General features: G+C 38.7%; 4 protein-coding genes across 9 annotated transcripts; all 4 read right to left on the bottom strand.

The window, feature by feature from the left end:
* Positions 1-25961: 25961 nt before the first annotated feature.
* Positions 25962-28379, bottom strand: LOC144020337 (ependymin-like). Its single transcript, XM_077523712.1, has 6 exons — positions 28304-28379; positions 28080-28114; positions 27821-27955; positions 26386-26569; positions 26223-26310; positions 25962-26112 (listed from the first exon to the last, which is right to left on the bottom strand). Exons 1-6 carry the CDS (start codon positions 28377-28379, stop codon positions 25962-25964), a joined length of 669 nt encoding a protein of 222 aa, XP_077379838.1.
* An 834-nt stretch (positions 28380-29213) lies between these two features.
* On the bottom strand, positions 29214-56126 carry pnpla6 (patatin-like phospholipase domain containing 6). 4 transcript variants are annotated; one of them, XM_077523637.1, is made up of 36 exons: positions 55520-56126; positions 52765-52853; positions 51866-51919; positions 51695-51782; positions 51526-51608; positions 51369-51460; positions 51155-51295; positions 50917-51076; positions 50624-50704; positions 50352-50480; positions 50070-50150; positions 48788-48923; positions 48590-48649; positions 47681-47781; positions 47316-47495; positions 46596-46673; positions 46265-46470; positions 45914-46045; positions 45688-45811; positions 44993-45106; positions 44846-44921; positions 44598-44747; positions 44429-44492; positions 44090-44258; positions 43803-43985; positions 43574-43692; positions 43346-43502; positions 42878-42994; positions 42719-42788; positions 39846-39962; positions 33766-33914; positions 33480-33632; positions 32487-32603; positions 32179-32266; positions 31771-31916; positions 29214-30629 (listed from the first exon to the last, which is right to left on the bottom strand). In XM_077523637.1, exons 2-36 carry the CDS (start codon positions 52810-52812, stop codon positions 30561-30563), a joined length of 4032 nt encoding a protein of 1343 aa, XP_077379763.1. In that variant the 5' UTR covers positions 52813-52853; positions 55520-56126; the 3' UTR covers positions 29214-30560. The 4 variants fall into 4 exon arrangements, with proteins under 4 accessions (XP_077379763.1, XP_077379765.1, XP_077379762.1 ...); XM_077523639.1 differs by lacking the exon at positions 39846-39962 and adding an exon at positions 36826-36942 and having other exon boundaries at positions 48800-48923; positions 55520-56125; XM_077523636.1 differs by lacking the exon at positions 39846-39962 and adding an exon at positions 36826-36942 and having other exon boundaries at positions 55520-56124.
* atp5pd (ATP synthase peripheral stalk subunit d) lies at positions 56127-59357 on the bottom strand. Of its 3 annotated transcripts, none has more exons than XM_077523641.1 (6): positions 59276-59357; positions 57990-58120; positions 56748-56844; positions 56574-56645; positions 56401-56463; positions 56127-56307 (listed from the first exon to the last, which is right to left on the bottom strand). In XM_077523641.1, the coding sequence occupies exons 2-6, from the start codon at positions 58109-58111 to the stop codon at positions 56173-56175; spliced, it is 489 nt and encodes a 162-aa protein (XP_077379767.1). In that variant the 5' UTR covers positions 58112-58120; positions 59276-59357; the 3' UTR covers positions 56127-56172. The 3 variants fall into 3 exon arrangements, with proteins under 3 accessions (XP_077379767.1, XP_077379768.1, XP_077379769.1); XM_077523642.1 differs by having other exon boundaries at positions 59241-59305; XM_077523643.1 differs by lacking the exon at positions 59276-59357 and adding an exon at positions 59015-59174.
* A 1404-nt stretch (positions 59358-60761) lies between these two features.
* Positions 60762-62596, bottom strand: LOC144020895 (homeobox protein MSX-2-like). The gene is made up of 2 exons (XM_077524786.1): positions 62182-62596; positions 60762-61603 (listed from the first exon to the last, which is right to left on the bottom strand). Exons 1-2 carry the CDS (start codon positions 62513-62515, stop codon positions 61188-61190), a joined length of 750 nt encoding a protein of 249 aa, XP_077380912.1. The 5' UTR covers positions 62516-62596; the 3' UTR covers positions 60762-61187.
* Positions 62597-72089: the final 9493 nt, after the last annotated feature.

Raw genomic sequence — 72089 nt, 5'->3', positions numbered from 1 at the left:
AAGCAATTAGCATTAGAATATAGCTAAGTTTAATCAATTTTCACAAATCTATTTAGAATTGTGAGTAAGTGAGCTTTTTTTCCACATGGCCCTGGTTGATCTCCTTTGCTTTGCTGCCACCTGCTGGCCGTTTGTGTAATAACTACCATTTCTGCAACCGTTTATTTGCAGTTGAGAGGCTGCCTCAAAGCCTTCTGTATGCTCTAGCATAAAAACAAACAAACAAACAAACAAAACGAAACAAAACATATTTAGAAGTTAATGGGAGCAAATGAGTTAAGATTAGCAAAATATTGGAGAGTTTTTATTTTTATTTTAATGTATTAATTCTTAGTCAATAGACATATTTGTTAATAAAAGTTCAGGGACCTCCCAGGATCATTAGCATTTCTTAAAAACTTAAGTACAAACTTAAATACTTAAATAGCTCCATATTGTTTCTACAATAAATAAATAAAATAAGTCACAGTAAATAAAGATTCTCAAAATCTCAAAACATCTGAAATGTTTTTTGTTTTTTTCTTTACTTACTTATCATAGTTTTAATTTCAAACAAAAGCAGAAGGCGCAGAGCGTTGCCAGGGCCAGCAGCATCTCATACAAAGTTAACTGAAAATGTAAGTAAATATACCGTGAAATAGTTTCCTAAAGTTAATACAGTTTGAAATTGATTGTTGGCTTTATCCGGTGCTCGGTACAAGATGTATTCTCCGGAGTTTGTGAACTCACAGATACTGCAAGGATTCATCTTACAGGGTTAGAAGATGTATAATTTCAACCCAAATCTTGACGAAAACTGTCATGTTGATTGACAGCTAAATTAGCTTCTCACGTTAGCTGTTAGCTAGCCCTATAGGCTACTTTAGTCAGCGATGGGAAAACCAGGTCAAGAAAGTAAAAACCCTGCCAGAGTTTGACTTTTGCCACAGGTGCTTCTCGTAATGACCTCGTTTACCTGCCGGTTGAGTACAAGCACCTGTCGCTAAAGCCAAACTGTGGAAGGGTTTTCATTTTCTGGACCTGTAATTCCCATCTCTGACTGTAGTCACTTAGCTTGCCAAAACATTTGGGAGTGGTAAAGCAAAAACAAACAAACAAACAAACAAACAAAAGGCTGTAAACAAATGTGTCTTTTCACCTGATGTGGGTGGGTCTGGTACATATCCCCAGCCATAAACTGTGTTTCACCGTACAAGTGACTCACTAGCAAAAGCACACAGTGCAGGATGACCCTATAGTCAGTTTCAGTCCTCCCACGGAAGCACATTAAATGAACCAAGCAGCCACAAATACTGAATGTAATTGTCAAGATGTCCACCTCCAACACATCAAATTGCCTTCATCCGTCCAGGAGCCGAGATGATGATGATAATGATGATGATAAACCTACTCTGAGCAATGAGCATGCATGTTATTTACCCCATAACTTGTCACCACTAGGAAGCAATAAATCTGTGCTAATGATACTGTTGACAATTCATAATTGCGCCTGTTTTTGCATCTTTACGTTATTCAAATGAAGCTTTGAAAAGCATCTATTTCCTATAAGCCAATATGACACAATGCTTGAGTGTATATTTTAATGATCTTCAATGGTCTGTTTACAGAACTAAAATCCAGCAGCTGTCTTCCCTGAGGCACACTGAAGGACAAGGAGCATTCTCCATGGTTACCTATATCTGTACAAGTGTGAAGCGTCACTGCCCAGCGTGGCAAGGAAGGCTGGATTATTGGAATAATGCCTAATGAGGCAGAACGGGGCTAATTCTATTTGAACTTCTCCTCTTGAGTCAACTTTACGGGCACGGTTAGCTCGCTGACACGAGAGACGGGAACAGAGGGGTTGTGGGAAGGTGACGACGACACAGAAAAAAAAATCAATTTCCTCTCTGGGCAGTTCAAAACAAATGTTATGAAATTAATATCCTGCCTTTTACTGTAGTTGACCCACTATTCCTCTGTGTCATTATAAGGAAAACATACTGACCTCAAGTTGTTGTTACTTTATATTTCATTAGATTGCATGATAGTAAATAATTTAAGCCGTTTGAAGCAATAATATCAACAATTGTAGTAATAATTCATTCCAACTGAGATGTTCACATGGACTCCGGATACAAACATTGAAATTGAATTCCGACTACTGGCATACATTATATCCTCTGTGTAAACATTTCAGCTCAGCATATTCTCATGAGAATTCAGTTGGAACACAAAGCACTATGTTATGTTCTTAACTGGACATCCTGTTCAAAAACACCTCACAAACACATCGTGTTCTGAAGCTGGAATATGTGAGGAAAATGCTGGTTAGCGCTGGTGTATATTATTTCATTTTATCCACCCATCCATGCATTTGCTATAGTGCTTCCTCATTAGCATTGCAGCTGGGCACATAAATAAACATTCATGCTCACCTTATTCACACCTTTGGATAATTTCGAGCTCAGGTGAGCAAAGTAAGGGAGACATGGAGTAAGTTTAGCAGTCGGGCAAGTTGAGCCACCCCTTGTTGCTAAGAAACCATTTTTAAAAATCAGCATGTGATGAGTTTATTTTATTTTTTATTTTTTTATTTTTTTAAGGAATAAGACTCCATTACATGAAATCTGTAAGGATAGGAGCCACATGGCAGAAGTGGTTAGACATTTATGTCCAAAACAACTTTTTTTTTCGCTGATGGAATGCAAATGTACTCGATCAAAAGGCTAATTATGATTGTTTATAGATACATCAGTTGGATTAGCTCTGAGCTGCAAAATTGGGTATTACAGCTAGCATAAAAGCGCACAATATTAGCTGTTAATTGAGCCACTCAACTTACCCCATCTATTTTTTATTGGTGTACTTTGGTTGTATGACAAATTAATAGATGTAAGCTCCAACAGAGTGTGCATCATTGTGCAGTGTCATATCCGATTTATAAACATATGAACGGGGGACAAAATCAGTTACATGTCACAAAGATGTTTGTGAAAGAGTAAAATGAACAAGGGTTCAGCCCCCGCTGAAGTCCTTGCGTAGCAGCCAAGGACATGAGAGAGCAGAAGTCTGTTTGTATCCTCCTGTAAAGTGGGCAAACAGAATGTGAAGTGGAGAGTTGGGAAATGGATGGAGATTGGAGAGAAGGGATAAATAGATGAAAGGAAGGAGTAGGGAGGATGGATGGTGAGGATGAAAGTTGATGCTCATGTGGACAGGCACACCAAGCAACATCCTCTTTTAAGAGGAATCAGCTTTCTCGTTTTCTTTCAGGGAACACATTAGAGCATCCTCAGACCGTTATTGAAAGAAAAGCCTGCAGTATAGAACATATTGTTCAATTGGATTTAATAAATCAGTACATAAAGGAAGGAAGGAGGAAATGACTGACTTAACTTGATACAGAGCAGGAATAGTTGAAATAGTTTTGGAATTTTCATGATAGTTTTTTTTTTTTTTTTTTTTTTTTTTTTTTTTTTTTTTTAGTTGGTTTGAATAACTTTTCAGAGCAGGTTTGTTAGTGTATATTTCTTTCTTTTGAATATGCTTTGTTTTAGTTTAATTTTTATTAGTTTTAGTTATTCTTTACACTATCAGGATTTTTCAGCCAATCACCGGATATCATTAAAGGGATACTTATTTAGCCATTTTTGTCAGTCAAACATTAATATTTTGCCTATAACAAATTTTATATTTTCATTATTTTTCATGCACAATTAGTACCTTTAAAAACACATTTTTCAACTTGCTGTCGACTGAAAATGACATCACAAGGGCACAAGGGTAACCAATCACAGCTCAACTTGTGAATGTCGAGCTGTGATTGGTTACCTGAGCCCTTGTGATGTCATTTCCAGTCGACAGCATGTTGCAAAATGTGCTTTTAAAGGTACTAATTGTACGTGAAAAATAATGAAAGTATCTAATTAATTATAGACTAAATATTAACTTTTTATTGCTATAATGGGCTAAATAAGTGAAGTATCCTTTTAAGTTTGAAAAATATTATAACAGTGATCACCGATTCTATCAGAAGATGGGGCTAAATATCATCCGATCGTGATCCAGCCGATCAGATCGCTGTAAAGTCTAGTTTAAATAAATATTGGTTTTAGTTTAAAAACAAAGAAGTGAATTTCTTGTGTGCAAAATTTGTCTTTATTGTTTTAAATCACAGCAATATTGTGTAATAAGAACTAGAAACAACCATCCACTAATCAAATACAGGTATTATATATCAGTCCACAGAATTCTCCACACTGACTGTCTCCACACAAGCATTGACAGAACATGCAAACTCGACACAGGCCAGATCGTTGCAGCTAAAATATAAACCCAGAACCTCTCAACTCTGTGGCGGATGTGCTAACCACTAGTGCATCATGCTTTCCAATTGATTCATTCTTCAAAAAACATTGTATTGCTCAACAAACTGTCAGGATAATAATAATTTAATGATCAATTTCAGAGAGAGAATGTTTATCAAAGCAGCCAGTAAAACACATTCTTGAGGGAAAAAATAAAACTACGACTGTAATTGGTTTAATAAATGAAATGTTCATGAGGTGATTCACTCCTCAGAGGTTTTGCCGCTGTTTCATCATATCACAACTAAACGTGCTAGCGGCCTTGAATCCATTCCCAGGAAGAGTTTTTTACTGTTTCGAAAATATAAGCTATGAATCAAAGCCGTGTTCTAAAAAGCATCATCTCCAAAGCGAGCCGCCTTTCCCGGCGAGGGCATCAATCAGAAAATTCACAGTCTGCTGTGGAAAATGGCCAGCAATAATGTTAAATGTGCAATTTTCTCTTTGAACAGTGGGCAAGACAACGTGGAAAACAGTGCAATCATAGAGGGCATTTGCATCACAATTTAGTCAGTGTCATAGAATATAAAGTTGGAGGACAATTTGGCTGGAATAGAAGACGAGATAGAGTGTCGTGCTACTGCAGGAGGTCAAAGGTGAAAACTCCTGAGCCACAATCATCCATCAGGACATGTGACATCATGCCGTCATATTTCACAGGTGCTGTTTGTCAGAACTGCCGTGCATCTCTCACTTTTAGACTATTTACATGAACAAGGCTGCTTTCAGAGGGAGAAAATGACACATAATTATATTTACTGTCATTCTCCCACAATGCTGAGCGCCTCCCATGTTTGACCCGGGCCTTTTGGAACAAAATATGCCCTCGGTAGTTTCTCTCTTACATGTGCCAGACACCTCGATGCTGGGATCCTGTCACCTGGAAACAGATAGCGGAGAGCGGAGGAACTTTTGAACCATTATTTTGTGTGCGTCATTGCTTTTAGACAGTCGCATTACAGCCGTACTCGTGTTGTTGTCTTGCTGATGGATTATTTCCGACAAATAAGCCCTTCGAGCGGCATGATTTCCATTTGCGCTGTTAGAAAACTTGCTTTCATGCAAGCCCGGGAAGAAATCTTTTTTCATCATCAGACAGCAACACACAGATCAGCGACAGATTTTGCGTGTCTTTGAAAAATCAAACAAGGGTTTCAATCCAGCGGAGGCAGTCTGAATGCATTTTGCACACACACAAAAAGCCCAAAGGCGACTTCTAGTACGATCCTCAACCTTGAGCTTTTGAGTGTTGAAGCATAAAAAGTAAGATTACGTAAGCTTAAACGAATTAAAGTCATGAATCACCATTAACAGCACGAAAAAGTTCTTCTTTTACAACGTCAGGAAACAACAAGCATATCAAATGGCTGGATTCGAGTGGCTTGCAGTCATCAACGTTCAATGAAGCATTATTGCTTCATTTATCAACACCAATCAAAATGTTTCACGCAGGCTTCGACCTTGACGACCAGCGATTACAAGCCCGCGAGTCGGACATTTCTCTCGTATTAGCCAGAAAAACACTCTCACAGATGTTGCATCATTGGTCCTTTAGGGTTCAATAGCTTGTCATTAAGATCACTGTATTGGTTCCGCATGTGTTTCAGGGTCCATTTGAAGGGAATTTTACTACCTGGGCCATCATACCAAGCCGTTTTGCTTTAGGTCCTCTGGAGCCTTTTAAGTGACTGTTCCCAAAGTCTACCGAGAAACGAAAACCTACAGAAAAGCTGCCATAGGCCTTCAGGACTACAGACACTGTTGAGGCTTTTAAAAAGGTTGTTTGTATTAGCTTTGGACTGCAGGGTCTGGTCTCACTCCTAAAATCCAGATTCGCTAATGATGTCAGCGATTGAATTCCGGACGGATTCCTAACTTAATCTGACATATTTCCGTATAAAACTTTTTTTGGAAGTTATTATTATGATTAGCAGACTCATTGAGTGCTGTCACATTTCTAACTACCGAATTGTTATTTTAAATTTCAAATGGCCTATTTTAAGTCGAATTTTGTGCTGGATTCTTGTAAAATAGTGGTAAATAGTACGTGTGGCAAACATCCTGAATGCTGAATGGGTTAGCCTGCACGCTACTTGCTAAAGTAGCTAGCTGCGGAGACCGTAGATATTAGCTAGCTAGAGCAAGCCTTGGTGTGTGTATGGATCCAATAAGTTCATTAGAACTCAGTAAATGCCTTATTCATTTACCTATTTAATTTCAATTCAATTTTGTTTTTATTTATTTATTTATTTATTTATTTATTTATTTATTTATTTATTTATTTATTTATTCAGGGCTGTCAACTTTCAACCAAACCTTGGAGTGAGGATGAATCAAAGGTTGTTGGGGCAGCAATATGATCTGATGATATGATGTGGGGTTTTTTTGGGGGGTGGGTGGGGGGTTGTAGGGTGACCCAGGGGTTAACTGAACTACATGCCAAGTGCATGTCGGAGCGTGAACATGCAGTCGATGATCCCCTTGCGCAAAATGAGGCGCAATAACAAGATGCAGCCCCCTAATCTAAACACGGTATTCTGATAAATACTGTGTTTGTGGAATATGAAATAAGATGCAAAATCCACAGTTGCTAGGGCCAGAACACCGGAAAAAAATACTATATTCTTACTGCTGAAACTAGCTAAATAAGTCAATTATCCTTTTAACCCTTTTTATTAAGGAAACAGCACAATCTGCATTACAATTATCAGTGTCTCTCTGTTCAATGGTAAAATATTTTCTCAATATATAAAATAGGAAAAATATAAAAATATAGTATGGTTTATATTTCAGGGAAGTGACAAAAAGGTACTGAGGTTGATTCAACTCTAAATCTCTTGGTGACTGTTTACTAACCTGCTCATCTTTGTCTTTGTCCCTCTTCCCAATGGCAGATGCTCTCTGCTGATGGAGATGCGCCCTCACATTTATATTGATCTGCTTGTTGGACAGCGGTATTGGGAGCAGACCAGTATCACAGTTGCCATCATGATTACTGTTGATACGGCTCATTCTGTCAGTCCATCACAAACCAACAGCCCGAGGCAGATGGTCACCCCACATAGCCTGGTTCTGATCCTTGGCATTTCACTTTTTCATTTGTGAACTTTTTGGACTTTGATCTGGACAAATAGTCCAAGAATTCCATTAGAGTGCATCTGGAGGGAGAGGCTGTAGGCCTGTTTGCAAACTTGTATACTCATAAGAAGGTTCTGACTGGGGCTGAATTATTATTATATTATTCACAGGGTGAACTCTGTGTTGTTGTTGTTGTTGTTGTTTTTAATCAAGTCTGGTCGAGACCTTGCCAGTCCCACTGTGATCAGAAGTGAAACAACAATTATGCTAACGTATTGGTCTTGTCTTTGTCTCGATACTCTTTAGTCTAGGTTGGTGTGGTCTTGACGACAACATATCTCCTCAAAAAACCTTTATAATGTTGGAAATATTTTGGATGCAGTGCGTCGAGCCAAAGTGTGCATGTAACAATAACGAAACAGTAATCTTCAGCTGTTTCAATCTTGCCGGCAGAGCCGCTGCCCTTTTTTGCAGCTACAATAACTGGTGGCGTGACGCACTCTCCATTTATTTATTGGGTTTCACTCATCTGGGAAGTAGATTTGCAACAAATGAAAAAGGAGGCGTGTTTACCGCTTTCTGGTGATTGTTAAAAACCTCTAATTCCTTAGGGGTGTGAATTGCCTAGTACCTGACGATTCGATTCGTATCACGATTCACAGGTCACGATTCGATTCGATACCGATTAATCCCGATACGAATTTATAAGTCGATTGTTGCGATTTTTTTTATTCAAATTTAGAAAATACTAATCAGTAAGCTTGTAGAGTGTAAGATTTATATGAAAATGTATTATTTATTTATCTGAAATTTCAGTCTTATAGAGGTTGTAATCTGTTTCATGTTTGAACAGCATTAAAATAAAATATTAAGGCTTAATGTTCCGTTCATATAACATTCTTCCATGCTCAAGGTGTGAATCCTAACCCGAAGTCAGACGTTTTGTTGAATATTTTTCCATTAAAAATGGAAGTTTAAAAATCGATTCACACACACACACACACAAAAAAAAAAAAAAAAAAAAAAAAAAAAGGCAATGATGATAAGACGTTGAATCGGTAAGAATAACGAATGAACAATTCTGAGCTCTTAAAAAAAAAAAAAAAAAAATAAAAAAAAATATATATATATATATATATATATATATATATATATATATATATATATATATATATATATATATATATCCATCCATCCATCCATTTTCTTGACCGCTTATTCCTCACAAGGGTCGCGGGGGCTGCTGGCGCCTATCTCAGCTGGCTCTGGGCAGTAGGCGGGGGACACCCTGGACTGGTTGCCAACCAATCGCAGGGCACACAGAGACGAACAACCATCCACACTCACACGCACACCTAGGGACAATTCGGAGCGCCCAATTAACCTGCCATGCATGTCTTTGGAATGTGGGAGGAGACCGGAGTACCCGGAGAAGACCCACGCGGGCACGGGGAGAACATGCAAACTCCACCCAGGAAGGTCCGAGCCTGGACTCGAACCGGAGACATATATATATATATATATCGATTTTTTTTTTAATCGATTCGAGAATCGCGCGATATAGTATCGCGATATATCGCCGAATCGATTTTTTTTTAACACCCCTATAATTCCTACTTGCACAAAAATGTGATGTGACATTGTCTTCATTTTGAAAGGGCAAAGAACAATAATGTATCTTTTGGATACTGATAATGAGCTGAAAAAGCATCTGAATTGAATAGAATGATCATCTTTCTGTCATCTGTAATTCCTGATGTCTACATATATGTTAGAGAACAATACTCCACCACTGCTGTGCCGCCTACTGTCACATTGTCAGTTATTAATGCAGACGTACAGTACTTGACCTTGGCAAACATCCAACCTGAATGAGGTCATGCAATTTTCTACCTTGAAGCCACTTTGGCAGCAATGAGAGCAAATTGGCATGTGAACGTCATGATCCATCACCTGCTCAACCCCAGCACTATAACTGGACTTGACTGGAAGAAAAGCTCACACGCTGACAGTCGTTCTTTATTTAGACTGTCGGACATGTTGCTTTGAGATGCAGTGGAGCTCATTAGCCGCTCTTGTTTTGCCAAGGTGATCAGCATAAGGCCATGCTGGCATCTTTTCCAACACCTTGACAGCAAACTATTCCAAAAAAGACTGTGGCGGCCGTGACAAGAAGGCACTTCTCAATAGGCCTAATTGTAAGCATCTGTCAATGTTGACCGCCTCCTTCTTTCTCTCTTTCCTGATGCCAGCTAACAAACACATGCTTGCTGACTAGATGGGCGGTCTTGTCTCAGTCTCGACACTTTCAAAGCAAAACAGCACCATCTGTGCCTGGATGGAGAGAGTCCGCTTAAATGTTTGTCACCAAGCTTCAGCATCAAGCATCTGTAAGTAGCATGTTGGTCACTCTTAAAGGGGAAGTCAACCGCCCAAAATGTATTGACAATAATATGTCTAAATACGGTATTGTGGCTAATATTGTGTTAGTGGAACATGAGTTAAAGCAACATTAAGGAACTTTCAGTTATGTTAATTATGGCGGCATCATATGGACAAAAGTGGTAATGTTATGCCTGCCGGAAAACCACATTTCCCATGAGGACAAGCGCATTGCGTCATTTTTTGAGCTCATTACAGCGAGTCAAAGCCGGACCAATGTTGATCCTTGACTGTCCTTTTATCCGCGTAGCTTCCTATTTTCTTTTTTGTCTCCTCAGACAAAAAATTTAAGTTGTTTTGCAGCTTCTGCCGCGAGAGCAGTAATCATACATCGACATTCAAATTGACTTTGTAACGAATGGGGAAAGGAGGAAGTAACGTATGCCATAAATCAGTCAACACGTTTGTAGTTTTTTATGTTCCTACCGTCCTCCTCAAAGTCCGAGTAAAAATGATATAGACCCCCTCAGACCATGACAAAGGTACCGTTCAACTAGTTCTAAGTCAATGTTTCATCAGAAGAGTTATGAAAATATTTTATTTCTGTTAAAATGTATGGGGAGACATTTGTCTCAAAAGTATTCACACAAAAATGTGTGATTTTCACGTGTTTTTCAGATCCACAAATATTTTTGTGGTTTTCACGTGTTTTTCAGATCCACAAACTTATTCGTGATTTTCACATGTTTTACAGATCCACATTTTCTTGATTTTCACTTATTTCAACACATCGCAAGCAAAAGTCATGGAAAATGCACCCACAAAATTAAAAAAAGACGTGGAAAATCGCGGCTATATTTGTGCATCTGAAAGACTGGTGAAAATCAAGAAAATGGTTGTGAATCTGAAAAACACGTGAAAATCGCGAAAATATTTGTGGGTCTGAAAAACGTGAAAATCACGGATGTATTTGTGAATCTCAAAAATACATATGAAAATCAGGAATTTATTTGTGTGGATATTTTTGAGACAAATCTCTCCCATAGAAAAGTCCATTAGTGCTACTTTAAGCAGCAAAATCTGTTTTTGTTTTTCCATTCATATCAGAAGGCAGCCATTTTGCCACTTAATCTCGAGTGAAAATGACATCACAAGTTGCTCGGCTCTCAGGTAACAACCAATCCCAGCTCAGCTTCAGAAAACAGCTGCGCTGTGATTGGTCATTACCCTGAGCCCTGAGCGACTGTGATGTCATCTTCAGTCGACAGCAAGTGGCAAGATGGCCACCCCCTGAGATGGATACAAATGGCTGGATTTTGCTGCATAACTCATATTACACAAAAATAATGTTATGTTTAAACTATTGAGGTCACATATTATTGTCAAGAAATGTTTACGGGTGATTTCCCCTTTAAGAATGGATTCTAAGGTGTGGTGGCAGCTAAGATTGAGAGCACATGGAGACTTTCCCTTTGAGGCTGTCACCTTTTATGAAAAACTACAGTTGTGTCAAATGCAGTGTTCTTCATCCTTTAATTGCATTTATTTCCATGCCCACATATACATTACTGCAGCACACTATATTGAATATCTACTGAAATTCTTTATGAACCTATTCATGGCATCTGTGCGTATTTAACATCATTATCAACCACCAAAGATATAAGTTCTCTGTGAAAAGGCTATTTTATTACATTACAGGGTCTTGTTTCCTTTTCATGTAATAACAGAACTTGTGAGAAAGACAAGCAAATGAGTGCGCAAAATAATGAGTTTATATGCAAAGATTTGAGTGCGCATCAAGCATCGTTCTGAAATATGTGCAAATTGACATCGCTTCACTGGCTCATGTGTTGAATAACACGCTGCTGTTTAGGAAACACTTGTTGCCAAATTTGTGATTCTGGTGCGACCGACGAGTGTTTTACATAAACACATGAAATATAATTAACTGGCACTTGTATCTTCTCATCCGTGGAGCAGCTGGTGACACGCTTGGACCCCTGCGCGCATATTTTCCCAATATTATAAAAGACTCAAAGATGAAGCACTTTGAAAAGTTGTGTGCAAACACACCTGCATGTTTGCATGGCAACTCTCAAGTTGTGGTTTACAGATGTTGATGTGATGTCAAGTTGTTTATCCAAACAGCAAACTCCATCATAGGTTGAGTCATCAGGGCACCAAAGAGTCCCTGAGAGACTCTTGCGTTGCTGTTTACAGCAAGTCAAGATTCCATTGATGCATACACATGATTGTTCCTATACCATTCATGTAACCATGACAACAAAGGCCCTCTAGCCGTCAGCATATGGCTGTCATTTAAATGCAATCAAATCTAGCCCAAACAAGATTTATTTTGAAAGTTGACCAGACCTTTAGGATATTTTAATTTCTTTTTACAGAATGAAGGCAGCCAGAAGAAGAGAATGGTTTATGAGACAAAAGCTTTTATTTCATGATATTTACATCAATACATGTTCAACAACTTAGCACAGAGCCCCATTTGTTTGAAGCCACCCACTTTTTAAGTGAGCAAAATTACCGGAACAGACGTTATTAAATGAACCTAAAGTGAATAACAGTTCATATTTGGTGGCATAACCCTTACTTGCAATAACTGTGTTAAGCCTGCAACCCATTGACTTCACCAGACTGCATGTTTGTGCCATTTTTCTCAGATTTCAAGTGTTCTTAATTGAAAGACAAGTGCAGGTCTCAGTCGGGCTTCAATGCATTGACTCACCAATTGTTTGGTCAGGCGATGATGTCAGGAACCGGGTTATGGATGTTGGTTAGTTTGAAGAGGTGATATGTGAACAATACTAATCATTTGGCTTGAAATATTATAGGATATCAAATGATAGTCAAATAATAATGCGAATGATGCGACTAATACTTGAAAAACCTTATCAAGCCGAGAGGCCTGCCTCTCACACACACATACACACCTGAGCTAAGGCAGCCATCTTGCTTTTAAGCCTTTTACCCAGCAGGAAGTACACACACCTAAATGCAGTAGCCATACCTGGCCAGTGGGGGCATACTAAACATAAAATTACCACTATGGTCAAACCTTCAAAACAAAGCAGAACTAACACAAAGTTACAACTTGGATATGTGCTTATTTAAACTTAACTAATCTTAACCTCTTTACAAATTCATTGACTTATTAATTCCAATTCCCCTTTCGAGATAATGGCGCCAACACTGCATTCTTCATTTTAAATGCTTATCCAGGCCTTTACTGCAGCCTCTTTCAGTTCTTGTTTTGTTTCTGGGTTTTTCTCCCTTCAGTCTCCTCCTCAGTATGTAAAATGTATGCTCTGTTGAGTTAAGGTCCGGCGATTGACTTGGCCAGTCTGAGACCTTTCACTTTTTTCCGCTGATGACGTCAGTTGTATTGCTGGCAGCATTTTGGGTCATTATCTTGTTGCAATGGGAAGCTCCTCCCAATAAATGTGGATGCATTTTTCTATAAAGTGCCAGACAAAATAGTTTTGTAGACTTCAAGATTCATTCTGCTGCTACCATCATGAATTACAGTGAAAAAAAAAAGCCAAGTGTTTAAAATGTATTTTAGTTTAGAAACTTGAAACATGAGATCGAATCATAAGGTCCAGTCACATGCATGTGATTGAAAGACTACCAATGTCACGTGATTTAACATAATGGAGGCGGCCTTTCTTAACCTGAGCTCCACACACAACATGAACACCGTCAGAGAGCTATTTGAGCAGCGCCGCTGTATGAACAGAATAAACAAGCACACACCAAAACGTGATGTGACTGTGAGAACTAATGAGTGGATAATGTAGGGAGGGGGCCACTGATGGACATTATGTCGGCTGCAAATAATGGAAGGCTGTCTGTCTCATGTTGGAGCAGGACACTTTACTGGAGGTTGAGGAAACATGGAGAATGTGATCCCATTTTTTTGTAAGCCTGATGGGCTAGGATCCACTTAGTGCACCTGGAACGGGTTATGTGCAATCAACGCACCACACACGTTAACATGCGAACATGATGTAGCATTTTCTCAACTATTGTTTTCTTCCCAGTATTATGAGTAAAAATTTAGATTAAACAAACATGTTTTATTTACACAAAGGTTTTTTTTTATTTTATTTTATTTTTAGCCATTTAAAATCTCGGACGATGACCTTGCCTGCTATTGGAATTGACTTTCCACTGATATATTAACAGTTCCTGAAAATTTCAGGTTAATACCTTTTTCCTAAGGTATTGGTTGCTATGGACATTTAAAAGATGCAAGTACCAAAACTTTAAACCCCTTTTTCTCAAAACTAAGGATTTCCATCCATCCATCCATTTTCTTGACCGCTTATTCCTCACAAGGGTCGCGGGGGCTGCTGGCGCCTATCTCAGCTGGCTCTGGGCAGTAGGCGGGGGACACCCTGGACTGGTTGCCAACCAATCGCAGGGCACACAGAGACGAACAACCATCCACACGAACAAGCACACCTAGGGACAATTCGGAGCGCCCAATTAACCTGACATGCATGTCTTTGGAATGTGGGAGGAGACCGGAGTACCCGGAGAAGACCCACGCGGGCACGGGGAGAACATGCAAACTCCACCCAGGAAGGTCCGAGCTTGGACTCGAACCGGAGACCTCAGAACTGGGAAGCGGACGTGCTAACCACTCGACTACCGTGCCGCCCACTAAGGATTTCACCCTTCCAATATTAAAACTGCTGTAACTTTGTCAATTTTTGAGCTACATCCAAGTATTATATATATTATTTTAAAGGGAATTAAGTGCAGAATTCGAATATATCAATATCTAAATTTAGATTTTTTTTTTTTTGGCACATGAAGATCCGTTTGCCAGAGATGAAGAGCAATGCTCTTGTATTAGAAATGACACCAGATAAGCAGTTTTCAGTTTTGTGGCTTTGTTGTTGTTTTTTTAAAAGGTACATTTTTTGAGTCATGCAAACTGCTAACCACTGCTAACTGCTATGACATGTAGGGCAGAGGCTACCTCATGAAGGAAGATCCTGAAATGATTCCATTTGAATTCAATGATCACGTTTTTAATATAAATAGGCAAAATGAAAATCTGAATGCAACTTCAAATTTAAGAAACACAACTCTGACATGTTTGTTTCTTTACTATGGAATTAAATAGACGCTACATAGACACTGCCTTGAGTGCGTTACCTCAATGGATGCACTACGCCAACATCCGCCATAATTGATGTGGCAGCCGTCAGTAAACTAGAATAAGTGAGTGAACTACACTTCCCACTCACACCGTAACAGTGTAAATGTGAGTGCGAATGGTTGTCTGCCTTTATATGTTCCCTATGATTGATTGGCAAATGGTTCAGGGTACAGTCCAGTATTTTGTCTAATTGGTTAGCATGGAAACGTTGCATCTCCATGTGACTATGAATAGGATAAGCGGTTATATAAAACAACCTTGACCATCTGTATTCTGGTGATCTCGTAGTTTGTATTTGGATTCTGTGTCTTATTTTGTATCTGATACCAACCAGACCACAGATGAGTGTAACATATAAATCATTTTCTCCCTCATTTGCAACATTTGTATCCAAGGCATTTTTCTTCACTAGCCAACAAAACCCCTCATTGACACTTTTGCTAGATGCAGACCTTCAGTCTAGGATTTATGAACTTACGCGAGTTTTGCTTTCATTTACAACACAAGGAGTCTGCTTAGAATAATGTATGAATGTCATCTTTTCTTGTTAAACAGACCAACATGCCAGCGCATCATAACTTCATTAATCTTCTAATTGATTTGTGCAAGATGAGCAGATTGTCATCATTAGCATGTTCAAAAGGCGAGTGCAGATCTAATTCTGTCATTAATATATTTGTGCGCATGCATGCAACTTTACTATGGGAAATGCTAGTCCCACCCCAATTGGTGCACAGTAAATCCTTAAGAAAAAAAAAAGCCACATAAAAGCATTTTTTTAAACATATTTAAACATATCAAAACACACACAAATAATTCTTGAGGACCATTCTCACTTACACAAGCCTCAGAACTATGAAGCAGTCATACAATCCACTCAACCACCGCGCTGCCAACAAGAATACAGTAGCAGCTATTTAAACATGAGCACATTATTACTGAGTGCATCTTATTCTCCTTAATCGTCTTGAAAAAGGTCACTCGTGACGCAACACGGCATACATTATATGAACTAAACTCTCTCGATGAGCCGTTTGAAAGGTTATGGCAGCATTTAGAAAGTCAACCTGCGAGCGCTGATAACATCCAATTTAATAATGATGAGTCAGCACTGTTTGTAAACTGTTGCGTTCATTATGCAAGCCGCACAGCCAAGACTTCATTCGCATCCCATTGGCGGCTCCTGTCAGACAAAAAACAACAAAAAAACGATGTTGTGCAGGCATTGTCATTATGTGTGGTCTGGGTTCCCAAGCGTAGACATAAACTTTGTGTTGATTTATGTGTCTTTACTCAGCGGACAGTGGCTTCACACTTTGGTAACGAGAGATCCGGCCTGACATCCGTCCAGGCCAGATCTCGTTATGTCAATGCTGCGAAAGGAGCGCGTGCGTGTGTATTTGCTGTATTTGGACGCTTTTGTTCATGCGGGAGAATTGTGTCTTAGCTGGGCTTAGTAAGGCAAACAGCTGCTTCTCCGCTCATTTATGCGAGTGAGTCAGTCAGTCTGGTAATGAAGTCTTTGACATTTTGATTATGTACAGCCATCATTTATATTACTGACAAAGATTCACTGTCACAAGATGCCGATGTCAGCGCCTCAGCCAACAGTTTATTTCGCATCCCATACGTGCTATATCTAATCCCATAAAACATTAAGTTCCCATTAATAGTCACATAATTATTCATCCATTTTCTATAGTTTACATAAGTGTCATGGGTGAGCTGGAGCCTCTCCCAAGCTGACTTTGGGGCAAGAGGCAGCGTATAGACAAACAACCATTAACATTCAAATTCACAGCCAATGGCCTTCAATTAAACTGCCATGCATGCTTTTGGAATGTGGGATGATTATTTTATTATAATTACTGCACACAACCTAACCTCTAGAACAATTTGCAAACCTCAAATGCTGCCCCAAATCATGTGGGTCCAACCAATATCGTAACTGGTGACACAATACTCACAATAGACTCAGCTGTGACGTCAATAAAAGAAGTGCAGAGTGATATTGCTATTTCAATTGGGAAAAATGTTTGGAAATATTGAGGTTCACTCTTACGGCGGACCAAAACTGCCAAAATTTCAAATAAATAAATGACTAAAATTGAAAATAAAAACAGATATAAAAATATATATATATATAATTTGAAAATATTATCCATAAAATATAAATTTAAATGGAAATAAAAAGAACAAGCTATATATACGGTACATCCGGAAGTCAAGCCACAAGTGAGGGCGAGGCTAATCCGTGAAGCCAACCTGGGTCGATGTACACATTTTGGAACTTGGACGTGCCTTGCAGCAGCCAATAACGTAGCTTCAAATGATTAAAGGGTCAGTGTGGATTTTTTTTTTTTCCAGAATACTTTGACTGGACCCTTTTGGATGTTTGGATGGAGTTGCACATGTTGGGAAAAACACGCCCCTTAGTTACGAGGCATACTGTCTAATAACTGTTTATTTTCATACACTTCTATTCCAATTTGGACTTTTGTGCTGCTTGGAAATGAAACTACGGACCTCAAGGAGGCTATTTGTGGAGAAATCTCAAAATGGACAAAAATGTCAAACTGTCTAATATCGTCGATTATCTCGAGATTGATCTTGCCGACGTGTGGACCATTTTGCCAGAGCGGGTCACATCTGAATCCCTGTTCGTGTTTCCATTTAATGAGTTAATAGTAGCAAGCAGCTTAAATATAACTACAGCATATTGGCGGTGTACTTTTCACAATTTTGCAGCGCCCTTTGAAGCCACGTCGCCCAAGCAGTGCACTTATATTAAGCCTACATGTTTATTTATTTATTTATTTTTTTTGGTAACTGTGAGGGGAAAGGCTGCAATTAGCCTCCCAAATGTTTGCAAAACTTGACTGCACTGATGCCCTTTGCGACCGCGTCTACATCCTGTCATTAATATGGTCAATGAACACTGGACAGACGGCATTCCACAGCTGACAGGATTGAAGGTCGACTTCGGTCACGTGACAAGCACTTGGTGACCTCAGAGGTCACATCTTGAACCCAACACAATCAAATTTCACCTCCAGAAAGAGGTCAGTCACATTTTAGAAATCATTGTGTGTGTATATGTATGTATATATATATATATATATATATATTTTTTTTTTTTTTTTTTATATATATATATGTATATGTACACTTTCTTTTTTTTTTTTTTAATGCTGGATCCAGCACCTATTTCTCTCTTACGCATGTACTAATGAGGCTTCAGCAAATAAAAATAGCTCGTGTGTGTCCCTGTAGCAGCACATGTTATGTCACTAATACTTTGAGTCATTCACTCAGTAGAACCTGCGGTATTATCTGATCCTCACTATTTCTCTTCTTGTTTAAACAAAATACATAATCCTTGACTAACAACTATATAAAGTGATTCTTTCAGATAGTGAGAGTTAAAGACTTCAGCCTAGAAGAGAATTTGTCACTTATTTATTACATTTCCTATAATATCGCAATAGAGCAGACAAAGCCAAAACTTTTGTTTTTAAAGCAACATTAACCATAAGTACTACATCATTGTCATAATTCACTGGCTTGTTGTAATTGAAAACATCTTACCATGACAGTCCTGGTCCTTAGTGATTTATAGTATTGGTGGACCAACCGTGCTTGTACAATTTAACAATGACCATTAAGGTAAGTGAAAATATACAAAAATACAAAAGACAACATCTTCCCATTTGTTGCAAATATCCTCATTTTTTTTAATCACTTTTTGCCTTGTGAGAGCTCCAAATAAACGTGTGGCCAGATTATCATGTCACAGTTGGCTTCGCACATCTGGAAAAGCTGCCTCTAATCCTATTTCGACTTCTGCCTAAAGTCCCGCCGAGCCGCCGGATCCTTGTGAAGAGATGCTCCTGAATCAACTATTTATATATGTTTGTTCTCTGGAAGTGTACAGTATCAGTGAAATGTTTAGGTTTTTATGGCCTGAAATCTTCACCTGCAGCTTTCACACCTCATTTGCACCTTCTGTCACTTGAGGATAACGCACAAATGCACAATAGTAGTTCGTCTCCTGAGTTATGCAAAGCCATTAAAGCTCAACTGTACTGCACATTTGCTCACTCCCTTGTCATCTCATTGGTGGCAATAAGGTAAGCAGTGGTGGGAAATGAAGTTGATTTTTAAGCTACCGGTACTTTTATTAGTGTTTATTTTGTTTGGATAATTTTTTTTCTTACTTTGTTAAAATAGACTCATTATTTTTATTTTTTTTTCCCCTCAACCTCCACAGATGATTACACAATATAATAAATAAAAAGCTAGAGCGGTAAAGGCAATTTCGGTGGAGATTTTTACAGGTTGTTAAAAACAGGAAACAGCAGCATGGAGGTGACAGCATCACCAGCTTCTGCCTAAATTTGTTTAAAATAAATGTACAAGAGCTCTTCAATTGTTATCATTAGCTAATTCAGCTAATTTAGCTATGGCAACAAATTGAGCTAATATTAGCTATAGGTTGTTTTCCTTCCCTCTACCTGTGACAACACAACCTCAATTTCCACTGTTGTGAAATGCCTTCTATTAATTTTAGGGGCCATCACTCACAACTTCAAACCTTCTCACTGATTTCATTTTGATGCATCAAACGGAAGGTAATAGCATGAGCTGGCTTCTGTGCACCAGTTTTCCAATACGCACTTTCACTGGAACTCTCCGGAGGAAATGTGTGACACTTGAGCTGTTAAATCATCGACTACGCTCCACAGCTGCGGTATGTTGCTGGCGATGATGGGCAGGTAGTTACCAGAGCGTTTTCACTGTCGCTGTGAAAAATGCGTGTCGACTGTGCTAATGAAATTCGACAGAAGCAAAGCCGCCGGATGGTCGGCTGCCAGAAATGAGTTGAAGGATGCATTGCAGCCTCTGCGCCTGTTGAGTTACACAATTATGAGAACGTTTCTTTGACAAACAATCGAGATGATTTACTGTTAGGCTGGCCAGACATCAGTGTTTGCACTTCCACTTTCGGAGACCTAGAGAGAATCTGGTTGGCATCATCCAGTACTTTCACAAGTCTGTTACAAGGCAAAACACCTTCTCAAATTTTACAACCTAATTAATTTACGTTATATAAGGTACCTTTTAGGTTTGACATTTCCTGGACATTTATTGACAAACAACAATTAGTCAAGACTTGCAGATTTTATTTAGTTTGTTTCATTTGCTACCATTAGCTTAGCCGCTAATTAGCTTGCCATCAACTGTCTCGCTGCGATACACACAACTTTTTTGACCTTTAGTGACTGTTTTTCAACAACGTGACAAGTGACAAATCCAGCGACTTTTGACTGGAGATTTCTATGATATATTGTGACATCTTAATCAGTGCCATTGTCCTCACTTTCTTTCATTTCAGCTGCATTAACAACATCTGTCAGCATTAACACCATTTCAAAGGCCATTGCCACGGCTACTTTTCAAAGCTGTTTTTGTGATAATGAGCTTGTTTGATCTCATTAGATTGTGAACATGAGTTTGCAGATACCAACTCTGTGGATACAAGTCAGAGTTCACATATTAAATTGCAGTCAGAAGGCTGGCATACGATCACTCTGCTGAGCTATCTGTCAATGGGATCATTTCATGTCAATTCACACAATTTGACAGGCCCTCTCCAGGACACCTCTTCAATTTGCCTAATTTTTATTGCGTTAGTGCCTTATGATGTCAAAAGGAAGAATCCGAAGTTTGTTGGCTCAAACAGTTTTCGCCTTATGGCCCTTCAAAGTTTGAGTGACACGCCCACTTTTGGGATCCAGGAATTACCATATTCGGGGCCCATATCTTTTGTCTTAAGGTAGGTACAGACCTGTAAATTGCTATGTTTATGTATTCTGGCACTGTCTATCAGAATCTGCACTGAAAAATCACATATGTGTACTATTTTTAGCGATATTAATTAACCTTTTAAAAGTGCATTTGTTGTTGTTGTTTTTTAATGACAATACATTTTGTTGACATTTTGGGGATCTATTTATTGGAAAGGTTTGTGTTGGTGGGGTTTCAACTGATTTATCATCATATTTGGGGTTCTACTATGTATTTAGATAGTTTCAAGGCACTTAGTCCTTTGGTGGAGGTATAAAAGGGCTCCAAATATGGCTACGGGCCAAAAATCACCATTTCGGACCCCTACTTCAGTCAACTGGTTGGCTATGTGGGCACAGAATGAGCTTTTCACCCCATCAACAGTTGCCTTTCATCAACATTTGGAGCCCCATAAAAAACTCCTTCACTATGAAATAAGGCTTTGATATGGTGCTATTTTGGGATATTTTCTGAAAAATCTCAAGTCCATTCATATTTCTGGCAGTAAAAACCGACCACTGCCGTAAAAGAATCACATGAAGTTGTCATGTCTGAATTCTTCATATTATTATTGCTGCTGTCTCCAAATATTGATGACGTTAGCTATTACAGAAAGGACAGCACATACAAATTCAAACAGATGGGGCACAAAGTAACTCGAGTAGCACAGCAAGACAAAGGAGAGAGCGGAAGGAGGACGACAACCATGGCAAGGAGGGACAGGTTCTCTCATTAGTGTCAAGAGGATAATTGTAGCCTGACCTCTGAAACCTGACATCCCCTGCTGAATAGTATGTGATGTGACTAGTACATCAGGAAAAACTGCATCACGCGTACACATAAGCACCATTGTAACCCCTTCATCTCACTCCTCATTTTCACACGTGCACTAAAACATGTAACATTACATACCTTCTTATTTGTATGCATAGTACATACACGCCGTGGACTTGTTACATGCTAATGCGTTCAATTAAGGCTCCAGCACTCTCAGCCATTTGTGGGCTTCTGTGGTGAAGAAACAGATTTCAATAGCTACACTCACTGGACATAACATTAGGTACACCTGCACAACTTGCTAAACAAAAAGCGCTTTAATAAAGAACATTTTTCAGAGAGTTATTCAATGATACATTTATGCTAGTGCTAGTTGGTAGTCATCTAGATGGAAAATTTTGTTGGGACACTGTCACTCGTTGCGCCATCCATTTCTTTCTTTCTTTTTTCTTTTTTTTTTAACTTGTCCTCAAGGCTCATTAATTGTATTAGCTAGTACATTAGCAATAGCATAGCATACTGTAACATGCTAGCACAAAGTAATGTGATCTCTCACAAATAGTCAAACAAATGTATGCACTAGCACTTCGCAAAAATGGTATTATTAAATCATGGTACAGGCAAATCGTAACACTACATCTTAATGCAGAGCAACATTCCTTTTTTTTTTTTTTTTAAATAAAAAAATAATAATAAAAAACAAAAGCAGATCAACATTCCTTTTTTCAGATCTTCAGACAGTTCTTTGCTACAGAAGAAGCGAGGGACTGCGTGGAATAAACATTCTGGAATGGCAAGCACGTTTGAACATACGAATGCGTTAAAACATATTTTCCCATAATGCCGCAGGTTATTGCCAGTATGCTTGAATGTGTTTAAATACATTTGAATGTTTACTCCACATCAGCAGTTCCATACTTCACCATGTTGAGCATTCAGTGACTGGTATGAGAATATGTGAGAACAAATTTAACACACCTGCTCCCTATTTCCAGCTGAGATATTGTAACACTAACGAGTCACATGGTACTGGCAAGGGAAAAGGACTAACTGTGCTCAATTTGGACATTTTCACTTAGGGGTGTACTCACTTTTGTTGGCAGGGTTGAGCCATTAATGTCTTTATTTTCAAGTTATTTTGAGGGAGCAATACATTTATACTGTTAAATAAACTACAGCAGGGATGTCCAAACTACGGCCCGGGGGTCATTTGCGGCCCGCCGTCCATTTTTCAGTGGCCCGCGACATATGCTAAAAATGGCATTTGACTTACTTCAAATAAAATAAACAAAACAAAAATGTTTGGAGATGGTCAAAGTAAGAAGCGACGGTATCGAAAAACAGGTGCCATTAAAGGTTATTTTAGTTAACTAAAACTAATGAAAAAACAAAAACTAAAATTCAAAAAACAATATTGTTACCGAAATAAAATAATAACGAACTGCTTTTTTAAAAAACCAAATCTAACTGGAACTACATTTTATCTTTACAAAACTAACTAAAACTAACTATAATTATAGGAAATGTCCTTCGTTTTAGTCTTTGGTAATTAATTTAATACATGAGCCTTTGGGGATGATTTTAAATGTAATTTTCATTAGATTTATTTTGATATAAACCGGAATAATGATGTTTGAAAGTATGTCACACAAAAGTGACGTCATCTGGCAGCAGCCAATAGAAAAGCACCAAAAGATGATGTTGCTAACATTGTGTTTTTTAAATATTGCACACAAGTAATACACATAAAAAAACTAATACTAATACTGAAACAAACTAAACTAAAACTAAGCATTTTTTAAAGAACTAAACTAATAAAAACTAACAGAACCACTAACTAAAATGAAAAATTCCAAAACTATAAAACCCTACTGCCATATTACAAATTAATTGGTTTATATACTGTAACATTTTTCTAAATATGCAAAAACACAAATAAATTATTTGTACAATTTTTAGGACTAAACACAACTTCTCTTCATAACATTATGTGGCACTTGCGTCCTTCTGATTTTCTGTATGTGGCCCTCAAATGAAAAGGTTTGGACACCCCTACTCAACAGTGACTTCTTTCCATTTCTGTCAGTGCCATTTCTTCAGCGTGGTCTCATAAAAATATATACATATCACTTTGAATAAATAAGTAAAAACATAAACAAACAAACAAATAAATAAAACACCTACTGGGATTTTTTGAAATTCAGCTCCATGTTCATCTTTTTACAAGAACTGAAATATTGAACAGTTGGAGATGTGCCTTTGAAAGTTGAGACGAGGTCAAATTTAGTTCACCTGTATATATTATACTGCATTTTCGGCTCATCTTTAAAATTTCATCCGTAAGCCTGATAACCCCAAACTTTTTCTTTTCTAGTCGATAAGTGCCTTGGCTCAATTCAAATTGAGAAACACTGCAGTGCACCATCAATGACTCGCGTTTTGACCAGATGCTCTCCGTCCAGTTGCTTCAAATGGACAAAACTCTAGAGGTACAATTTCAGAACACTCAAGTGAAATCTTTCTGCGGATAGCTGCCCAGGACATCACTATAATTCACAAGATGAAAGCGTACACTTAGGTGCATCTGTCCGTTCCTGAAGAAGCATCAGCCATGGATGAGGAGGAGGCATGTAATCACCGCAACAGCTTGCAATCATGCCACACCAATGCAAGACGCCTTCGATAAAATGCTTATTTACAGCAATGTATTCATGAATATAACCATACTATGCTACTGATTGACCAACAAACATGGGTTATACCTCAGCAGAAAGAATGTCTGATGTTTGTCATCTAAATAAGAGGTCCAATCTCTGCAAGCGAAGAGTGTGAAGTTTCACAACTTGTTTCTTTGTCCTTCTGCTTTCCATTATTTCCATGAAATGAGCCTTAGTTCAGCTGTGTTCCTGTGAAACAATGGGAAGTTTTAAGGCACCAGAGTTTCAAATTGCTTCATCTCTCCAATGACAAGCAGTCAAGCACAAAATTACAAATCTGCATGCAGACGCTCCTCCAACATTTCAGCTCAGTTGCCTCTGACGCTGATTTTAAATATGTAATTACCTCATCGTGGCGCCATAAACTACGTTTCCTTCTATGCGCACAGATGCAAGCTTTTATTGTGTTAATTCATGCACTTCACACTTAAATAATGCTAAACAAAAGTCATTTACATTTTATTGAAATAGACTTGATGAACACTTGTACAAAAATCTATATACATATAAAAAAAAAAAGTTGAGAAATTATGTTTAGTTTTTTTAAAGTTAGGGTGTGCTTGTGCACTTGTGCACCCAAAGATATAAATTGTTTATTTTTACTTACCCACCATCAAATAAATATTTGTTTTCAGTTGAGTTGTACAGGTTAAAGGTCATATTAATCGTGGAAAACTTTTTGAAATGAACTTTTTTTTTCTTCCCGATATCACAAGAGCTTGATTTGAACAGGGGTGTGTAGACTTTTATATCCACTGCTGTCTTTAATTGGATGTTGCCAATGCTTAGCACGTCTGCCTGACAGTTCAGAGCTTCAATCCAATCTTGATGAAGCATGTATAGAAATAGAAAAGCAATGGATGCATATGTTAATATAACTATTTTTTATTTATTTATTTTTAACAGGTCTACTGAGATTGTCAGAATTGCACGGTGGGCCTGAGTACTGCCATGGTGCTGTAAATTGCCTACACTTAAATAAGGGATTCAAATTAAAGGTCTACTTGTGCATATAGTTTTAAGCTATTTTCAGGAACGAAAATTTTCAGGAATAATAATAATATTAATAATAAAAACAAAAAATCTAATGTATACCGTAAATTGACTCCTGAAGGGAAACAGAGTGCTGCTTCCCTCTGCTGGAGAACAGGAGTACTGCATTATTATTGGGAGGGTGTTGAAAAGGCAAGTTTTCAAGTAATATAATACTTGAAAAATAATTAATATTACTAACATTCATTATCTGAATTACTTTTTTAGGATTGGTGTACTTTGAGTGATGACAATAGATGGGGGGGGGGGGGGGGGGGGTCACTTCAAAACTTGTATTTTGAAACTTATTTTGTGACACTAGATGGGGAACTTTTCCGATGCACCACATGATGTGTATTTACTAATACTTGTTTACATCCACAAAACAACAGTAATATTTAAAATGGAATAATTTTATAGAGAAAAAAAAAGTTGTTTAAAAAGTGCCCCACCCAGCAAAGGAAACACGCATACTGATTGTATATGCACAAACGTCATGCCATGTGTCATGTCAAGACTTTATTTGCATTGAACGAATGCATTAGTTGTTAGTTGCTCTTTTAGCTGATGAGCACAACACCTGATGTTTTACTTCATGTCATTGGTCTTCCTGGCTAGGGATTCCAAAGCGCTGAACATGGTGTCGGGGCTTTCGGAATCCTCCAGCTGAGCCTTTGCACAGAAGACAGGCGGGTACAAGTCCATGGGGTTGGTGATGCCAAGTACCCAGTTGAAAGTGCTGCAAAAAAGGAGGAAATATTCTTGTTCAAATTGTTCACTTACTGTATATGTATATTGAATTAAAAAATGCCTCTTCAAGAACATTTGCCATGGCACAACAAGTCATACCTAACAATGGTCCATCCACTTTTCGGTGTGTAGGCAGTCAAGGTCACTGGGATGCAACCAATCTCTGTGAAGACGCTCGTGTAGGTGCCTGAATTTATTCATTTATTGAAATTATTAATATTTGTCATGCACATGTCACAGATCCATCAGCGGTTCTTCTCACCGTTGCCGGGCAGGTCTCCGTACCAAGTGTTGACCAGCACGCCCATTCCCCACGAGGAGGACGAGCCCAAAATGGCCTGACCCATCAGATTGGCGTCATCGGGCACTTGCATGGGAACGAAATCTGCACTCAGTCGGCGCTTCTTGCAAGACAGCTTGCTCCAGTCGATCTCATAATAGACTTTCTAGGAAATAGAAATATGTTCACCTTTAATAAATCATGCTTATAATTCAATATTTAGTGTGCAGCCAGTGATAGCGATTATTAAGCTTAAACGCCCAGAATGAAAATGAAACCAAGAGGCTTGCTGCAACATTGAGGGGACTGAAGGAATTTCTGGCAACTGGCTGTTCAGTACATGCGGCAACAAATCTCCAGTATTCTTCATACTGTATACCTGGACAGTGGAGTAGGATGGCAAGATGCACAAAATGTGTTATTGTCTGAGTGAACTAAAATTGAACTTTTTGGTGAACATTGCCAAAGGTATGCTTGCATTTGGTCTGTTTATCTTCAGCTGGATCAAGAACCTTAGATGAGGTGAAAGGAATTGTCAACATTTAATACCACAAAGCTTTTCAGCCTTCTGCTAGAAAGCAAAAAAAAAAAAAGTCTGAAAAAGCCTACTAGAACAGCTGAACTTTATTTGGGGTTATTCAGAGGCATTGTAAACTCAAGTGCCAATTGTGCAATGACAAAATTTAAGACAAATTTCAATGATTTGTTAATTCTGAACACAGCAACATACCCATTAAAATGGGGTGTGAATACTTATGCAACCACAATATTACTTTGGGTTTTTTTAATTTCTCGAAAACATTTGTTTTATACTATTAAAAAGGGTTTTACAGGTCATAGGTCAAAGAGTTGGAAAACGTTTTGTCATGATTTATAATGCAAATCTTTTTTTTAATATGGAAACTAGTGCTGTTAAAGCGTTAACTAATTAATTAATCACAAAAAAATTATCGCATTAATCATGTATTAATTTTGACCGGAGATAATCCTTTAGCTAACAGTGGATGGTTACATTAAAGTTAGCAGGTTGTGTTTGAGCAATAAACATAACTCCATGTATTAAAAGTAAAGCATTTAATAAATGTTTGCATATAACATTCAGAATATTTGCTCATGTCAAACTATCAGGGTCATTTTTTTCCCCCATTTTAAATTATGCAAGTAATAAACCGATTAGAAAAAGAGAAGAAAGAGTGTGTGAAGTGGATACAAATTTTTGAAGACTTCCTCACAACATTAAATGTTGAAAAAATTAACACATAAGCGATTAATCAAAAATCTAAGATGGGATTAATCTGATTAAAAAATGTAATCATTTGACAGTTCTAATGGAAACCCAGGTCAAGTGTAAATGTAGACCAAAGTAAACCCCAATTGTTTCTTCCTACAAGCAGATGCATTGTGCACATGCAAATACCTTGTTGAACAACATCAGCTGATCCACAGCAAAAGTTTGATTTCCAGCCATGCCGTAGTTTCGAACCCGAATCTTCTGACCAAAAGCATCATAGGTGATTGTTCCCGTAGACATGACGAGACCGTTGAAGCCCATCTGGAAAACAAATTGCATCTTTATGGACATCATAGCCTTTTTTTTTTTTTTTTGGCATAATATGCATCTTCTTTTTATTGAGCTGAGGAGGGGGGGGGGGGGGAAATGCAACTAACTGACTTACCACAGAGACACCTCCACTCATCAGGGGAGGAGAATCTAAGCGAAAGGAAATAGGAATATACCATGAAATTTTTTTTGGCAAAGAGACATAAATGGCGACATTTCGGTTCTACAAAGAGTGATCACAATGACCGAGATTACGCACAATGGCAACAGAGAATTAAAATGTCAATCCCAATCTGTGTGAATAGTTGCATGGTGTGGCAGTGCTGAGAACAGACTCACCACACTGTTGGGGTTTCTGGGCACTAGCTGCCGCAAGCAGCAGGCCGAGGATGGCTAAAGCACGGCCGACGTTCATGTTGACGGGCTGCAAACACCTTCCAGTTACAGAGCAACAGGCCTCTCTAAATATATCCCATCACATCTGGACAGGTCCCACCATGTGTTCCCACCTACGCTGACTTCTGACATTTAGCTCCCAGAAAAGGAAAATATCAACTCAAAATGGAAACTGATAACGTATGCCGAATGTTGTTACGTCACTTATCACAGGAACTGCTAGCATCATGAAGATAACTTTTAATTGATTATACTCACATTCAGACCTATTCTCAACAGTAACACAAAATGTAACTTAGTCCCCCCTCCCCCCACCAAAATGATATACATTAAGACAACAATCACAAATTGTTGAGTGGAAGCCAATGCAGCTGGAAGAATTCCCACATTGTATCAACCTCCACCTGTTTTCTTCTCTTAACGTGTCATCTGATTCTCAGTGTTATGTCAGAGCAAGTTCAACTTTCCATCACACACCATAAATAGTTAGACATGAAAAAAAATGACTACATAATGGAAATGAAAATATAAACATTAAGAAAAGACTTTAAAGGGACAAACTATATTTTTCTTGTATTTTTTTTTTTTTTTTTTTGTGTAATACCCAAAACAAAAAAACGAAACAAGTTAATGGGTAACTCGCCATCCCTTTGACAATTTTTTTCCTCAACGATTATCACTCCTCAGTCACCAAACAGTGCTTGAATGCATTTTTGTTATCAGCACCCTACAGAAAGACCTGATTATCAAGACTTTTTTTTTTTTTTTGTGCGTTATACAAACAGCAGGTCTCCACTCAATTTGAAACATTCAAAACTAGAGACGCAAAAACATTCAGTAAAAGAATCTGCAGTGTGGTATTATGCATATTTATTTTTTCCAATGTGCATAACATTGTTTTTCCATTTTAATCTTCTCATGTTTGCTGCTTTGTCAACATGTATAATTAATGAATGAAAACCAAGCATCAGATGAGCAAGGTATATTGTCACTATTTCAGTTGCCATCCTAATTTAAACCCCCACCGCATAAATTAAGGAAATTTACACACAAAACTAAAGTCAATAAAGTTAAATCCATTTTTTTTGTTAAAAAACAAAAAACAAAAAAAATTAATAAAAATAAAAATAAAATAAACTGTACAATTATTTGACATGACTTTTGTTGGCTTTGCAACTAAGCATCAGAAATGTACACCTGATGTAAATGTATGAATATCAACAACAAGTCCATACATACCATTTCAGTTCTGTGAGGAGATTGTTACTCAGGGTGTTTTTGAGTGGAGTCTGAAGACCAATGAAGTTCAACACAATGTTACATCATATGACTATTACCTGCTGGGGGAAGTTGTATGGTGTTTCTGTACAGTCAAAATGAAAATGGACACTTTGTGGCAGGGGGGAGGGGGGGGGGGGTGATTAAACATTGGCAGCATGGCTTCTTTTGCAATTTGACTCGCATTCATCCAACCCAGTCGGATCACTGAAAGCTGCTCAAGCAATCGAAAGTTTCATCACACATTCATTCTTTCACCTCTTCCCTTTACGGCTACTAAAAGCAAGATGCCATTGTTCATTAGTCTTAAATAAATTAAATAAAAATGATGCTCTCTTTGTTTTTACTTCCCTAAAAACACATTTTTAAAACAATCTCAGGTCCCTTTTACATCTTTGACTTCCAACAACATTTCACCTGTTGGAACTTGAAATGTCGCGTTGTCAACATTAGCGTTCATCCTTCTGACATATCCAACTGCCAGTGTCCTGCTACTATTTCAACATTCAGGCATTTCACTCACACATTCAGTGTTTATTAACAAAGTGGAGGCATGCATTGTAGTGTCCATCTGGCCATTTCATAGCCAAGCACTGCAGTGGCGTGCAAGGTCCTCCTGTGTGCGGGGGAAGGGTTGAGTTATTGGAGCCCTTTTGGGCTTTGAGGAAAAGAGAAGTAAAGAGGGCCCCTTTAAAATACATCTTTGAAAAATGTGCTTGCCTCCTTACGAGACAGACAGAAAAAGCCACTTCTTGTTGGATCAGAGGTGACAGACAGCTGAGCAGATGAGTTCAAGGAGAAAAAAAAAAAAAAAAAAAAAAAGGACTAGAAAAAATCTAGAGTGAAGCACATTGTCATAGTTCTTTTTTTTTTTTTTTGGCCCTCAATGATCTACTTGAAAATCTTCCACTGTGGCTTGTTGTCAGCAGTCAGACACTTCTGAGGTGTCACTGGTGAGTTTCCGTCGTTGCCGCACAGTTTTCTCCTCATCCTGCATAGTTAAAAAAAATAAAATAAATGTTTCTGAGGAAAGTACAGAGCATGTGACAATAATAATCCCTCCAGTAATGAGACAAATTCGGAACTACCAGTAGGAATATCTGGGTACCTCACAATACGATATGCACTTAAAAGCTCACCATAACGATTATCTCACAATATGACGATGCCGCGATTATCGATATATTGGTCAGATAATAAATCCACGATAAAACTACTCAAGACATAATCTGATGTTTTTTTCAATGAGAAAATAGTTTCTTTTCGTACCATCACTGAAACACAATATTAAAACTGGTATATTTTAAATACAAATATCTTCTTAACAGAGATCACTTTTTGTGAACAAATTTGTCTTAAACACTATTGCCATGCAACATATCAGTCAGTTACATAGTCAATTGTTTCATTTTAGAAACCGACCATTGTTTTTGTGCAACATTGCAAAAGTAAATAAATAAAATTACTTACATATTAAATCCAATTAAATAAATATTAATATTCCTCAGAAATTGTGTGCTTCAAAAAGTCAAAATATAAAATATGTTCTAAAATGTTAAAATTGAATATATAATTCACATTTTTCATAGAAACATGGAAAACTGGACAGCTAAATCTTACACAAGTAAAAGTAAGCTCATGAGTCTTCTTCGCCTGAAGACTTCCGTACGTTTCCCCGCCACGCTTATGAGGCGCTCCCCCTAGAGGCCCACCAAGTAATTGCTCAACAAGTAATGAACAATGGAGCCATTACAGCGGCTGTATATAAACTACAAATATCGATACTTTGTGAGGGGTATTGATAATCTTATCGTGATATCGATATCGTCTCATTCTCTTAGGAACCATAATAAAGGTTGCATATAACATTTGATCCTATTCCTCCTTGTCCTGTGCATGTCTACATGTTATGTTCGAACATATTCCTATTCATGTGGTATTAATTTAGGCAAGAATTTGTTTATTCTTGTGATTTAAATGAAGATCAGACCACATTTGATGACCAATTTATGCAGAGGTTTCAGAAAATCCAAACATCCTACTACATCAGAGTAGAAGACCACGAAAAACACGTCGAAGCGCTCAACTTTTGAATCACTTTCAAGTTGTGTGGCCATTCCGGTTGTACTCACAGCCTGGAAGATTCCATTGGGTCCCCACTCCCCAGGGGACTGGTCCTCTGGGTCTTCTGCCTCTTCTTCCTCCTCCTGCCCTTCCTCCTCTCTCACAGTGTCCATCCCGTCCTCCTCGTACTCCGTCAGACAGTCTGACTCCTCCGCTGAAGGGAAAGATATGACCGCCATAAATTACATAGATGCCGAACGAAGCCACCAACATCCATCAAATGTCAGGGACGTGTTCTGCTGTGTTCCAATAAAAGATGTTTGGTGTCGGTTGTAAGCTCTTATTTATTATACAAGTTAAAGCTAATGAGATATTGAAGGTGAAATGTGCAAAGTGTTGTCTAAAATATGGAGGAAAAGCACATTGTAAGCAGTAAAAAAAAAAAAAAAAAAAGGAATAACAAATGAATATTTCACCCTCAGCAGAAACGTAGTTTTGGACTGGCTCAATCCTGGATACGATCTCTGCAAGGTCCGTGAAGTCGGCTCCTTGACATGTGCAAGACTGGGACACACAGTTTTGGATCATTCATTCATGATGAATATTGACACAGTCATAAAAAAATAATGCACAAAACAACAAACCCATGCAGCATATTACTAGGATGAAAAATGATTCTCCTATCCTTGTAGGTTATGAAGATTTTTAGGGCAGCATCCTTTTCACAGGAATGTTTATTTAGGGGGATCCTTCAGCATTTACACAATCAAGTTGAATATCTCACATCAACTCTTTTGCTGTCGTTGTAGTCGGCCGATCGGTGGTCCCTTAGCATGTTTTCAATGATGTCACCACGGGCCCAGCCGGTGAACACCAGTTTGCCGTGTTGGAAGCCCACATCCTGAAACAGCACAATCAATTGACAGGAAACGAGTGTAACAAAAGGAAAGACAAATATGCTTTAGTTATAATTAGGGCTGTCACGCGATTAAAATGTTTTAAATCGCATGACTTCAACAGTTAACTCACGATTAATCGCAAATTTTACATCTGTTCTAAATGTACAATAAAATATTTTTTTGAAGTTTTCATACTCTTGTTAACATAAAAGTGAAAAGGTTAGACTAATATAAATATGGCTGCATCTTTTAGTCATTGATTCAGTAATCTTGTAATAACTGATAAGAGTTAATTTAAAAAAAAAAGTACTGTAAAAAATGAGTGCTATTGATTTGTGTTGGTCATTTTTCTGCCACTAGATGGCATAATAGCATTTGTAAGACATTGTTGAGTAAGTGCATTTTTCTTTTCATATTAAGAGCTATCTAATCTTTAACATTAAGTAACTTGTGAAATTGTGCACATTTTAAAAATTATAAAATACAGCTTGACCCCAGTCTCCACAAATATTTGCATTATTATTATTACATTTATTACTTCTAAATTTGATGTGGATGTGTCTGCTGCGGTGTGACTGGAATTCCCCCAGTACAGGCTTTCCAAGTAATGGGCGGTTATTAATCGTATGTTTAGAAAATTAACGGCATTAAAGAAACTTTAAATTAAAACAAAATTAATGCACTAATTTTAACACCCCTAGTTGTAACACCTAACGGTTTATAATTAATATTATATATGATGGAAGATAATTGTCATAATCAAAACCCTGAAGCCACTGTGACATATTTAGTCAAGGATGTCAAGCAGTTGTTCAGAATGTGTTAAAATGTGCTTCCATACCAAAACTGAAAGAGGAACGTCTAATAAAGCAACTCACATAAATCTCGTCAAACTTGCCAAAGTCCATCGTCTTGAAGCGATCAATGGGCGGCCGAATGTACTCGCAATAAGCACTTTTCTTCACCACCTCTAATTGTCGCACACAAGACACGTAGGCCAGCCGAGATTGGATCTCCGCCATGTCCGGCACCTAGATGAGGTCGTAAAGATGACAATTACAGTACACTAACTGTAAAACTGCCACACAAGTCGTTCATCACCACAGCAATGCGCTGAATGCGAGTTATACATTCATCATGGTCACGCTGCCAAGCCGGACGCACCTTGACTTTTTCCGCCCAAGGATTGATTCGTTTCCACAGCAACCACCAGCCAGACAGACAGTCGCCATAGTTACACAGGTCTGTCTCGTCCTGGCTGCCCACGTCGATGGCAATGACCGTTTTGGCGCCCATGTTCCTCGCAATATCCGCTGCCGTGTCCGCAACACAAACACCAGAATCGAGCCGCAGATAAAAGATAAAGATTCCTTCAATACAAGTCGTATTCTAGTGTTCCAAAGCAAAAAATAAACTAACACCACCAAAACGATTGCCAGCAGGGAATGTAATAAACGGCCAATTAGTGAGTGACTGATATGGATATTTTGGAAGATGGATGGAAATCATCATCCGTCTGGCTAGTGTTAAACAACATTGTGGTGGCATTGAGCCTATTTCAAGACAAAGTGCAAAACTCTGATCCAGTGTCAAGAAGGGTCATAAATACTCTTGATTGATCAAACTTCTCGGGAGACGGCAGCCCAATAGTTCATCAATAAAGAGCTGCTGATTTTACAAGACCAGAAGTCTGTTGGATCAATTTTTGGAGCCAAGAAGCGCCATATTTCACAAGCTTCGCTGACAACTATCGGCGGAAGACGAGATCCAAACAGAGATTTGCGGTGTGGAGCTTTGTGAAACGTGGCTGCTCCGTTTTATCAGCATGACACAGGATCTCGAGGAAGCATTTTCATCTGCATAACGGATTGGACTTCAAAAGTCGACACACATAGCTGTACTGTACATGTTTCAACACTGATTTGCAGGCCTACAAACTCAAATCATCTTTCCTCTAATGCGGACAAAGGCTAATTTTGGAACAGAGCAAGACAAATACAAGTTTGGCTGAGTAATAATTTCCATATGTGACGACAGAAGTCCAATGACACAGTTTTCCACATAAATTTCAAAATAGCAAGGAACATTTTGAACTGTGTTGCTCTGTTCTAAGAAAATGTCAATTTCAACTGAGGGCGCAAGGACCTGATGTCAGTGAACTGGTGACAGACAGTCAAGAGAAAGACGAGAAATCAATTTTTCCATGCTTAGAAGTGCATTAGCTGAATTTTGCACAAGTATTTAGACATCGAAATATATGACGATAACTTGAAACCTTCTCATACTTTCAACAATTTGACACTAGTTCATGAGGCAGACATCAGGTCCAAAGTCATACGTCAAAAAATAAATAAATAAATAAATAAATAAATAAAAATAAAATAACATAAAATAAAATAAAAAATACTCGAATGTGACCAAGAGCAGGCTTACCAACCTCATCAAATGGGTCTGACAAAGACTTTTTTTTTTTTTTTTTTTGGGGGGGTGTTTTTACACGAGTTTTTAAACTGAAAGTGCGTTCCGTCACACCAACCACAACGGTTGTCTGTCAGTTAACACAATCCATGACATATTTTGAGATGGTAACGTATACAAACCACACAAAGTAGGAACGTTCGATACCACTTTTACTCAGATAGATACCAGCACGTGTTCTCAACTCTTTTAAGCTGTCACCAATACAAAGTATCGATACCACGAGTACATTTTTTAATAACATTCCCCCCACCCAAAAAATAACATCAGATCATTTTTAATAAAATACCTATATATGCCAATATAGCATTTTTTTTTCCTTAAAATTGGGTGAAATTAATGGCAATGTTCTATTCTTCTCATTTCTAGCTCTTGATAGTAAAACGGGCACAAGCCGCCATTGCCGAACAGAAACGGAGGACGAACATGACAACCGCAAATCCACAAATGAATATAGCAAAATTAAATACAATTGCACAACATAAACCCACAAAACTTTTATTTATCATACCCCCTGTAATTTGTTACCACCTATACATGACTCACCCATTAGCCTTTTTTTTTTTTTGTCATGTAGCTAACATTACAAGTATTTCCACTGATGCCAATGTCATTTCAAAGGCCAACAGTAGAAGTTGCTGACCCTCGATAATGGACACGTGTTGCATCAAACTTAAGTTACGTTTCACACAAAACAAGGCTGGAGCAACATGACAAAACAAACAGATTTGAAGACATCAAAACTGTATTATGTAATAAGAAAGTTTATATTGTTGGATAGAAATTATTTCTCCCAGGAGATGTTTATTTTATGATTTTTAAACGAAAATAACTTTAGTCATAGTTATCACAGGATGTATTTCTTCTTTTTTCCATTTGAAGTGGATTTGTTTTAAAATATGTTCTGCATAAGGAATCACACCATGAAGAGGACTTTCCAAACCATCCAAAATTAGATTATGTTGGAAAAAACCTCAAACAATGTGACGTTTTGGCACGTCACTCACAATCATGTAACATATTTCAGAGAGAAATCCCAAATAAAAGAAGTACAAGGAGTTTTAAAATGGTGTGATTTTAAATCCAAGTGGGTACGCAGTTCATTAGAATTGGGGGGGGGGGATAATTTGTTTTTTCTCAAATACAGCACAAACACTGTTACTGTACTTATTTTAAGGTACACACAATGGTGGCAGATACCAGTACTGGCTGCCCTCTTGTGGCCATTTCATGGTCATGAGCAATAAATGAGAAACCAGAAAAACTGAAAATTCAATTGCTGATACTTTCATGCAATTTTAGGGGGGCGGGGTGCTATGTTGGGATAAATAGGCCTTTCTTTAACATTTTTTTCCCCGGGGAATTATGTATCAAAAATGGTAATCAATGCTTGGTATCAGTGAATTTAAGAGTTGAGCACTCATACCAGTATCGGTTTGAAAAAAGTGGTATCAAACATCCCAAATAGACAATTTTAAATATACTTGACATTCGCACTGATTTGACTGAATTGGACATATTGGAAAGTTGGTTTGACAAAACCAAATTGCCGATCATGTGAACGTACACTAATCCGGTCTTAGCTGCCTGCCTGAGATTCAAATAACAATGTCATACTCACCCCATCATGTGCAGTTGTGCACATTATTCATAGTACTTCAAACCACCTAACAAGCTTCCGGCAGTCACCATCCTTCTTGGCCTGGGGCTTGGTGGTTATTGAGAAAGTGTACCACCTATACTTGCCTGGCAGGTTGTTGATGTAGCCACCATCCATAAGCAAGTTCCCATCTTTGGGGTCGCAGAGTGGCGGCAGGTACCCGGATAGGGTCATGCTCGCCCGCACATAGCGCCACAGAGAGCCTGGCACACCGGGGACGGAAGTAGGGAGGAGGAAGGGGGGGGATATCGTCTCAATTTCTGCTGATTCATGTTAGTGATGATGCAGACCACAACCCCGAACACCAGCAGGGATCAGTCACGGATGGTGAGGCAATCCCTGCAAAGGTTTGGGACTGTCGTTCTGCCCGCCTTCACACTCTGCTGTACACCAAAGCATTACCGAGCACACAGACCTGTTGTGACTTGTGCGGCAGGTAAAAGGCAAATGGCAGCCATCACAGAGCACCAAGGCTGTGCACATCTCCAAACTGTGTCTTCACAATAGCAGCAATAGCCATGAAATCAATGGTTGGCCGAAACTAGGGATAGACCGATTATCTGTGCTGATATTTGACATTTTGACGTATATCGGCATCAGCCTTCTTTTTTTTTTAAATCTGTCAGTCAATAAGAGATCATCTTAAAATTGGGTAAACCGCAGGTAATTGTTTAACTCATTTTACTTTTAGCTTTTGTATTAACTTAAAACAAATCTACGTAAGCAAAACATTAACATTCATTTGGACTGAAATATTGAAAACAATGTTTTGTTTTTACTGTACAAAATTAAGAAGGAGCTATTTACTTGTTTAAGTTTTTATTGACCTTGCTGTTGAGCCTGGAAGCTGCCTGCATTTTTAGTTAGAATTTTACAATAATGATGATGATAATAATAATAATAATAATAATAATAATAATAAAAAAATAAAATTTATTTTTTGTTAGAGCGATAGCCATTGTCTAAGATTTTTTTATCTTAGAAATTTTTTTTTTCCATGTTGCAAATCTGAAAAGCTGCTTAATAAACATGCTTAAAGGGATACTTACACTTATTTAGCCCATTATAGCAATAAAAAGTTAATATTTTGTCTGTAATTAATTTGATATTTTCATTATTTTTCACGTACAATTACGGTAGTACCTTTAAAAACACATTTTGCAACTTGCTGCCGACTGAAAATGACATCATAAGGGCTCAGGTCACCAATCACAGCTCAGCTTGTGAATGCCACATGACCAAACCTACAAAACAGGTGAGCTGTGATTGGTTACCTGGGCCCTTGTGATGTCATTTTCAGTCAGCAGCAAGTTGCAAAATGTGTTTTTAAAGGTACTAATTGTACATGAAAAATAATGAAAATATCAATTGTATTATCTGCAAAATATTAATGTTTGACTGCCAAAAATGGCTAAATAAGTAAAGTATCTCTTTAAAGTCATTTAAATTAAGTTAAATGTTGGAGTTTGCATTCTTCAAACTTTTACAAATATATTCCTTTATACTACAAATAAATATCGGCTCCTAATAATCCATATCAACCCTAAAAAAAAAATAATAATAATAATAATAAAAAACATCGGTCTATCTCTAGTCTAAACATGTTTGTGCAAAGAAGTCAATGTCAAAGACACAATGGTTTTGTGACAAGTTTGAAGATTGTGCCAGGGAACAACCAGCCTGCCCAATTCTGCAGTAAAGTTCAGTGCCAGCAGGGGGCAGGAGCAGACAGAGAGCTGCATGGGTTGGAAGGACAAGGAGCACAGCAGAGATGCGTCAGGGTGTAACTGTGCATGAAGCATTTGTGAATTGGGAAGACATTGAAGCCTATCGTTGAGGGTTCTCTTCATCTGATTTATTGGTCATTTTCAATTCCTACACTGGTAACAAATGGGCAACAGCAGGATCCAGAACACTTATTCCCAAATACTTGAAGAAACATAAATAAAAAGATAAAGCAAGAGGAAAATATATTCATTGAATCAACATGTCCAGAACTGGCATGCACATAGACACAAGCAAAGCCAGGGGAGGAGACAGATTTGCTGCAGGAGCGAATCAACATGTTCCTTCAGGTGAAGATGAACTGAGAGATGGATTGAAATGAAACAGTGACAGCTTCTTCAACAACAACAACAACAACAACAACAACAACAACAAAAGAAGCCCTCTTCATGGGGAAAGAAGACAGACACATTTCAGCCCAATGACAGGTGCAGTTATCAAAGCCAAAACAATGTTGTGTAGACAGTGCAGGGCTAACCCATACACATGACACTGTACAGTTGTTGACTGTGATTCCTAAATATCAAAGCAAATAGTGAATTAAATTAAAAGTGGCATTTGAATGGACATGAATGTTGAACCATCCATCAATACTACATCCATTTTGTAAAGCATCCATCCGTCCTCACCTGGAGCCTATCCCAGCTGACTGGCGCGAGAGGCAGGGTACACATTGCTTTTTTTAAATTTAAATGCAAAGGTTAGGCTATACTATATAGTACACACAGAAGCAAAAAGCTCTAGCGGTTGGTTGGGTATTGGGCCACTGTGGCGATTCCTCCTCGCCCAAGACCATGACACCTCTCTCAAAAACCTTAAACTAATCTACAGTACAAGTACTTAGCAACTTTAAAATGATTTTCTTTCATCTTCACAAACTGCTGTGACTCTCCTGAAATCCGCCCGTTGGGCTAAATAACGTATACATGAAAGCAATTGGCCTTATCTGCCCAAATTTACAGATTAATACGAAATTTCAAAGCACATACACAAGAGGCCAGAAGCAGCCAAAAGATCATGCAACTCTATGATCCATAGATGCCCATACAATCAAGACAGATGTCAATTTAAGAGCAAATTGACAAGTATAACGTCGTGTTGGTCATTACTCATTGCAGGATTATAATATGGAGGGCACAATCTAAAGACCCATCAATAAACATTGACTTTCCTTCCAAACCATGGGCTCCCCAAGTCTAACTGGTCAGGATGGGGTTAGTTAGGAACAGGAATGGAGAGGGAAACAATAGCCGAGCCGCTGTTTTGTCGACTTGGAGGGTAAGGGAGGAGGTTTTGGCGCGCGGCTGTTTTATGATCTGACCTGGGACATTGTTTACATAGCAACCGTCCACAAGCAAGTGGCCATCCTTGGGGTCGCAGAGGGGAGGTAAATAGGGGGTGTAGGAGGCGCTGGCTCTAACATACCGCCAGACGCAACCTGTCAGGAAATTGAGATGGAGGAGGAACACATCAAATATGGCTTGGACTCAAAGTAGAAGGTGGGAAAGAGAAGGAGAGACACAGTGTGAAAGGAGAACACAGGAAGGTGCCATGCGCATGGATAAATGGAAATGTGTTGATCAGCTGCATTTACCTTCAACGCTTTCACACTAAATAATCACACTATGATAATTCTGTTACATTGTGGGATGACTAAAAGAGCAATAAAACCCAAATATGGTTGACAAGGCAGTCCATAATACAACATCTAATACAGTATGTGTAACTGAATACCAAGTTGGTTTCAAGTGTTTATAATGAATAATATTAGCATTGTTAGATAACAAGCACGGAAAGGCGGAAGGTGAGTACAGTAGTGTGTGAAATAGAAAATAGGAAGGACAGTAAGAAGAGGAAAGGAAGAGGAAGTCCAACACTTCACTAAGTATCACTTGGGCCTTCCACTAGTACTACAATCTCCAAACTGTAACGCATATAGAGAAACTGCAACTGGACTCGGCTGTTTACTAGTTTCAACATATCTGTATCCTATTATAGAATCTCATTGGATTAAAACAATATGAAATGGAGGATTATGAATGATGACCAAAAAAAGAACAAAAGAAGAACCCTACTTGCAGAAGTAATCCGACTATTGCAGGGTTAGGCAAAGACCCACTAGTATAACTACAGAAAGCACTACATGAAGTTGAATTAGTGAATGAAACAGTTGGGATGGAGTGTTCTGGATCCTACATGCTGACATGGACATGGGAGAACTAAAAAGTATTGAAGGGACTGAACAGGTTAGTTCTGCTCCGAACACTCGATGAGCATCTATCCCTTGTATCTATGTACTGCTTCAAAGCACAGCTGTTTAAAAACAGAGACAAGATAAACACTTTGATAATGCCGATGAAATGAAAATAGGAAAGAAATTAAGCAATAAACAAATTAACCACGGGGAAATAGAAATGAAAGAAATAAACTGGTCTAGTAAATGGGAACAGTGAGACAGAGGGAAAGGCTTTGCTTCAGCTGTTAATATACATGCCACGATGCAACATATCTATTTTAGTATTAGACAGTATATTGCCCCAAAGCACTCTGTCCTGTAAACCCCCAAATCCAGCATGCTTTATGGTAAAACATAATTTTACAGAAACAACTTCTAATTCCTGTTAAAGAAAAGAATTAAAAATATAGTATATCACAGTGATAATTATTTATAGTATTACTGGATTTGTGAGGTGAAGAGGACAGCGAACTACAGTACTTAAGCCACTGTTAGTGATGATGCATATTTGTTAACATAAACACATCCAAACATTGGTTTTGTCTATCTAAACAAATCATTGGTTGTGGCGCCCTACAAACAACATGTTGGGAATTCCTGCATTATCCGTACCGTATGTATCGGCATCTGACTCTTAATGTTATTCAATGTACATTTTTTGTTTGGAGTGTGCCACAACTAGGTATAAATCAAAAGCATGCCAGTCAGACTAAACTCCTTCATATCAAGAAAATGAGGCACAGTAATTTCAGCAAAGTTTGAATAAATACATTATTTTAACTAGGGACCGACTTATTAATCACTTGAGTCCAAGTAGCGTACTTGAGCGTACTTTTCAAAGCAGCATTTTTTAACTGCGTTGTCAATGCTTGAAATAAGCGATCCTGTATCACAATTTTCGTGATATAATGTGAATTTTGCGAGCCAAATATACACACTGAATAGCAAAACTGCAAGCGGGCACACCACCCTTATGCAGGGATTATATACCACAATGGAATTATGTCATTAAATTAAAAAAAAAAACACACAGATGCATTGCACTTTTACTGAGAGTAGCTTTTTACATAGAAAATGTCATTTGTGCACAGCTGAATGCACTCAAGTTGTGGCATCTTGTCGGTGTAGATGAAGGTGTATTGACAGCTGGAATTTGTAGAGATTTTATAAGTGAAAGATGCATGAAGCAATCGAACCTCAACTCAAGTCATGTTGTATAAAGGGTGTTTATGCCTTTTTTTTTTTTTCTAAATGGATGACTTATGTTTTTGGTGTGAACTGTGGATTTTCTTTTAAAGGGAATATTTGGTTGTTAATTGTTAAGTCCATCCATCCATTTTCTTGACCGCTTATTCCTCACAAGGGTCGTGGGGTTATATGTTAAGTAAAAGGTTTTATTTTTTGCATTAATAATTTCTCTTTAATCAAGTACAAATATATTATATCAAAATATTTGATTATTTGATAGAATTTTCAGCCCTGTGATTGGCTGGCAACCAGTCCAGGGTGTCCCCCACCTACTGCCCAGAGCCAGCTGAGATAGGCGCCAGCATCCCCCGCGACCCTTGTGAGGAATAAGCGGTCAAGAAAATGGATGGATGGATAGAATTTTCAGTAGTATACTCAAATACTAAAAGATTCAATAGCTGCATCACTAAGACCTCTGTTATATGAACATATTTTTATTGTTTAATTAAACCCTTATTGCAGGTCACCAGGATTAACCCTCTAAAATTGCTCCTTAATATTACAAAGTTGCTCCTCTAATGACGTCATTGAATAGCAAAAGTGCTTAGTTATATCGAGCCTTGTTGTTAACATGAAGTGCTGCATGCCGTTCCTGAGCAGTTTGTTTAGAAAAACAAATTTGTTGCCCTATAGTGCCACAAGTAGTTTGAAGCCAAACTAGAAAGAAAGGAAGGTCAGTTGTCCCTCTCATTAAATCAGGTGTCACTTACCATCTTGGTGAACACGCATAGCGGATGCTGTGATATCTGTCGTGACGTTGAAATATGGCAGCCACAAGTCCTGAACACACAAATGGTTCCATAAGCATTAAGTCCATTATGTATCTACTCTCATATTAATGCATCTAAGTGCTGTGCAAAGCAAATCACCTCAGCTTGCTTGTCCTGGAAAACTTTGTAGATGCTGGTGTTGAATGCAGAGCCAGAGAACATGGAGGTGATGGGATAGGTCAGGTCCAGGACTGTTTTGAATACTGAGTTCATGGCCTATGAAAATACCAAAAGACAGCACTTCAACATATATCGTATTCAACAACTAGCACAAGACCTGCCGTATATGAGAATAATCATAAACCGCCATATATGTAAGTACATTTTTCTGCCTTTGCACACTTTTTGGGAAAAAAAAAAAGTTAACATGCAACAAAAGAGATCACAAAAATCGAAAGGACACAATACATTTTGTGGCCCATTTTGAGAACTGTATATTGAGCTAGTGTGACATGGTTAAACTAAAACTATGAGACAATCTTGCAGAACACCAATTACAAAACATAAATGAAAATATAGCCATTGTATCCCAGCTGATTACATGAACAACAAATATGAGTAACACACCTTTGACCACTCTCTGGCTCTCTGCTTTGTTCTGACGGCACTTCTCTCTTCAGCGTACAGCGCACCAATAAATGATCCAATAGATGTTCCACCAACAATGTCAATGGGAATCCCCGCTTCCTCCATAGCTTTAATTACACCCACGTGAGAACAACCTCTGCAGACGATAAACAGATTGACGTCAAGATGTTGCAAACGTACAGAATTTCATCTCACTGTCTCAGTCACCTTGCCCCGCCTCCACCCAGCACAAGGGCTATACTGTTTCCAGTCAGCTCTCGAGCTAGCCGAGAGAAATCACTGTGTCTATCTGCCGTTTTCTCAAAAACCTTTTCGTAAACTTCTCTCTGCAGAACACATAAAACGCGTGTGACAACATTGCAGCAACATCAGTTGCAGGAATAAAACGTACACTATGTGACAAATACTGTAACGAGGTCGAGTTGATATTTTGTACCAATTTGCTCGGGCTGCGCCTGGAAAAGATCCTGCGAGGACACTTCAGGTGAAGATGGCCTGAGCACCAGCTACGCATGTTAAGCCACTCGACCGTCCTAGAAGGACCTGGACTATCCTCTCTGTGAAGAAGGATCAACTGTTTCAATGCACGGACTGCTGTGTTCTCCAGCATCTGCTCCAACTGGGTGGCAAATAAAAGAAGAGGACATTTGTATTTGTAAAATCACTTGGAAAATCCATTGCCTAGTTACAAATACAGTACTCCGCTCTTCCTGTGACACAAACCTCTCCAACGGTAGGTTCCTGTTCTCCCAGGCCAACAATAAGGATGCAATCTGCTTGCCGAATGCAGCGCTGAGTCCATGGGGTCATGCTGTTGTCAGTCTGGTACAAGACAATTCGATTGATGTCCTCCTGCTGGGCCAGCCAGCCGGACAGGCGGTACTCATGGATGCTGGTGGATAGGAATAGAGAATTTCACTGTAACCACATAAAGCCAAGGGGAAATTACTACAATGCCAGGAAGAATCATTGGGAATTGGCAGTTATATCAGGATTAAGATAACGCAAAAAGGTTATTTCAACAATGAGACCAAATAATATACAAATGAAAAAGATGCTGACCTGTCCAACGCAGATGCTCCAAGTCGCTCTCTGATTATGTCACTGGTCAACAGCAAAGTTGGCCCTTAATAGTTAAAAAAAAACAAACACACAAAAAACAGAATAAACCAGAAAAATCCAAAGAATCATTCGGTAGGAATTCAATCAGACTGAAATGATTGAGGCCTACCAATGGCACTGAGGGCATGGCTGAGCTCCAGGTTGAACGCATTGATTGGCACTTCATCACATACTGGCAGCACAGCCACAGTAGAGAGGTTGCTGGCAGGGTTGGTTACATCAGCACTGGTGGTCATACTAGGCAGACTCAGGGTTGAGCCTGCAAATGAGCCAAGGGAGAAGTGTGTGAGGCAAAATCAAGCGAAAATAATATACACTAGTGAAATCACTTGAAAAACCTCAACATGACCACTTTACCTGAAAATGGACCTCGACCCTGTTGGAGATTCCCCAGAATTTTCTGGCCCAGTAAGTGGATCAACCTCGTCACCACCTGAACATAAATATGAGCCACAGAACCACTTGAGTACACCTGTAGACAAATACTAGCCAACTGTGTTTTACCTGAGGATATCTCCTTTTGATGTTGTTGAGTGTTCCCTCGGGAAGCTTGACCAGTTCAGTGTCTCTCACTGCATGCACCGTAGTGGCGCGAGGTTGTCTAGTCAATGCCTCCACCTTAAGTACATTGATATTCAAGTTAGTATTTTTGGGCATCATAGTAATCCTTACTGTATATTGCTATGTCTTCAAGCTCTTATCGCAAGTTATCTGATGTTAAATTTAAAGGTTTCTGGCAATGTGCATCCAAATACACCCGAGCATTTGTACAAGCAAAATATCCTAACGTGAAATGGCAGCTGTGATAAAAGCAAATTAAAATGTCCACAGTTATGGAAAAAAACTGTCCTCCATAAAGTTCAAGTTAATGAATGATAAGCAAGTATGAATATATGATGGTTTTGGAATTGGCATACAGTGAGTGCAACTATTTAGATTTAATGAGGAAATAAGTCTACACACCCCTGTTCAAATGCTAGGTTTTTGTGCTGAGTAGAAATGAGACCAATCATGGAATAATTTGAAAATTTTTAATGTGACCAACAACCTGTATAACACACAATTGGAAAACAAATTGAGATCTTTTGAGAGGAAATATAACAAACCAAAAATTACCGGCTGATTATCTTTTTTATATATCACAAAAACCTGGTATTTGAACAAGGGTCTGTAGACTTTCACTATAAGGAAACTCTCACCACTCCAATAAGGTCTCCTCTTCCATATTCCCCCACAAGTTCTTTCTTGCCATTTGCCTTGCGGATAACTGAACGCAGACGTCCATTCAGAACGATATATGTGCAGTCTGACTGATCATCTTGTCTGTGTGATTGTAGACACAAAACAAACGTATATGATATGTTCGACTTAATTATTACATTTGACGTAATGCATGCAAATTAACAACAAGATGGACGAGGGTACCTGTAGAGGGCTCTACCCGCTTCCACAGCCATCCAGTCAATAGCAAAGTCCATCTGTCTGACAAATGGTGACATCCGGATGGCCACAGTGTGTGCTGCACTCAACACAACGCTGGGTTGCTCTCTCATAATCCTAAACAGTGGAATTACATAATGAATGAAGTTGCGAAAGCAAGTGAAAGCTTTAAATTATTATTCAGTTCAACATTTGAATGAGGCTTTAGGGAACTACATATGTTGTTGCAGTAGTTGTGCATTAGTGCTCGCTTGTTAGGACTCGGACACGCAGTAAATTTTCAGGAGACCAATTTGTTTGCTTGCTTTCAAATGATGCATGTAGAAAAATACTCACTCATAGAAATCAGATTTTGATATCTTGAGGTAAGTACAGTCTCGTATGGCCTTGATGGTGAATATAAGAGGCTCTCCAGTAAGCACAGCGAGCTGTCCCACCATCTCCCCTGGGTGGGTCACAAACAGGCAGACGGCTTCTTGCTTATTTATCATCCGCTGATAGACATGCAGGCAACCAGACAGAACAAAGTGCAGACTCACATCCTCGGAGAGTGAAGAGAAGGAGAAAAGAAAGCAAGGATAATATCATTTAGTTTTCTGTGGTTGATATTTACTTTTTCGCTTTTTAAACTAAAGACAGACGTCTGAATTTTCAATGTGATAGTTACCTGGTCTCCCTGTCTGGCCAGGACAGCTCCAGCTTTAGCATGATGTAAAGTAACTTTCCCATTTAGCAGAGAGGGATCCTGGGATTGAGAGGATTTACCATGACATTAATTATTAATACATAAAAGGAATAAGAAAAATAAATAAGGAACACTATCAGATTTATTTAAGATTATTTTGATTTGATTCCAACAAAGCTTGTGACTAGAGAGTGACGCGTTAGCTACTCACACGGGTGCGTTATTATTATTTTTTACCTCAGAACAGAAATGGATGTGGTTTACATTGTGCTTGTCATCAAACGTTTATGTCTGTGAGTGTCCTCTTTTTCACTACATACAAGTATACTGCACAATTCCTCTACAGGGGGCCTGCTGACTGACCTGCTTTCAGCATTATAATCTGTAAGCAGATGCTGCTGGCTGATTAATGTCAATCGGCTCATTCATGTAGCAAGTGTTTTATTTCTCAATCCATAGGCTAACAGTGAGATCTGTCAGTTTCTCAAATGACATTTCCAAAAGCACACTGCAAAACATTTTTTTGTTTTCAATTCAATTTCCAAGAACATTTTTTTTCTGGGACTGTGGATATGAAAAGTTGGCAACCCTGTGGAAAATGCCCAATTTTACATGTACATTTTCTTTTTTAGCAATATTGTAAATAAAAGTATTTAACCCCACTGCCCTTCAATGATAAATTACCATTTAACAGATACAGACCTCAATCCTCATGAGTTTAAGGACCTCTTTCTGTGCTTCCTCAAATAATGCTGAACTGGACCGACAGGTTACAGTTGTGAAAATGTTATCCACCGCTGTCTCTTCCTCTGGATACAGGTAAATCCCTGAAGGAACCTCATCCACTGTCACCTTCCTCTCCCGCTGGTCCTGGGAAACAGACTGTCATGATGTGCACAATGTTTCATTAGTAGCTATTGATAACTGCGAGGAATTCTATAACTTGACGGTGACTATGTTTTTAAATCAGTTTCATAGTAATTACACAGAGCCATATGATTTTATGATCCAGAATGAATAAAATCCACAGTTTATCACTGGTTAAACAGTAAGTAGTGCACACTGACCCGAGTGAAGTTGGGTGGGGTGTTGCCATCTTCTGCAGACATAGAGATCCGTCCTCTTTCATAAGCCATGTCAAAGTCTGATCTCAGACCTTTCTGTATACCTGCACTGACAGAAGTACACATTAGACATCTCACTTCATTATGAAGCACTGTCCAAGCAAGATCTAGCTAAAACTAACAGACATGTAAAAAATACTCAATTCAGTCTGTTAAAAACACTTACTCTAAACACCCTATCCCTACAAAGGTGTTTCTTTGATCTCACACAAAATTTGTAAAAAGTATCAGTGCTATTTGGGATTACACTTTTAGGGTGGTGTGGTCGTCTCAATAGCTCAAGCATACTCATAGCTCAACCCCCCCCCCGCCAACTTATGTTTGAAAGGGACCTCTGATGCACCAATTTACTGGGACCAGTGTGAAAGCAGCTAATAAAACATTTCAGCTGAAGCTAGCATGTGCTGCCAAACATGCAGATCAATTAGCCACTATAGCAACATGATGAAACTGGGTTTGAGAGAATGGAGAGAGGAGTCAGCATCAGCAAAAGTGGCTGGTCTGAGCAGTGTGACATTTAGGCGGCGGGTAGAGTGGTGTTCAGAATGACAGGGTGTTGTGTTTCCTGTTGACTGACAAAGATTATCAATAATCTAATTGTACATGTAGGCTTCAGCTTTGCTGTGGTCCTGACGAAGATAAAGTGGTACAGAACAGTGATTCCCAACCACTGTGTCGAAAGAGGACACAGGAAATTATTCCTAAAATGGGTATAGCAATTATTTTCCAATCTAATTGGGCATCTTTCTTCAATTGCTGATTACATTGTGTTCAATTAAACATGTAAAGATTTCACATCGAATAAGTTTAAAAGGAAAAAAAATATATATATATGAAAAAACAACACTTCACCAGCAATATCCACGGGCATGGAGATGGTCCTACTAAGAGTCGCTCCATCCTTGGCTGGATCTACATACACAAACAAATGCCAATTGAATAGGCCACCCAGATTTAAGCCATAAAGATGTAATTGATTTTCTCTGTAAGACATATTGGTATTTGATGGTCTTTGAAACACATTTCAAGGCTTCAGTCTCATTTCCTTACCGGCGAAATCACCTTTAATGGCAGCTTCGCGTTGCTCCTCAGGCACTGTCAGGCTGCCGAAGCGCTTGCCGTGGCGGATGGGACTGGTGCGGGTCGGGTGAGGAGATGGAGGCGGCTGGCGTGAGGGATGCAGTTCCTGTCATATTGAGTATTTAAAATGAATAATCCAAGATAGGTGACGGACAGAAAGAGAAGTCAGCACTAAGTAATACATAATAATGGTAGGCTACATTAATGTGTACAGTGATCCTGAGTAGTGCTGGGTACTTAATAGAAATTAAAGAGTGATTCTGATATTAAAAACATTACAATCAAAGAAAAATGATTAATGTGCCAAATGGCAATCGTATATAAGTTCCCTATGTTGTGAAAGTATGTTGAATGCATGTCTTTTGCACAGCAAGCATGTGATCTGTATGTAATTCAGCCGTCCCCGGTTGGAGTAAAACCAAAACACCTACAACAAAAATAATTAAAACACATTTTATAGTTAAATAACAATATAATAATAATAAATAATATAATAACAATAATATAACAATAATAATAAACTAACAAATGATTGTTAGTTTTAAAAACATTGTTGGTTTAAAAACCATTATAAAATCCCTTTGACATGCTAACAGAAAATTATTATCAACTTGTTGGAGTGACCTTTCTTCAAAGAAAACTAATACTGTATTCACACACAAACGCAGTAGGGACGCATACAGATAGGTAATATAACAAAACTCAAAAGCACCTATTCTTCCTGATTTGGAAAAATGAGTTACATTAATAGAGCGCAATCTCAACTTTCTTCATCTGCTCTTTTTATCTCATTTTAGGTGTGTACTCCATGCATGTACGGCACTACACTGCCCAAAAGAGGCCAATTTATTGTTGTTGTTGTTAATAATAATAATAATAATAATAATAATAATAATAATAATAATATACTATTCTTATTTTACTTTGTTACTTTTATATTCTGTTGCTCTTTCAGGTTATTTGTTTGATTCATTATTTCTTTATAAGTTGACTTTTCAAGGATTTGAGGATGTTATTATTATTATTATTATTATTATTATTATTGTACCAAGACACATTTCCACATGATATGGCACAAAATGTGACTTATGAAGAATAGTGTTCAACAGGCAGGGATGAAAGATGGTAGTTTTGAGTAGTTGAGTTGTAGAATAAATACTAAGTTTAGACATCAATGAATAATTGTTTTATTAATCATGACTTCAATATCAATCAAAATAAACGTGATTATTATATTTCCCAATGAACTCACATGGCTGAAGAGCTCATTTGTTAGGCCCAGGTAGTTGTGAAGGGCTAAGACTGTAACTCTCTGGAGACGAACCATGATGATCTGAAAGACGAAAGCTTGACAGGTGAGTTCATCCAAAACACATCTGGTGCATGAAGTCATACATCAAAAGAATTTATATTGGACTGATTAAAAAATAAAAAAATAAAAATAAATAAAAATGAAAACATGGGCAGGGTGCTCAGCTAAATTTAAAATATTTCATAGTATTTATAACTTGAATCCACGGCGAACAAACGTCACCTGTACAACCCGCACCAGACTCTCAGGGTACTTCTCAAAAATAGACAGGAAGGCCTCGACTGGTAAACGAAGAACAGTGGAGACCTCAGCAGCCCGTGCCGACACTGTTCTGTAAGGCTTCTGGTGGCCCTGGACAGACAAAATTATTATTTTTTTTTTAAGTGTATATGAAGCGGTTTAATATAATTCATATAAAATCAGCATTTTATGCAATTTAAGGATGAATATGTATACCATTTTACTAGTTTTATGGTGCAACTTTTATAACATACCGTGATGACATCCAGAATGCTAAGGAGGCTGTGGACACTGTCTCCAGGAAAAACCTCCTTCACCACACTTTCTTTGCCATCCTGAAAGAAAAGAGTCAACAACTGAGAAGACAAAAACCTACTGAAAAGTCTTTTGAAGTCTGCCCTGCAAGCTAAGCAAACAACTGACATTAACCCTCTAGCTTTCTGTGTTACATTCTTCCCATCCAATTCTTATTACATGGAAACAGCAATTTTCACCAAAAGAAATTTGGCAGAAAGTAGTTGATACTCCTCTTGTAAACTTTTTATACCGTTCCAGTAAGGCACAATTCTAGTTTTCCATCTTGAACCACGTAGATGCTGCTGTCTGGCTGGCCCGGCCTGAAAACATACTCCCCTTGTTGAAACTGTACAAACACCATGTGCTTGCAGAGCTCGAGAAAGAGAGGCTTCTCAAAGTGGCCCAGCACGCTGCAATGTAAAGACCGAATGAGAATTCACTTTCGGAGGCATTTACTCAAATCAGCTGTGTGATCGTGCTCAACCTACCGGACATTTTTCAGCATGTAAAGCACCTCAGAAGGAAGGTGAGAGTTGGCCACGTCAAACTCAGTAAGATCTGCCTCCAGTACGGAGGGAGGAGGCTCCTTGGCCTGCAATGTAGGCACTTCCTTCTTAAAACGCAGAATCCTACAAATAGAGACAACTTGGAATAAGGACAGAAAAGCAGTGCTGCGGTTTATGAGACAAGGCCTTTTTGTACTTTTTGGCAATGTTGAGCATCTTTTGCTTCTTTTTCAGGCGTGTTCGAGAGGAGGAGGATGTACCCACCAGGGAGGAGGTAGACTGAGAGACCTTTGGGGAAATAATAGTGATGAGGGAATGAAAAGGAGAATTCAATTCCTGAGAGCAAAACTTACTTTACGCATGATCTTTCGTCCGTAGAACATGACTTTGTCCCTTTTACGAAAGCGGTACTTGGGAGCCTCCTGTGCTTCTAGATCTGTCAACAACAAGAAACTATCTTAGAAATGTAAAAGCATACAATTTGTAAAAAGCGAAAAGAAAGCATCACAAGTAACCACTTACTTTTTAGATGGATCCGCCGCAGGATGAAGAAGATGAGGATGGCGATGAGGACTATGGCGACACCAGCACCAATCACGATCCCCATCATCTGCAGGGGCAAAAAAAAAAAAAATGCCATCAATGTATAGCTTGGTAAAAACAAGGCTAATAAAACCTCTTTACAACACTTACCATGCTGGTCTGGAGTTCCTCCTCCACAATTGACTTGATGTCATTAAATGTGTCCTATTACAAACAGTGGGGTGACATGTGACATGATGTTAATCAAGTTGTTGTATCACCTCAAATTTTCATTTGTAGGCTATTAGGTGCATCTCCCTCATAGGTTTCCAAGTAACTGCCAAATTTCTGCTTCAAATGTGATATAGTTGTAGCTCTGTGACGAGCAAGAAGGTTTTTCTACATTCAAACAGGAATACAGGCTCACTCACTCACGCACTATAGATAAAAAAAATACCTATAACAATTATGAGTATTCAATTAAAAAGTATGCATTAATTTTAGAACATAGAAAGAAGCCGGACAGCCCGGAGAAAATCCACACAAGCACCGGGAGAACATGTAAATTCATAAGAGGGCGTGGGCTGAGATATGAGCATAGAGATAGCCACAAGATCATCTAGCAAGACATTCTAAAGCAAAAATGATCAGAAAAAGAAAAAAGAAAAGCCTATCCTACATATGGAAATCACTCTTTTGTCTCATTTTAAGGAGACATTTTTCTCTTGAAGTTGATAACATCAAAATTGGCAAATCTTAATCGAAAACAAGACAGCAGAAGTTTTGTAGCATTCCAGTCAATGAGACTAAATGGCTACTCGAAGGAGACAGTGATAAGCGGGCGAGGAGCAAAGGATTATGCAGCAAATGCCAAATCCAGAATCTTTAGATACTGACAGTAGTGTTGACAGATTTTGAAACAAAGATAGCATTGGCACCTCAAATATAATGTATGTAAGTGATGTGGAATTTTAGGCATTATGTTGTTCATACTTCTGCATCTTCCTTGACAATCACTACAAGTTTAATGACCCGTCAATTTTTCCAGAACTGCTGTATGACAAACCTACCTCTGGGCCATCTGTTTGGACCTCTTGTTCCGAGGTACTCTGTCCCATTGTAACCTTGTTTCTTCATAGGGGTCATCCATAAAAGGCCACTGGAAGAAAATCATGGTAAACATTATTGTTACATAGTTACAATGCAGTGGTGGTGTTCAGTATAACTCAAAATACAAACACCCGAAAGCATGCCATGTTCATGTGATGGGCCAGGCACACTGCACTACACACAGCTGGGTGAATTTACATGTTCTTCATGTGCTTGTGTTGTATTTCTTCAGGTACTCCATCTTACTCCCATATTTCAAAAACATGTACTTTAGGTTCAGTGTCGACTCTACTTGTCCAAATAGTGACTGTGAAAAATAAATTACATTATTTTGAGCATTTACAGTATAAACAACAGTCTGGACATAAGACATGCAAGAGAATATTAGCCAGTATGGTTGAATAAGAGCTTAGAAAAAAGGGTTTGAGAGCTGCTGACAAGAACGACTGCCTGTCAGATTGGTGTAACAAAAACGTAATCTCGGGTTCAAATCCCTGCAATGACAGCAAGTGAAACAGAGGAGTCAAATGACTGCAGTTTGCAGCAACGGGAACCAGGGGACACTGAGATGGGCCTTTGTCTATGTTCCATACGTGAAACACAGGCACCATTATAGACAACATATAATAAACCCATGCAGATGGGAGCTGCCCACCCCACCTCCATCCACTGACCCCCTTGATGGATGATCTGTTTACTCGCCAAAAAAACAAAAACAAAACAAAATGGTGATTTAAATATGTTTTAATTTAAACACAGGACTTCATACTCTTTTCTTTGGTTTCAAAATAAGCTGTGTGAAACAATATGGACATACAGCGGCCTGCCCAGGGTCAGTGTGTCTGCCATGGCTGCATTACTACAAGATTTCTAATGATATGGCTTCTGGGCTTGTTTCACCACAAAAAAAACAAAAACAAAAAAAAAGTATCAATTTCATTCATCTGTGAACTGGATACTTTTTGTATTGAGTACGTGCATGCATTCAACATGAAGCAGCACCACAGTCTGGCATGGCATCAGCTGAATGAAAGGCCTGATGCACTTCCTGCTCAATCACGATCAACAGCGAATGGTTGAATGTCACTGAACTGCTGTGTAGAGATCAAATTGAATTACTGAAAGGTTGGGGGGAAGCGTCATGTTGCATGAAGTAAGACACAGTGACAAAATTACCCTCCGGAAAGGATGCTGCTGCAATACAGCAAGAGAGGAGGCTTCATCTGTCGGCCATTATCCCTCAAACGAGAAGCTTTCAAGGTGGTAAAGCACTTGTGTTTATTGTAACTCTGTCCAAGTTGTACCCTTTAGACAAGAAATAGGAATGCTGCAGTGAAGTCTAACTGACCCCGCACTTAATGCAAATGACAACAGAAGTCAGTTAATGGAAATCAATAGCAGCCGTTGTCTGCAATTACCGTTTTGGGGAAAGTTACCATGTATGCTCCAAAGTGCACTGTTGGAACATGATGTTTGCTTTTGGGTTTCAATGCGAGTGTATGTAACTTGCCATTGTACCCCCACCCCCCCACCCCCCCCCCACCCCCTGACTCTGCACCCAAACTGCATTAACGGGCTTGTTACCCCACAGAGATGAGGCAATAGCCAACCTCTTGCCTCCAAGCAGTGCCTCCCTCCACAAATGCCAACATCTATTGTTCTCTATGAAACAAAGCTAGTGTTGACAGTGACACCACTGTACAGAGACGATGCACACACAAACATGTCTGTGTAACATGATGCACATGCTGCAGGATTTCTAATGTAGGGTTAGTATAACATTAGTTTGAGCCGACATCAGATTGGGCCTGCTGCCTGAGATGTGGCAACCCCCCAGTGACAAGAACAGATCTGAGTACATGCAAAAACATGTCAAAGAAGTGACCTTGTAGTATTATCAAAGGACAGCAAAAAGTAAATAACAGTGTGTGTACAGCACTAGAAAGGTGAACCTAGAAGGTTTTAGGTCATGTTGCCCCCCGAAGCCAAAATAGTTTTGTATAATTTGCACGTCTTGAAATATTGCGTAACTGACATATTTTACATTGTCTGGTCTTGTTCTAAGCGCAAATGTTAGTGGTTAAAAAACAACAAATCGAATCCATGGAACACACCTGCGCGACAACAAACATTGAAGCTATATATAGCCCCTCCAAATAGCAACGTTAGCTCGTTGCTACCCCTCCCTGAAAACTAACCTATGTATAATATTTGAACGAGTGCAGCACATAAGGAGAGACGCTGTTGTGTTAAATGTGACTGCTTCTCTTGTGATATTGCTGCGTTTGAAAATGGAAACCCTGGCAAGCGCCTTCCTTACATTCAGGGCAGAGGGCACCTGGCTGCCTGTCTCATATTGGTAACATCATCCCTGGTAGCTAACACGAAAACATAAGCTAGCGGTCGATACTACTGATAGCGGTCCGGGTCCATTTTCGGCATCCCACTTGATTGATAGGAACTAATAATTCCACGTTATAAACATTATTGTAATTTATTTACGTTTCATTATTGCCTTTCCCTCTGACAGACATTAGGTATTCAGATAAACACCGTTACTCATGCTGAGATGTACTTTGCACCACTCGCTTCTCCTCTAATGGAAACTCTCGGTCAACCAATGGTACGACTTAGATACAACAAATAAAAAATAAAAATCTATATATAAACATTTATACGGACTTGGAAACAAAAGTTAGTAGGAGTGGCATTTACCTGAAGCTCGTGGATTCCAGATTTTTCGCCAATGACTGTCAAATAACCGAACAGAACTCATATTTGATTAACTCCTCCTTTATTCTTCCGCAAGACGCTAAACCAATCCGCAACAGAGAAACTGCAAAAAAATATGGACCAATCACAGTGCGTGAGTGGACAAGGGGGCTGAACATAGGTCGGTAGAGATGTAAATATAACCTCGTTGTCCAATGAACAATGATCTACACATTCTGTCGCTAGGTTATTGGGTGGCAAGAGAATTGACAGCGACTGTGGCCTACTACTGCACGCGGACAAGAGGCGGGACTTCCGAGTTCCGTGTTTTTACACATCAGAAAGTGGAAATGTCTACAGTACATCATCTTAATTGATCAGATATGGGAAACTGTAATGGCATACTTCAGTAAAGTACAATTAAATGTAGTATAGTACATACCATATTGTTTCAAAACAAACACTGCAAGTATGGAAACGATTTTTCTCCAGCCTGCATGCATCAAATGGTACATACATGGTGTCTTCATGTTGATAATGTGACGCTCTGCTCCAACACTAGCATTTAAAAATGTAAATATACCTATCAAAAGAGACATACGCAATACACTTAAAATATGTACTTTTTATTGTGAGGTGGGTGTCAAGTTTATTAATTAAACCAGGTCAGCAATGGGCTTATGGGGCCAATACGGATATTTGATCATGTCCAATTTGGTCTCTGGGAAGGCCTCGTTGAACTCTTGAACGGTCATCTGGTCGAAAGGGATCATATTTTTGAATTTATCCAACTGTGAGAAAACAGGAACGAAAGAAAGAAAGAGAGAACACGAATAATTTCATGAGGGTACTTATGAGGTATTTCAGCAGCTATTCATTCTCACCTCTGCCTCATACTCAGCAACACGAGCTTTTGAAGCTTCCACGTAAGCTTTGGCATCTTTGTCCTGGCGAAGTAAAATGAAGGGAAATAATGAGAAACTCACTTCCAGGAAGGAGGATCTTTTTTTATATGATGATTTGGTGATGGCATTCGTTATTTGATATCAACACTTACAGCCTCCACCTCCTGCGTGTTGATGGCACTTGTCTGTGTATCAACAGGCTCAGGAATCTTCAGTGCTTTGAACTATAAACAAGACTAATACAATGACACAACCAAGAAAGCAAACAACTCTTGCCGATCTAAATGACTCAGAGAAGCTCCAAGCTGGCTTGAAGTTCCATTCACCTTCTTCTCAAAGTCATCAACCATGCCAGCTTTGGCAACAGCACTCTTGTAATAGCTCCAGTCGATGGCAGCGGGAGACTCTGGTAGGGATGTTAGTCTAGTCAGGGAAATGAAGAAAAACATTATATGAATGTATGGTTTAGTTAGGAAGGCAGATGCAAACAAAAGTGGAAGCTTTTACAAACATGGCGAATGAACTAAAATGACAATGCTGTCAAATATCAGCAGTTGTCAGCACGCTTTGTCAAGACCCACTGTGCTTTTACTGCTTGTCTGACATTTTGTCTTTTCACCTTTTGGAGGATGTTAAGAGCACAATTAGAGCAAAGCAAGCATTATACGCCGCAATATTTTTGTTCACGGCTATCATACCGTCAGACCCAGGGCTGTAGATTAACACCCGCCAACCCACGAAACGCAGGTTAAAATTCATTTTGACAAGTGGTCATAAAAATTTGCTAGCCTATTTGGGCTGGTAACGCGAGAGGCGTACGTGGTTTAATTTCAGAAAAGTACGACCAATCGTCAACAAAAACAAACCGACCATATTGCTATTTTAAGAGATTGATGTAGGCCTAAATTAGAGTTGTATGCCCAGTTCAACCTCTGAAAATATAAAAACATTCGCCATAGTATTTTGCATTATAATGGCATTCAGCCTTCCTACCCATAGACACTCACTATAAAAATCTTAACGTGTTAGCTACGACCAATCGCCACCAAAGTTGACATGCACATCTGTTGTTACTTTATGCTTAGGGGCTTTGAAAAGAAAAAGAAAAAATCTGGGAAAATTTTCAGTAGGAAACAAAAATGCACTAATCTTAATGAAGACCCAATGAAACCCTAGTTGTATTATATCCTCACTGCGTATTGGTCAACCAACCAAAACACCATTCATGTTGTGCTAGCATCAATGCTAACAATGGTCAAGGTTGTGTGTTCCATGCTGGCACCAACATTCAAGTGATTTATGTGCAGTTTAAATTAGATGCATAATATTTGGTTAGCTAATACAGTCATTACCTCTTCTGTAGATTTCTACAATTTCTATCACAACTGCCAAAAGTAAATTAAACTTTACAACTATACAATACAGGCATTTTTATACACTACACTATACAATACACTATCAATCCTTCTGCCTCAATGTTAGATCAGTTTCATCAAGAGGCGGCAAAAGTTGGAGAGAAACAAACCATAAGTGACAATAAAGTGAAATGGTGATGACATTTAACTGACTTAGCAGAAATTGCATCACTGCGGGTCTTCAGAGCATTGAACATGCCCTTCTGGTTGGGTGGAACGCGCTCTGCAAATGCCACCCAGTCGACGGCCTTCAGGGCTATACGGCGGCCTGCCATTTTAACAATCTGAAAAGAGATAATTGAACATATTGAAAATCTTGGACATCTACAGTGAAGGCTGTATAAATTAAAAATGTTCCTACGAACTGAAGCCAACTGAGATAGGCTCCAGCAACTCCGCGACCCTTGTGAGGATTAAGCGGTAAAGAAAATGGATGATGTGCAAATGTTCGATAACAGATAGACCAGTAAGATATTTCTATATTTGCATCTGACTTAATGAATAATCAATTAACTGCTGTACATATTCAAGTAACTTCTGAAAAACTTCAGTTAACAGTACAACACATACAAAAGTAGGATTTTAATTTCTTCTGCAATCATGACAAATTGCATATCAGATTTATAAAAAAAAAAAAAAAAAAAAAAAAAAAAAAAAAAAAAAAAAAAAAAAAGGTGTGTGTCTCAAGTAGTCTTTCATCAGAACGTGCCAATAAACCATGCGAGTTTGACAACACAGATTATGTGGACATCAACTGCTCATTTCACTGTTGACATAATTTCCTAAACTGTATTTAGCCTAGGCACATTTTATGTTAAAAATAAAATCCAATGTCACACTACCAAACAAAAACCATGCAAAATGTGGAAGGTTAGGGTTAATTATGTACACTATGCCATCTCTTGGAAGAACATTAATTATTAATTATTTATAATTAATTATTCAGGTAAGCCACTTGCGTACATACTATTGATTAAGACATCATTTGTAGTACATCAGAGCAAATAAGTGTAATTGTGTCGTTACCAGTGGCACACCTGATGAACTCGTTCGATAAAAATACGGGCAAATAATTAAGTATTGAATATCTTCCTAATAACTCGGGAAAGTCTCGTCGGTCCCGTCCGAATCTCACGAAACACCAAAATGGTTAATAGTCAAACAATCGGGAGAACTACCGTATTTATACCACATTTCTTCCGTCGTCCTTGGCGTGAAATTGAAATTGGCTGCAAAACGACGATAGCATTGTTAGCTGGCTAGCCAAGGTCAGAAGAGCTTTTCGAACGCCAAGGTTTTAGCCACACATCGATTAACAGCAAGTTGACGTTTGCAAAGAACGGACATGCAAAACATACGCTTGCACATAAGCTCGTTATTTTTAAACAAATTTAGCTCCGTTACTTCATTGTAATTGGCTCTGTATGCGGCGTCCTCACCTCGCTTCACCAAATGAGTCGCTGACAGGACTGAGGAGCGGAAGTGACTCTTCTAAATCTTCTTTGAACAAAAAAAAAAAAAGGTCTGCGGTGAGCCAATCATCTCCCTCTGGTGGTCATATGTAACAACTACATCCTTACTTCTCACCCGCGTGTGCAGTAGTGCACAAACTACTCAAGATACTACTAGATAAAAGATACTCAAGATACTACCGATAGATGAAACAACCCTGGACGTAAAATGAAAAAAAAATATATATGTTATTTATAATAATAAAATAACAATTAAACGTAATATTTATAATTAGGCTATACATTTAATTACATTAAGAAACATTAATTTTTAAATATTTATGTTACTATTTACAATTATAAACTTAACAACTTGTTTAATACATGTTAAATGCATAATTTTATGTAAAATGATTCATGACCAACCAACTATCTAATGAATGGTTAATAATAAATTCATGCATTTTAGTTAGCAAATTTCAGGGGGAAATAGAGTCATTAATTTAATAAATAAATAATTTACTACAAAATAAATTAAAATAAATATTCATGCAGATTGCGTAAATTGTATTATTTATTATTACTTTTAATGCAACAAAGAATACATTTATTTTCATTGCACTTTTTAATTCAGCAGTTTTTTTTGTGGGGGGCGTGTAAATTAGAGCAACAAGTATTGCAGGACTCCTGATAATAAATAAATAAATAAATAAATAAATACTTTTTAGTTTATTTTTTTTAATTACAAAACAGAGGCTTCTGGGGCCCATTTGCCATACTTTGCCCAAACTGTAACTTTCGTAAACGTGGCGTCGTTTTCATGAGTTACATTCAAAACTCAGGAAACTTCATCACTGCATATTTGAGAGCCACAATGAAATAATATCCATGATTGATTGTACTAAATTTCTTCGCGATTCTTTGCAGAAACGCAGTTGAAATCATTACTGCCTGTTTAATTTTATTTTGAACACCAATGTGTGCGAACATAACTGTTCCCAAAATAATATTGCTTTGCGGTAACAGTAATAATTTTTACAACGTGTAGAATTTATTCCAAATGACTTGAATGACATTTTTGTTTCTCTGTATTTAATCAAGATTACACTCATATTTACCGCATGTTCCAAATTTCAATTTACATAAATGTTCGACTCAGAGAACGTTGTTTGGCTAAATTTCTTTTTTTTCTTCATTCATTTCATTTGTTCATTTATTTCAGCCAGCAATCTATATCAACAAAATATCAATTTTTCAAAACAATACTCAACTAAACAAATAGCCTGAAATAACAATATGGCATCTAAAAAAAAAACACTGATTTACGTTAAAGAAAATGGATCTTTTGCACAACATTTAAAAAGAAACAAAACATTCAAATATTTTGTAAGTTTATTTACATGTCACTATAGCTTTTCATAGAAATGTACACAGTACAGATAGAAAAAGATTCAATAAATACAAATGTCCTGCTTTTCCTCGATTAAGACTGCGGGATTTTTATTTACATACAGCAAAATCCCATAAAATCCTATATTGTAATCCTCAGAAAGGCAACGCTGGGATAGTAAACACTTGATACACACATTTTACAAAATTGTCTCTTGACAACTTTGTGGTATACGAAAGATAAACAATTGAACAATTAAGAGGACAAAAGTTAATGCTGGCAGCTCAAGAAGGCACTTTAATTAACTATATCTCTGTCTGAAACTCACACAAACAACATACCCACACACGCGCACACACACACACACACCCACATGTCCAACCTTACAGTTTTCAGTTTTGGAGGTAAGAAAAACATTTGTTTATAAACGTAAAGTAGTTGAAAAACATTATTGTGCCTTTGTTTTTGTGCAGTCCTATTTCCCATTAAAACACACAAAATACGGCAATCCTAGGACAAATAGTACATCCCGTACGTGACAGGTCCACCAAAGAGTCCCGGTACCGGCAGACTGGGCCTCGGGAATGGGTTCGAGGGCCCCCACGTTGCCGAGCCCTGCACGTGCGCGCTCAGGGGGAAAGGCAACGCGAAGGCGGACAGGACGGGCTTGGAGGCCAGCTTAAACTTCTCCAACTCGGCTTCCTGCAAGCGCTTGGCTTTAGCCCTGCGGTTCTGGAACCAGATTTTCACCTGGGTCTCTGTCAGGTTGAGCGAGTTGGAGAACTCGGCTCTCTCGGCGATGGAGAGGTACTGCTTCTGGCGGAACTTGCGCTCCAGGGCCAGAAGCTGAGAGGTAGTGAAGGGCGTGCGAGGTTTACGGTTGTTTTTGTGCTTCCGTAAAGTACACTGAGATGGACTGGAGCTCCCTGGCACAGACGGAGATAGAAGTTAGTGTATGGGCGAAATAAACATCATTGATTTATTGGAAATTGGTGGGAAAGAGCAAGTATTTCACAAGTGTTTTACAAGTGCAGCTACTACAAGTTAAAAGGTCTAAATAAAGTACTAAGTCATGCAGGCTTCTCGCTGTGCATTTGCATTAAATAATTCTTCAGTTTCTTTGCAATTCAGTGAAGATGTGTTGGCATGAACTGATCAGTTTATAGTGTTTTTTTTATACCCTCTGAATTTATGAGCATTAAAAACATGAGAAAAAAAACGAATAATCTAGCAAGATAAATAGAACAACATTTATTAAAAGGTTACGCTTAAAATTCTGGGTAAAAAACAACTGAATTTAGGTTAAAAAAAAATGGACTGAGCCACTTATTTGGGTCAAACCTTTGATTTGTGCAAAACAAGATATATGGGTCAAATTGAACCAATAAATTAGCAGATGGGTCCAGTTTTTTGAACCAGCATTTTTTAAGGTTGTACACGAGGAAGTAATTTCGCCAAACATCATTTTTAATCATTACTGACAACACAAGATGATTGTTCTTACGAGAGTTGGAAGAGAAGGTATTCGCCTGGAACCAAGTGCTCTGATCGGTGTCAGCCGCGTGCGGCGTGTCCTCCGCGGAGCGGCTGCAAACAGCCGGCGAGCCCTCTGCGCAAAAAGTCCTCGGAGCGAAGTGCGCTGCGGGCTTCTGAGCAAGCCCGGCCGACTCGAAAGAAATCCTACAGGTGCTCTTTTTGGAAATCAAAGACTCGACGCTGAACGGTAGGCGGCTCCTTTCCTTGTCCGTCGTCATGTCCTTGGGCTGCGCGTCCTCCGTCTCCTCCTTGGGATGGACAACTTGGTCGTCTTGGGACGGCGAGCCCCGCGCTGCGTTCATCGTCAGGCGAGGCGATGGGGCCACGCACCTCACGCTGGCCCGCTGGAAAGAGCGATGGAGTCGATGGTGCGTTCACGAACCGATGCGAGTCTCGCGAGTCGGCGACGCGCACTTTAACTTTTTACGCAACAGACAGGGACGTCTATAGAGGAAGAGGTGTGTTCCCACTACTCACTCCCACCAATCAGCTGGCTAATTTGGGGTCAGAGCGCGGTTTCGATTGGCTCACAGCCTTCTAAAGGAACATCAATAGGCCTTTGAAAGGAAGGAGTAGTTAATCATACAGACCCCATGCTGCGAGAGGCCATTCATGGCCCTCACAAAGTAGCTTAGACCAATTTTAGTGTAATTAACCAGTGGGGAGGACTCTCGACCATTTACATCCATTAGCCGGACACTCCATCGACAGCAATCTCCCACGTAAGCACTATCACGTCTCAGCGGAGACAATGACGTAATAAATAACAAAATATCGTGTCATGCATGCACCACGTGATCATGTCAGTCCATGTGCTCTTTTTTTAAGAGAGCTAGAATTACAAAAAAAAGGCTCTCTAAATAAAGGATTTGTGGAAGAATGGGCTTGAAGAAAATCATAAACATGTTCACGGAGAGAGAAGAGGCGGCCTGATTGGGTCAAGCATGCACACAGTATCACAGCAATTAAAGGCCTGTCACGATCCTTTCTGCCTTCACAATGGCTTCGGCTGAGAAGCAGCAGGCCTTTTTTTCTTCCTCCAGCTCCAACTATTTAATAAGCCAGACAAGTTGCGTTTTGCAGGCGCCAGGCTCGGCTGGATCTCAAAGGACGATATCTCCTGGAGAAAGGACTCCACTAAACCAATTGTCCACCCAAAATATTATATTTTAAACGTTTCTCATCCTGCCTGTAAATGCGATTTGAGCGTAGTTTAATACGGGCTGGTTTGGAGTTTTAATTTTTTTAAAAAATCTAGAGGTTATCAAATCTATTATGTTACATTCCAATCAGCCATTTTTTTATAGCTTGTTGCTGCAGCGAATGCCATTTTAATCTCTGTATCATATTTTTAAAATCTAATCTGTCCGGGTAGCAGATTCTAAATCCCTGTGATGCACAACATTCAGCGAGCCACATTACCCATTTTTTCCCCCTCAAGGATTGTGAAGCCACCTTCCTCTGCCTTCGCTGATGAGACTGCCCAACTTTAGACCCAGAGGCAAAAGTAATGTGGGTCATGAAAACAGTCCTTCATATCGTGAATTTTAGCTCACGTGAAGTGCTCTGTGCTCTTTCACGGGAGACGTGCACGTTGCGTGGGTTCAATCCCTAGGAAGCATGCCGCTGTTTTACACACTAAGTTTAGTTTTATAGTAGCTAGGCTGGTAGTTGATTTTAAAGTAAGTATTTTTGTTCATTGTTCACTAAAAATTCTTACATGTCACCAAGACGTTTTTCTTGACTATTTAAAAAAAAAAAAGAAAAACATTAAAATTGAGAGTATACCCACTTCTCAAGGGTCGACCACTCCACTGCTGCCACATAATGTGTAAAAAGAAGAAAACAAGAACTGAATAAGGAGTCATTTTTAAGAATTGTTGAAATGTCTTGTGTGACTTATGTATTTTACTCCCCTTATCTACATAAATCCCATTAAAAAACGGCATTAGGTGTCCCCTACGGTGTAAATGTAAAAGGGCACAGTTTTTGACTGGTGGATCAACATGAGTAAATCCTCATCTTGTGTCCATTTTGACAAAGTCAGACCTCAGTCTCCACACACACTGGGGGCCTCTTGTTACCCACATGGTTTGGGTTTACGTCTCTCGTAGGTGCCCTTCGATCTACTTGAAGACTCAGGCAGGGTTTCATCTGATGCATGTAGGTACACGAAGCCATCAAAGCAGCACACAAGTTGACAGTTGTCTTCCCTCCTCTGTTTTATGCCCAAAAAAAAGAAGAAGAAGAAAAAACATTTATGCAACAGTGTGCAGGGGAGTAAGGCATGTCAGAAGATGTTAGTGAGTTTGAAAGCAGATTTATTCATCAAGGTCAGCGCAAGCATGATAGGAAGCATGCTCTCGTCAGATGGCGTCATAAATGGAAAAACATTTAAATGTTGAAGCAGCGCTCAGTGGTCACTTAATTCATAAAGCACACGTTCATCATTCACTGACATGTAATCATCAAAATAGCCTCTTTACAAAGACCATCAGGGATGTGATAATGTTGGAAAGATTCAAATGTAAGATTATGATGTTGCTCAAAGGCAAATCAACCACAAATTAATATGAAAGACGTAAGTCAATGAGTCAATGCAGTCTTTATTTTCATTATGCCAACTTCACTAAATTCTACCCAAAAAAAAAGTGTGGCGCAAAATGTCAGTAAGTCGTAAATCAGATTAAAACAGCAATGCAAACAAATCTGTGGCCAAAATTTGTCTTTACATATGCTATTAGTAGCTCCACTAGTATAAACATGGCATTTTGATAAATGCTGCGTTTGTGGAATTGGTATTATGCAGCAAAATCCACCCATTTTCATCCATCTCAGGAGGCAGCCATTTTGCTACTTGCTGTCGACTGAAAATGACATCACAAGTTAATCACAGCTCGGGTCACAACCAATCACTGCTCAGCTGGCCATTGCCACATGGCCAAACTCAGAAAACAGGTGAGCAACTGTGATGTCATTTTTAGTCGACAGCAAGTGGCAAAATGGCCGCCCCGCTATCGATTAAAATAGGTGCATTTTGCTGCGTAATTCCTATTCCACAATCACAATATTAATAAATTAGTTTAGATTAGAGGGGGTGCAGACAACTTATCTGGACACAAAATAAAGAAATAAAGGAAGCCTACCAACAGAAATGAAGCTTGATTTATTTTTTTATTTTTTTATTGCAGTCTTTGCTGATACAAAAATTGCATTTAACTACATTGCGATGTCAAACTGAATTTGATTACTGGTGATTATTCAGCCCTGGAATCAGCAGAGCAAAAGTGTGGTGCATGTAGTGAGTGAACTTATGATAGTCATATTCGTACATTTTCACATTCAAAAAGTCTCATTTGTTTTCATTTTCGGTCTTCTTCAGTTCATTTGAGGTGAGAAGGAGCTCAACATGAGGTTGCACGACACTATAGAATATACAATATCGTGAACTTTCATTTGACATCACAACTTGATCCAAACCAGATCAGAATTGCTTCAGTCCAGGTTTTAAAACCTGGAGGTGTCTTTTTCTGCCAAAGCCACTACCTCAGAAATTTGAACTATTTTTGTCTGGCTGAAGCAGATGAAGCAAACTGACATTTTTTTGGAACGCATAAAAGTAAAGTGTCTTGTGGCGATAGAGTGTAAACGTGTGTTTTTGGCTCAGTGTTTGATATAGAGTCTATGGTGAAACAATTAGCATTTAAATAATAACCTTTTGAATACATACTAAAAATCACAAGCAACATTCAAAACTCAAAAATATGAATCTCTCATGTCAAAAACAATTGGCTGATTTTTCATGGGCGTAGAGACTTGAGAAACAATGCGAGCCGGCTAATTAGGCTGAGGGCTGCAGGACATTTAAGTGGCCATGTGCACATTGTGGTCACATTCCCAAACTCAAGAATGCTGCTGCAATTTTATTTGCTCACAGAGCCTTAAGCTGTGGTGCAGTATAGCGAGAAATATGGCCGCAGCATCAATTTTCATTTCCATACGTTACCATGAAATCTCGACAGCGAATGAATAACTCATCTTAAAAAAATAATTCATTATTTTTCCTGTTTTCTTATAATAAAATAATAATAAAATCAAAATTTAGCAGTAATACATTTAATAATAATGCATATATATGTGACTAGGGTCATGTTGTTTTATTTTATTTTTTTAATGTGCAGAATTTCACAAGTTACCCCATGTTAAAGATTAGATAGCTCTTAATATGAAAAGAAAAATGCACTGCGCTGTCACCAACGTCTTACAAATACAATTGTGCCATCTAGTGGCAGAAAAATTATCTCAACACAAATCAATTTCACACTCGCTTTTTACAACACAGCACATCTTTTTAATTTTAACTTAATTTTATGAATTATTATGAAATTACTGTGTAAATGACTAAAAGATGCAGCCATATTTCTATTAGTTTAATGTTTTTCCCCACTTTTATGTTAACAAGAGTATGACAACTTAGAAAACTATTTTACTGTGCATTTTATTGTACATTTAGAACAGATATAAAATGTGTGATTAATCGTGAGTTAACTATTGAAGTCATGCGATTAATTGTGATTAAATATTTTAATCGCGTGACAACCCTACTTTTCATACACAATTGAAACATAACAGCTAGCAAAATGATAATATTGACTGTACCTGGAACATGATGTTTCATATATCATATCATATCATATCATATCATATCATATCATATCATATCATATCATATCATATCATATCATATCATATCATATCATATATCGTCTAGATCTGGTTTTAATGAAACATTTATTTATCTTTTTTTTTGTAGCTCTGGAGGGGGAAGTAAAACATGAATCATAACCATCACAGAACTCATCATACATCCACATTAAAAACCTAAACATTAACTCTTCAGCTTCATTGCAGTTCAATTAAAACATGTTGATGTTCGAACCATTATAAAAGCTTTTCATGACAGTGGAAGTGCTCACATGAATGAGCGACGCTCGTCTTCAAGCGATAACGTTATTGCAGGCCCCGAAGGTCCAAACAAATGAAATGTGTGCGTTTGAATATAGTGAGATTATAATTTCAAAGTGTTCCCCATGTGAAGGGGAACAATGGCGTGGGTGGGAAGTTAAAAAAGCGTCTCTCTTTCAAATAAACAAGCATGGCTAGCTTGTGAATAGGACTGCCACGGAGCAGCCGCAATGGTTCTCAGCGAACTGGGAGCAGCCATCCTCTTCCTCCCCCTCTTCACCACACGGTAAACCCAAACAACCTGATGCCGCACTTTGCTTCACTTCTTCTACTTCACTTTAGCCCCTGCTGAACATAGCGCGGACGGGAAAGTAGGTTTTGGGGCGGGGGTATCACAGCTTCCCTTTTTTTTTTTTTGCACTATTACTTAATGAGCCTGAAAATACAACTGAAGATAGCCTGCAGGCTGGTGTAAATTAGCAGTGTGAGGAAGCCCAGAGGGTTGAGTCTTGCTGAGCGTGCAGAATAGGAAGATGGTGAGTGGAGAAAATCCTGTTAGGAAACTGACGCGGAGGAACCACGGTGCCTTTTGGCCCACGGGCTCACTTGTTGCACTGGCAAATCCCGGATTTGCCACAATGGAGCGACAGTTTGTCAACCCGCGATTCCAGAACGACCTCACAATGGCGCTACCGTAATCATCACTCAATGGAATTTTCTATGCTTGCGTACGAATTGAAGTGGTGAGAGTGTCCCACATAGCATATGTCCCCTCACGAGCACTGGCTGCTCTTTTGACCGCTCCGCTTGGCATCTGCTGCCCGTAGCCTGCCGATATCTGCATTCTAATGCACATATCCTGCTGGGATGTTAACTTTAGGCCCTCCATAATTGATGGCTTCCACACTTCAGCCGGGTCCCCCCACCCTCCCTTGCCCTCTCCCCACCGATTGTTGGTATAGCTCCGCGGTTTGGGGGTCTTTCACTCAGCCATTGTTCTTTTATGGCGGAATTATAATAGACTAAAGTAGGGGGGAGCGAAGAGAAAGAAGTCAGGGAGTAGATAAAAAGAGAGTCACTGCTGATATTTAGTGAACTCTGAAGGGGGAGTTTTCATTCTCATTCTGCAAGTTTGGCACATGCCTTCTGTTACTAAGTGGCAGAGCCTTGAAAGAGAGTCTTGCATTTCCCATTCTGTGGCTCTGCTAGGTGCCGAGACTTACAACCCTGGCAGCTGTTGGGCCTTCTATGCAGCTATACACTCCTCTCCGCAGGTGAGCTGCCCGACCCAACTCGCAGTCTCCACTAGAGCCGCTTTCAAGTCCTCGACTGTGTGTATGAGTCTGTGACTGTGTCGGCGAGCACCCACTTACACAAACAACAACAACACAAACAGTGACTTTAAACATCTCATGTGATGTTTGTCATGGGGCTACATCAGGACTGGACTGGGACTCATTTTCAGCCCTGGAGTTTGAGGGCTCAGACCGGCCCACTTGAGCATACACAATTTTACAGTTTCTGCATCAGTGTAAAATAGATGAGGATTGCCTCCAACAATTTTCATATTGCATTTGATCCAAAATGTCATTTACGATTGAATGTTCTTACAAGAGCACGGTCTTTGTTTATTTGAACAAGTGAACTGAACATAAATGGTCAAAAAAAAAAAAAAGCCAACACTGTACTTCCTGTTATTACTCTTAATTTGAAATGTGTTCTCACCACTTCTAGTGCACACTACTGATCTGACTAATGCTAACTTGAAGAGAGCAACGGTAATCGAAGCAGGCTTTCCCATCATGCTTTGTTGCTGTTACTAGTAACACTTGTGATTGTGTTTTGCTTTTGTTTTTATGTGTTATTTTTGGACAGCCAAGGTTTTATATAGTTTTATTGTTGATTGTTTCTATTCGTGGATTACAGTTTGTTTTTTTGTTTTTTGTTTTTTTGTTTTTTTTACTTTTGATATTAAATTATTGTAACTCGGTGACACCCTTAGTAACAAAGACAGGCAGTCAGTGCTATATATAACGGCCAGTAACGGTGAGGGAAGTTACAGGTGATTGACGATGAGATGGTTTTACACCTGCAATTTGTTTCAAAAAGATGGATGTGCATCTGAATGTGCCATTAAAAACATAGTAAAGATGATAATATTGAATTCAATAAATTAATGTTGAGGATTTGGCGCATGCTGATGTCATATTTACGAATGAAACACAATGCAAGGCGCAGAATCTGTCTACCTGTGCCTGGATCAAATCTACAAAAATCACCAGCACCACAACTTAGACCTGGTTTCAACTCTAATCTGCTTTCTGCCACCAAATTCTCTGGTGCATTGTTGGTGTGTAACAAAACATGCCCTCAGTCGTTGGAACGTACAACAAACACGCTAATCTAAACTTGCCCTACCACAAAATAGATGTGCTAGTTTTTCCTGTGCACCCATCTACCAAAATAGTGTTCTGCTTTTCTTTGGCTTTTTTTTTTTGCCAATGCAAAAAATGAACGGGCAAGACCTCGGCATATTGGGTAATACCTCAGTGTACCTCACGTGACCTTAGTTCAACAAGTATCAAAGGAGTAGCTCTGTGCTTGTGTATTGCTTTTTCATTGTTTTTGAGCAGCTCAGCAAGGGGTTTGAAGAGAAGAAGAACATGAGAAGAGAAGAAGATAGCAAGTTAGTGTAGTTGCCAAAGAGGACTCACATTCAAAGCAGTAAGACTCCAACGTCAGCATACCTGTCCTCATTTGTTGTCAAGGTTTTTGTATTTTTATCACCAGAAAGAAAACAAGACTAAAAAGCATTTCTTTTACCATGTCAAATTTACACTGCTGGGTAAATTGAGTCTATTAGCAAAGCTTTTTTAAGTCAGTGATTAATCATGATTAATCAAAATTCTACGATGTGATTAATCTGATTAAAAAATGTAATCGTTTGACAGCTCTAATATATATATATATATATATATATATATATATATATATATATATATATATATATATATATATATATATATATATATATATATATATAGTTCTTTTTATTTCCATTTATCTTTATTTTATTTTTTTAAATAAAATTTTCAAATATATTTTTTTTATAACCGTTTTTATTATCACTTTTATTTATTTATTTATTTATTTATTTATTTATTTATTTATTTAGTCATTTATTTATTTTGAATTTTGGCAGTTGTGGTCCTCCATATTCAAACTTCCCAAATCTGATCTTCAACTCAACCTGCTGGGGCAAAATAATGAATGCAACCTTGCATAAAAGTAACCCAATCTGCTCAAAATCCACAGTGAGTGGGTTAGGAGGGGATTTTTTTATTTTTATTTATTTATTTTATTTTATTTTATTTTATTTTTTTAGTGTGCCTCCATAACTGGACAAATCGGAGGTCGACTATAGCATCCTATAAGAATTATGTCTCATCCTGATTCGGTTGTCGTAAGTGCATGTGCGTGGTGTAGTGGCTGACTTGTGTAAAGGACGGTCATTATGAACTACTTTTACTGTTATGTTTAACCACTTTAAATGACGTTTGTTGCTTTTTTCAAGGCAGGTTTGAGCACTTCTTCTTCTGAAGTCGGTGGCAGAATATTCTCCTGTTTATTTTATTTTCTTTTTTTTTTTTGATGCGAGCTGTTCCATATTATTCCCGAGGTGTGGTGCCTCTTCCCTCAAAGGCCTCCACTGTTTCCCCCAAACTGCTGCCAAGCTGGGTTATCTATTCATTTGGTTACTTAAGTGTAATTGCTTCCCTTTGAAGCCTCAGAGAGGCAAATCATTTGCTTTGGCCCCGGGGCAGTAATGGTCACCGAGCCAGCGACCCCCTCCTGGTCCGAGAGCGTCGGAGAGACCGCGAGAGGCCAGAACCCATACAGAGAAGAAATAATACAGCCAGGGCCGCTCAATTTCACCTCCCTTTTCATCCCATTCTTTGAAAACTTTTTATTAACAACAGCTTTCTCTCTCAAACCGGGGCGCCAGGAGAAGGGGGGCACAGGGAGGGGCGGCGGTGGTGGCATGAGAGGATATCGGCGGCAGGGGAGACGGAGGGGGGTGCCGGTCCCCTCGTAGATGTCTGCCGGATTCTCACACACTCTCGTGCTCGCTCACATGCACACACCATCAATAGTGACAGGTCAAGGAGGCACTGAACCCCCTCCCCGTACACTCCCCCTCTTGGTTCACACCACTAAACAGGGACTCGAGTTTCATTTACCACAACTTTACATATATGAATTTATTTAGCTTTATGTGCACACTTTCAGCCATGATAAGCCATAGAAATACTTTTTTGGTACACAGAGCCCATTTAATGCTGAAAATTACTGCACCATTTAGTGTAATTGTCACAACTCCAAGTGCATTGACATTGTAATCTCATAATAGCATAATGGCGGCTGAAACTGTGTACAGGAGGACAATTAGAACTGTGTAGCACAGGAAAAACATTTTCCCATCCAAAGAGAGAGTGAAGATTGTGTTCGTGTGTGCATGCATGCGTGCATGTGTGCGTGTTTATTGGTTGAATCAGGAAAAAAATGAAAAATGAACTACAGTCATGGCCAAAGCTTTTGGCAGGGACTCAGATGTCATGTTTCACTAACTTTGCTCCTTCAGAGTTTATGTTTGTGATTTACATTGATTCAGTATTGCTGCATTGTGCGGCTTTTAATACATTTGCTTCCCAAAGTCCCAAAAGTCACAATCGCTTTAGAAGCTCATGTTTACACCAAGTCAACACTGTATTGACTTTTTGTACAAACTTGATTTACTGTAAAATCCAATGAATAACACTCATTTTCTTGAGGCAGGGTATTATACAAGGGGCTTGACCTTGTCTTACTGTAGACAATGTGTTTTCTACTGTAGCTAAATAAATAAAAACA

This window comes from Festucalex cinctus, chromosome 6, assembly GCF_051991245.1.
Source record: "Festucalex cinctus isolate MCC-2025b chromosome 6, RoL_Fcin_1.0, whole genome shotgun sequence".
NCBI classification, from domain to species: Eukaryota; Metazoa; Chordata; class Actinopteri; order Syngnathiformes; family Syngnathidae; genus Festucalex; species Festucalex cinctus.
Note: the sequence above shows the minus strand (reverse complement) of the source record. Positions and strands in the feature narration are given on the sequence as shown.

Bases quoted from the DNA above. Each gene is read 5' to 3' on its own strand.
- LOC144020895 (XM_077524786.1), bottom strand. From the start codon at position 62,515: ATGAACGCAGCGCGGGGCTCGCCGTCCCAAGACGACCAAGTTGTCCAT. The intron at 61,604-62,181 runs GTAAGAACAATC...CGTCTGTGCCAG, and splicing joins TACCTTCTCTTCCAACTCTC to GGAGCTCCAGTCCATCTCAG.
- pnpla6 (XM_077523637.1), bottom strand. From the start codon at position 52,812: ATGGGACAGAGTACCTCGGAACAAGAGGTCCAAACAGATGGCCCAGAG. The intron at 48,924-50,069 runs GTGAGTTCATTG...TCAATATGACAG, and splicing joins CAAATGAGCTCTTCAGCCAT to GAACTGCATCCCTCACGCCA. The intron at 32,267-32,486 runs GTGAGATATTCA...TGTGTGTCCCAG, and splicing joins ACGACAGCAAAAGAGTTGAT to TCTTGCACATGTCAAGGAGC.
- LOC144020337 (XM_077523712.1), bottom strand. From the start codon at position 28,379: ATGAACGTCGGCCGTGCTTTAGCCATCCTCGGCCTGCTGCTTGCGGCA. The intron at 28,115-28,303 runs GTGAGTCTGTTC...CCTTTCGCTTAG, and splicing joins CCAGAAACCCCAACAGTGTG to ATTCTCCTCCCCTGATGAGT. The intron at 26,311-26,385 runs GTGAGAAGAACC...GAATAAATTCAG, and splicing joins CGGAGACCTGCCCGGCAACG to GCACCTACACGAGCGTCTTC.
- atp5pd (XM_077523641.1), bottom strand. From the start codon at position 58,111: ATGGCAGGCCGCCGTATAGCCCTGAAGGCCGTCGACTGGGTGGCATTT. The intron at 56,646-56,747 runs GTGAATGGAACT...TCTTGTTTATAG, and splicing joins TTGATGACTTTGAGAAGAAG to TTCAAAGCACTGAAGATTCC. The intron at 56,308-56,400 runs GTGAGAATGAAT...GTTTTCTCACAG, and splicing joins TTGCTGAGTATGAGGCAGAG to TTGGATAAATTCAAAAATAT.